At 40.0% G+C, this 72,089-nt stretch overlaps 3 protein-coding genes and 2 long non-coding RNA genes across 6 annotated transcripts; 4 read left to right on the forward strand and 1 right to left on the reverse strand.

The window, feature by feature from the left end:
* Nucleotides 1-10,410: 10,410 nt before the first annotated feature.
* On the reverse strand, nucleotides 10,411-11,899 carry LOC120558572. The gene is made up of 3 exons (XR_005639151.1): nucleotides 11,813-11,899; nucleotides 10,653-10,692; nucleotides 10,411-10,520 (listed from the first exon to the last, which is right to left on the reverse strand). It is a non-coding gene; the product is annotated as an uncharacterized LOC120558572 (long non-coding RNA).
* Nucleotides 11,900-28,338: 16,439 nt separating this feature from the next.
* On the forward strand, nucleotides 28,339-34,911 carry LOC120559084 (asialoglycoprotein receptor 1-like). The gene is made up of 4 exons (XM_039800506.1): nucleotides 28,339-28,423; nucleotides 33,360-33,550; nucleotides 33,912-34,125; nucleotides 34,907-34,911. The coding sequence occupies exons 1-4, from the start codon at nucleotides 28,387-28,389 to the stop codon at nucleotides 34,909-34,911; spliced, it is 447 nt and encodes a 148-aa protein (XP_039656440.1). The 5' UTR covers nucleotides 28,339-28,386.
* A 724-nt stretch (nucleotides 34,912-35,635) lies between these two features.
* LOC120558561 (galactose-specific lectin nattectin-like) lies at nucleotides 35,636-37,163 on the forward strand. Its single transcript, XM_039799610.1, has 4 exons — nucleotides 35,636-35,703; nucleotides 36,129-36,467; nucleotides 36,769-36,866; nucleotides 36,937-37,163. Exons 2-4 carry the CDS (start codon nucleotides 36,167-36,169, stop codon nucleotides 37,069-37,071), a joined length of 534 nt encoding a protein of 177 aa, XP_039655544.1. The 5' UTR covers nucleotides 35,636-35,703; nucleotides 36,129-36,166; the 3' UTR covers nucleotides 37,072-37,163.
* Nucleotides 37,164-53,605: 16,442 nt separating this feature from the next.
* Nucleotides 53,606-55,662, forward strand: LOC120558565. Of its 2 annotated transcripts, none has more exons than XR_005639142.1 (5): nucleotides 53,606-53,672; nucleotides 54,592-54,677; nucleotides 54,957-55,094; nucleotides 55,253-55,420; nucleotides 55,650-55,662. It is a non-coding gene; the product is annotated as an uncharacterized LOC120558565 (long non-coding RNA). The 2 variants fall into 2 exon arrangements; XR_005639143.1 differs by having other exon boundaries at nucleotides 54,960-55,094.
* A 7,856-nt stretch (nucleotides 55,663-63,518) lies between these two features.
* On the forward strand, nucleotides 63,519-64,416 carry LOC120558563 (macrophage mannose receptor 1-like). Its single transcript, XM_039799612.1, has 3 exons — nucleotides 63,519-63,796; nucleotides 64,099-64,196; nucleotides 64,267-64,416. The coding sequence occupies exons 1-3, from the start codon at nucleotides 63,556-63,558 to the stop codon at nucleotides 64,399-64,401; spliced, it is 474 nt and encodes a 157-aa protein (XP_039655546.1). The 5' UTR covers nucleotides 63,519-63,555; the 3' UTR covers nucleotides 64,402-64,416.
* The last annotated feature ends 7,673 nt before the right edge of the window (nucleotides 64,417-72,089 follow it).

A 72,089-nucleotide genomic window follows, 5' to 3' on the forward strand; every position in this document is an offset into this window, starting at 1 on the left:
AAAAAGTTCGATTTTGGTTTCATCTGACCACAGCACCTTCTTCCACATGTTTGGTGCCTGTCTCCCAGGTGGCTTTTGGCAAACTTTAAACGACACTTTTATGGATATCTTTAAGAAATGGCTTTCTTCTTGCCACTCTTCCATAAAGGCCAGATTTGTGCAGTATACGACTGATTGTTGTCCTATGGACAGAGTCTCCCACCTCAGCTGTAGATCTCTGCAGTTCATCCAGAGTGATCATGGGCCTCTTGGCTGCATCTCTGATCAGTCTTCTCATTGTATGAGCTGAAAGTTTAGAGGGACGGCTGGGTCTTCGTAGTTTGTAGTGGTCTGATACTCCTTCCATTTCAATATTATCACTTGCACAGTGCTCCTTGGGATGTTTAAAGCTTGGGAAATTTTTTTGTATCCAAATCGAACGCTTTAAACTTCTCCACAACAGTATCTCGGACCCGCCTGGTGTGTTCCTTGTTCTTCATGATGCTCTCTGCGCTTTCCACGGACCTCTGAGACTATCACAGAGCAGGTGCATTTATACGAGGAGACTTGATTACACACAGGTGGATTCTATTTATCATCATTAGTCATTTAGGTCAACATTGGATTATTCAGAGATCCTCACTGAACTTCTGGAGAGAGTTTGCTGCACGAAAGTAAAAGGGGGCTGAATAATTTTGCCGCGCCACTTTTTCAGTTTTTTATTTGTTATAAAAGGTTTGAAATAGCCAATGAATTTCGTTCCACTTCATAATTGGGACCCACTTGTTGTTGATTCTTCACAAAAATTACAGTTTTATATCTTTATGTTTGAGGCCTGAAATGTGGCAAAGGGTCGAAACGTTCAAGGGGGCCAAATACTTTGCAAGGCACTGTAGGTATCCACGCTGAGAGAAGAGAGAGAGAGAGAGAGAGAAGGAGGATGGGGCTTTACAAGACACCACAAATGCATACAGGTCAAGACCAGAGTATAAGCGTGGTACCACTTACCGTTTCTTTAGATTTTTGAGTCTGGTGGATTTAGGTTGCTTTAATTACTGATTATTTACATCGATTGCACATCGCCACACTGAATAAAATAACAATTTCCTTTACATACATAAAGACATTTGCACAATAAATTGATGCAGAATGTTGAAAACTTTCTGAAGGGCGGCCCCTGGTTTTAATTTCGCCCCCTACCCCTTATTTGTGTCTCAGCTGAAACAGAAGCTGAGGGCCCCCGGGGCTGGACGACAACATCAAACTGAGCTGGAGGAAGCAGGCCGATGGAAAAGTCTTCCACAAGGAAGACAAGAAGACCAACAAGAGGAGGAGGAAGAGGGAGGAGCTGTAATGTTGAGTTGCTGCGTCTGGTTTCATCAGAGAAAAGTCTGGTTCTTTGCAAGCAGAAATACTAAATATATTCACAGCTTCTAGCTTCTCAAACATGAAGATTTTATGCTTTTTTTGTCATATTTGGTGATAAACTTAATATATTTGAGCTTCAGACTGTTGTTAGAATAAAACAAGACTTTAGTATTTATCTGATTTATCAGCTTTGGGGAAATATAACCGACATGTTTTACTGATTTACTGTTTCTTCTTTAAAATCTATTTTAATGAGATAAAATATCTTTCTTTGTTTGAGAGTAAAGGGTTTTTCACACGGGGAGCGACCCTTGGCCTGCGTAGTCGCGTCATGTGATGGACAACGCTCCGCGAGTTAACACCAGGCGATCAATGAGTGGTAACCATGGAGATACTGTATCCCTGCTGTACAACTGGATGAGATCAGCTGACTGTGGTTTCATATCTCCCTAATCACAGGCAGATTTATAACACATAGTGGTAATACTAGTCTTTCCTAACCACAGACCGTTATTGTTGATAGCTAAAGTTAGCTACATTAGCATAGTTAGCTACATTAGCATAGTTAGCTACATTAGCATAGTTAGCGACATTAGCATAGTCATGATTACGGACGTTTTCTGCCGATGCTCTGACAAGCAGAAGCTCCGCTGTCTCTGTTCTGATAACTCTTTAGAAAATACTGTTATATTTTAGTAAACAAACAAACAGAAGAAGAAGTTTATGGAGTTAGAATCATGCCAAAATCACACACACACACACACACACACACACACACACACACACACACACACACACACACACACACAAAATGTGTTTTACTCACGCCCAACGATTCACAAACTAACTCAGTGTGGTTTGCAAATACAAAACATCATTCACAAACTAATGCATTTTGTTTAGCAAATAAGAAACCTACCTATCAAACAAATACATTATGTTTTACACAAGAAACGTATTTCTTCAATGACAAAAAAAATGTGACTTTTGCCACTAATTTTGCTAAAAATACCAATAATAGCAAAGCTGTATACAGCTTTTCTGTACAGAAAGAAACATGCTGTGATCAGGTAATCTGTGCGTAGACCACGGATGATGATGTCATTGACCTAGATAGGCATCACATCCGTGGGCCAGTCACGGAATTTTCGGCGAATCTGTGAAACTGCCACAGATGTTGAGTTAAGGGGCCGTGTTCATTTCACAGAATTCTGTGAGACCGGCAGCCTGTACTACGAAGCAAGATCAACATGTCCTGGATCTCTTTCAGTTACCCGGCTTCACCTAACAACCGCGGTACCGCATAACCTGAGTCACGACGCTGGTTATCAACTAGTTCAGTCAACCACCAGGGTTTCCCAATCCAGCGGCTTGCGCATTCACATAAAAGAGGCGGGGTTTGCACAGCACGACCAATCGCAAACATCTAGCAGAGCCGCATGTTATATATAAGAAGAGCAAACTGTAATTCTACATAAATATGAAGAACACTCAGTTTTACAGGGAAAACGCAATACAGTCGCTGCTTCCTAAAACAGGAAGGAAAGCTGGCAAAAAAAATTGACGATGCTGTAGATGTTTAAATCACAACTCTTATTAATAGGCCCTATCACTTCCCCATCAGTCAGGACCAAGATCTGACCATAATTAAACCTTTGCTTTCCATAAACTGTCGTTGCTTTACTTATTATTTCAGTTGCAACCCTGACAGTGGAAGCGATCGTGAGAGCAAATAAAAAATATAAAAACATAATTCAAACTGATGTGCGCATTGGCGACACACGGCTCAAGAAGCTGAGAAATAGCCGATATGTAATTCCCTCCCATTCAGTAGGCCAGTAGTAGTCAGTCAGTAGGCGGTGCTTTAACACTGAGTATTGATTGGTCAGTAGGCGGTGCTTTAACACTGAGGGCCTAATTTACTAACACTAAGCGCAGTTTGCGCTGCGCGTCTGTTGGCGAGTTCGGTGGTAAGCCGCGCTATGCTTCCACATTTTCGCGTAGTATTTATCAACCCGCCACCCATCACAATCCCCCCCTTCCCCCCCATCAGCACGATCTTTTTCCGCCCACTAGACCGTAAAATTGCGCCGCTGTAGCAAAGCGGTACTGGTGCTATGATACGGCTGAGTGCAGACTGCGATATTCCCACTGCTGATGCTATGATTTTTGAAATTATGATCCTGATGCCAATATTTGTAATGTAGCGAGGAGTTTAACAACTGCTGGAATGGGATGTGAACGCGTAGGGGAGATTCAATTTCATCTTTGATTTCTTCCAGTAACTCTAATATTGCATGGCTGCTTAATCTGTAAGCGCTAAATGATGTTGTGTTCACTGACAAAGTGTGATTCTTGTGTTTAAAATATTTTCAGCCTCGCCTATGTCTTCGTCTTGCTCAAATTGCTGTTGCCATTTCACCAGCGGCATAAAGGTCTGAGGAAACTCGACCGCGGCTGGTTTAGACCTGCTTTTAAAGAGGCGGAGAATTTCCCCCCGCAGATAAGAGGCCGCTCTTACTGACAGTCTTTGTAAATACCACAGAATATATAATAAGGTGCACTTTGCGCTTATCCCCCCAACTTTTTGCGTGGACCTCTCCCACGAATGCATATTGAAAGCGCAACTTGTCTCTTCTCGCTCATGTGGCAGACAATCTGCGATTTTACGCCCTGTTTGTAAATAGCCCGCATCGGTTACGTCCGTCTTTGCGACCAATTAGCGCCTGGAAACAGTCGCAAACGGCTTGATAAATCTACCCCTGAGTATTGATTGGTCAGTAGGCGGTGCTTTAACACTGAGTATTGATTGGTCAGTAGGCGGTGCTTTAACACTGAGTATTGATTGGTCAGTAGGCGGTGCTTTAACACTGAGTATTGATTGGTCAGTAGGCGGTGCTTTAACACCGGTTGATATCTGATCTCCAACTTAACCTGCTCCCGACCACAATTCTGTGAAATGAACACGGCCCCTTAACTCAACATCTGTGGCAGTTTCACAGATTCACAGAAAATTCTGTGACGGGCCCACGGATGTGATGCCTATGTAGGTCAATGACATCATCATCCGTAGTCTACGCACAGATTCCCTGATCACAGCACGTTTCTTTCTGTACAGAAAAGCTGTAGCCTAGACAGCTTTGCTATAATTGGTATTTTTAGCCCAATAACCGCTGTTTTAATCAAAATGTATTCACCAGATCTTATCATGGTTTAATTGTATTTATTTTAATGTTATTATTTCGGTCTATTTCGGCCAGGGAAGCTGGGTTGCTTTGTTGTTTATTAATATTTTTTAAACTATAATGCTACACCTAGCAACATATATGTAGATATTATCATAGTATGCATTTCTTTATTTTATTTTGGTCTTATTACTGGTGAAATATTACAGTAGGAACACAATATGATCAGAGCTGCATGCAAAGCCGATTTCCCACAATGAAATGCCAGCATTCATTTCAGAGAATCAGACAATGATCAGCGGGTCTTTAAAGTGATGGTTCGGAGTAATTTCACCCTAGGGTCCTTTGCACCATGATCTCGAGCCAAACACCCCCCCAGAAGCTTTTTTCACCTGGGTCGAACATTGGGAGCGTTAGCGTAGCGTAGCGTTATCAGCTGAAATATCAGTACAAATATGTTATGCGCTCATAAAACGATGGATTGTAAAGTTTGTAAGTACACCAGAAGTTTATGTAAATAACACTTGCCTGCTGGCTTCTGCTCTCTGCTGTTGCTGCTGTTACTACCGGGCAGTAAGAGTGCTTAGGGACCGTCTACAAATTACAACACCGAAAAGAGATGCAACAAAAATATTTATTAATTTAATGATTAAATAAGGTAATGTCTCCAAACTTACCTCAGTTATTACTTGTCTCCTGCTAGTTATACTACAGCACTTACTTTAAAAAATAAGTTAAATTAAAAAATATTTTTGTTGCATCTCTTTCGGTGTTGTAATTTGTAGATGTCCCTAAGCACTCGTCTTACAGCCAACAACAACAGCAGCAGAGAGCAGAAGCCAGCAGGCAAGTGTTATTTACATAAACTTCTGGTGTACTTACAAACTTTCCAATCCATCGTTTTGAGTACATAACCTATATATACTAGTGTAGACCTTTGGTATCATTTCGGGCATTATTAGTGGGTGTAATGTTAAGAGACACGGATCCATTAGCCCCTGCGCTAAGCTATTCAGCGGCTAACGCTACTCTACGCTAACTCTCCCAATGTTAGACCCAGGTGAAAAAAGCTTCTGGGGGGGTGTTTGGCTCGAGGTCATGGTGCAAAGGACCCTAGGGTGAAATTACTCCGAACCATCACTTTAACGCCAGTATCGCTTCAAAGTACACATATATAATCAGTGGTTTTGTCACCAGCAACAACACGTTGCTCAGCTTTGTTCCAGTAAGTTATTCACTGTAATAACGTTTTAAAAAATCAGCGTATTTATGTATATATATATAAATATATATATATATATATATATATATATATATATATATATATATATATATATATATATATATATATATATATATATATATCTACATCTATGGTCCTGGCAGGCTTAAATTGACTTAACAACTCCACCTGCTGTTGTGGAGTGTGAATTACAGGACATTTGTTAGAAAGTTTACTGGCATCTGTGTGTGGATCAGCAAGGCGGAAAATTACTGCCAAAAGTCATGTGACAGTTTTTTGTACTTGTACGATTTTAGTTTGTACTTGGAGGATTTTAGTTTGTACTTGGAGGATATTTTTTGTCATTGAAGAAATACGTTTCTTAGTATGTGTAAAACATACTGTATTTGTTTGATAGGTAGGTTTCTTATTTGCAGAACAAAATGCATTAGTTTGTGAATGATGTTTTGTATTTGCAAACCACACTGAGTTAGTTTGTGAATCGTTGGGCGTGAGTAAAACACATTTTGTGTGTGTGTGTGTGTGTGTGTGTGTGTGTGTGTGTGTGTGTGTGTGTGTGTGTGTGTGTGGTTTTGGCATGATTCTAACTCCATAGAGGTTGCACCACATGAAGGCCCCGACCTTTGCGTGTGTGTGAGTAAGATAACAGTTTCTGCCTAAGAAACAAGAAGACACCCCCCCCTGTGAGGATAGGAAAAGTATAAGATAAGATAGGACTCAGTAATCTTTGTTTAACTGAACTCTTCGTCTCAGATTGATCCTTGTGTTCTGGGAAACTTAAGACCAATGAAAGAAGGAGTGGGAATTAATAAATTAGAGTCAGATTGGACAGGCCTTAAGGCCTCATTTGGACAAATTCCTTACAGCGTGTGACAAGCACGAACGCCACAGTTTCACGGGGTTGCGCCCGCTTGTGCGTCACCTATCAAACTGCCCCCCCCACCTGCCTGCCCGCTCTCCTCTCCTTGAAAATGAATTACGAGGCGAGACCATCGCTCCCCGTGTGGAAAGGCCTTAACAAGGCATATGGCTGTGATGAGTCAGAATATCTCTAAATGAGTGATATAGAAGATAATCATGTGAATATATTAGTGTTGTGCTGTCACCTTATAAACAAACTCAATCTGAAGATGTTTTTACAGTTTTCAGCCGTGATCCAGAATGAAAATCTGCAGAATTGAACTGATTGTTTATCAGGTTGGAGGTGGAGATGTTTTATTTTAATTTGTTTAAAATCTGGGTAATATTCTGTCTGCAGATTCTGTGTGGCTCTGGTTATTAGAGATGCAAACTTTAAACATTTCCCTAAAACTTGATGTGACTGTAACATCTTCCAGACAGAAACACTAAATATATTCACAGCTTCTCAAACAGGAAGATTTGATGCTTTTCTTTGTTATATTTGATCATAAACTTCATATATTTGGGCTTTAGACTGTTGTTAGAATAAAACAAGACTTTAGTATTTATCTGATTTATCGTCTGTGGGGAAATATAACCGACATGTTTTACTGATTTCTGATATTTTATTTTATGTATATTATTTTCAGGTTGTGGTGGAGATGTTTTAACATTAACATTATTTAATGTGTTTAAAATATAAATTATCTTTAGTGTTGAATGTTTAAAATCAATTTCCATCAGACTAAATCTCTTTCTTCATGTGAGAGTAATATTATAAAGTAATTATATGTATGATTGTTGTTCTGTCACATTATTAGAGATGCAAACTTTAAACATTTACCTAAAGTTAGTCATGAGACTTGTTCTGTGTCTGTAACATCTTCTAAACTAAAATAATAAATATTTACAGCTTCCAGCTTCTTCAATATGAACATTTGAGGATTTTTATTTGTCTCATTTGGTCATAAACTTAATATATTTTAGTAAGAAATTAAAGAGTTTTTTAAGAGTGAATTTGAACACAACTTGTTTTGTTCTTATGAATTTAATAAAGTTGTGAAAATGATGAACTAACAAAAAGAGTTTGAATATTTTCTATTTAAAACATGAGTTGGTGGTTAGCAGCATGACTCAGCATTTTCTGTTTCTATTAGTTGTGTTCTTGCATTGAACAAGAAGAAACAGAAACATTCTTTAATTCAGAGAAACATAAAGTGACAAACACATGATGACTTTGTCTCTTACCTGTATTCTGTTACCAGGTGTGTCTCTAGGATGTGTGATGGTGTTATTCCTGTCTCTTACCTGTATTCTGTTACCAGGTGTGTCTCTAGGATGTGTGGTGGTGTTATTCCTGTCTCTTACCTGTATTCTGTTACCAGGTGTGTCTCTAGGATGTGTGATGGTGTTATTCCTGTCTCTTACCTGTATTCTGTTATTTTTTTTTTTTTTTTTTTTTTTTTTTTTTTTTTTTTTTTTTTTTTTTTTTTTTTTTTTTTTTTTTTTTTTTTTTTTTTTTTTTTTTTTTTTTTTTTTTTTTTTTTTTTTTTTTTTTTTTTTTTTTTTTTTTTTTTTTTTTTTTTTTTTGTTTTTTTTTTTGTGTTTGTTGTTTTTTTTTTTTTTTTTTTTTTTTTTTTTTTTTTTTTTTTGTTTTTTTTTTTTTTTTTGTTGTTGTTTTTTTTTTTTTTTTTTTTTTTTTTTTTTTTTTGTGTTTTTTTTTTTTTTTTTTTTGTTTTTTTTTTTTTTTTTTTTTTTTTTTTTTTTTTTTGGTTTTTTTTTTTTTTTTTTTTTTTTTTTTTTTTTTTTTTTTTTTTTTTTTTTTTTACCAGGTGTGTCTCTAGGATGTTAGCCCAGATCTTGCCAGCAGAGGGCTCTCTCCCTCTCTACATTATACCGGGGCAGTGATTCCCAACCAGAGGAAGATAGGGACAGATTGTAGAGCAGCTCAACTCATTTACAGTTGTTCTCAGTCGCTTTGGTACATTTCTCGAGTCGAACTACATTGTGTTTCATTCCAATAAAAATCAAATGGAAAACAGGCAAGTTTGTCTTAAAATAAATGACCAAATTATTGAAAGATTAAACACCACTAAATTCCTTGGTGTTTATATTGATGAATGTTTAAATTTCAAATGTCATATTGATCATCTAACAAAAACATTATCTAAATATGTTGGGTTATTTTTTAAGTTTAGACATTTTCTCCCACACTCAGCACTTCTCACCTTATACAAAACGTTGTTTGAGCCTCATTTAAGCTATTGTAATGTCATATGGTGTAATACTTTTCCCAGCCACTTGAAAAAACAGATTTTACAGAAAAATAATCATACGGGCATTAACGTGGTCCGAGCCCATTACCCCCACTCGTCCTCTATTTCATCGTCTGGGTTTATTAAGGCTTACCGAATATAATGTTTTTCAGAATGCCTGCATGATATTCCAGGTTAATCATAGGTTAAACTACCATTTGTGTGAGCTTATTCCAATAAATCGGCTAACACTGACTCAGCTAAAGGTAACACATATATTTATGACGGTAACATACACTGTTGCTAGGTAACTTCAGACCATCAGCTGAATATTTAATGGAGAAAATTGTGTTTGTTATGAAAACGAGTTGACTTTAAACCGCAGCGTTTTCTGTCAGCAATGTGTGATAAACAGACTCTCTGGCTGCTAGTTTAATGTTCCACTCAATATGATCATAACTCAGCTGTTTTCATATCAGAGGACAGATGATGTGGAGCTGCTTCCAAACAAAAGAGGAGACAGAGAAACAGCAGCAGCAGCAAGGGCGCAACTACCCAGTGTCAGAGGGGTATGCAGTAGTGATGCACCGAAATGAAAATTCTTGGCCGAAACCGAAAACCGAAAAAAGAGGAAACCAAGACCGAAAACCGAAACCGAAACACCGAAAGAAATTAAGCCAATTATTAGTACCATTGCATTTATGGCTATGACTGTGTACTAACTTTACTAAAATCAAGGCATTGCAATTGTATAAATTAATATTAAAGTTTAATTAAAAAAATATCTAGCAGAAATATGGCTACAATCTGATAGTCACATACAGTATACAGTAGCCTAAGAACAGAATAGCTTACCTATTGTTATTATTATTATTATTATTATTATTATTATTATTATTATTATTATTATTAATTGAGGCACTTTCTTGCAGGATTTCACTGAACATATCAGACAACGAGGGTGCATGCCCCTCATCTGGTGCAGCGAGACAAGTCTTTTTTTCTGCGCTCTGATCTCCTGCGCTGGGCGCTGCTCCGTCTCCGTCTCCACGCGGGTTCTCCGCATCCATGGCGGCCTGGATCATTTCTCGTGCGCCCTGCTTTATTTCCGCATCCAAGTAATGGTCTTCATATACGCGGATCAAGTACAGTCGCCGATGAAGTGCAGAGGATCCGAACAGATCTCACTGAAACGTGTGCTGACAGACTCTAAGAGCACTTTTCATTGTTTTCACTCCGTGGTCCGTCTCAACCTCTTTGCTTAGGAGACGCTTTGCAGGTGGATCGGGTACTGACACACGTGCAGGTCGCGTTTTCTGTTTGCGTCATCACAACATTTTCGGCCGTATTGTTTCGGTGATAAAGGTATTTCGGCCAAAAACCGAAAATGCCCTTTTGGGCCATTTTCGGCCGAAACTTTTCGGTGGCCGAATATTCGGTGCATCCCTAGTATGCAGCAACAATTTTGACTCTACCTGATGTCATCACTGGTCTCATCTCTATGTGATGTCATCACTGGTCTCATCTCTTCGTGATGTCATCGCCCACCTCATGTCTGTCTCATTCACTCCTTGTCTGTGTTCTTCTCCACTAAGACATATTGTCAAACAAACATTATGTAATAGATTTTCCTTATTAGTTTTTCCATATTAATAATATGAAGAAATGACTCTGTTGGTATCAAGTGGCTCCCCCTACACTTCCACCTCATGTTAGACCTACCTGTTGCCTTCCTGTCTTTCCTGACACACCATCCTCACGCCTGAATGAAATGAACTCACTGTTAAATATAGCAGCCTCAATTCAATTCTTAAATCAGCCTAGTGATGGCATCTGATAAGACTACTATTATGCAGAAAGGTTGGGCTGCTGTTGAAATTACATTCACATTTTTGATTTTAAAAAGTACAAATATGGAGAGCCACATAGCACAGACCTTTAAAGAGAGAGATGTGACCCTGTAATTACAGCTTCCATGTCACCCTACAGATGTAACTATAGCCTGTATGTCTGTCACAGAATATGCATGATTCCATGGTAAACCAGAGTTATTGCATTAGTTATGTTTTCCAGATTATTGTCATCTATTGTACATGCTACCTTATATTTTCCAGTTTTTAGCTCAGCAACCTCAGTTCTGCATATTCTAAGCTAGCTGTAAACCCTCATCTGGATGCTACATTCCCAGTGTTAGCTAACGCTAGCTAGTCTGTTAACAGGAATATTTGGCTGCTACATTCTCAGTGTTAGCTAACGCTAGCTAGTCTGTTAACATGAATATTTGGCTGCTACATTCCCAGTGTTAGCTAACGCTAGCTAGTCTGTTAACATGAATATTTGGCTGCTACATTCCCAGTGTTAGCTAACGCTAGCTAGTCTGTTAACATGAATATTTGGCTGCTACATTCCCAGTGTTAGCTAACGCTAGCTAGTCTGTTAACATGAATATTTGGCTGCTACATTCCCAGTGTTAGCTAACGCTAGCTAGTCTGTTAACATGAATATTTGGCTGCTACATTCCCAGTGTTAGCTAACACTAGCTAGTCTGTTAACATGAATATTTGGCTGCTACATTCCCAGTGTTAGCTAACACTAGCTAGTCTGTTAACAGGAATATTTGGCTGCTACATTCCCAGTGTTAGCTAACGCTAGCTAGTCTGTTAACATGAATATTTGGCTGCTACATTCCCAGTGTTAGCTAACGCTAGCTAGTCTGTTAACATGAATATTTGGCTGCTACATTCCCAGTGTTAGCTAACGCTAGCTAGTCTGTTAACATGAATATTTGGCTGCTACATTCCCAGTGTTAGCTAACGCTAGCTAGTCTGTTAACAGGAATATTTGCAAGCCTCCAAGCACAGACGTCCCACTTTAAATCCTACCTGTTGCCTTTCACCATCATCTTATTTAACAGCTGTTGCATCCATTGACATGCTATCTCCTTTTCCCTCTTTCTTTTTCTATTTTTAGCCCCGACCGCGCTTTGCTTTATCCATATTTTTCCACAGACGACATTCAGCTCACGCGCCGCGCGGCCCGCTATTCTGAATCCTACTATGGCCACGCCAAGACCCTACTTGGTGTGGCCATGACAGGAGCGCCCTCCCTCTTCTACAGTATGTCAACAGTCTATGATGGAATCTTATGAGATAGGCGCCTACTCCAGTCTGTTAGTCCTCTACAATGTTATGAAACATTGAAGAAATGCAGAAATAATTTTAGAAACGCGCAAAAGCAGCTACATAGAAAACCATTGTTTTCACCATTGTTTTGGCGCCCCCATGGTGCTGCGCCCCTATGCGCCACATATAGCGCATACCCACGTTTTGCGCCACTGATGATAAGTAGGGGTGGGGGGAAAAATCGATACAGCATAGTATCGCGATATTTTTCGTGACAATACTGTATCGATACACAGATGCCAAGTATCGACCTTTTATGATATATGTGTTGGTCAGTCTGTCTGCTTGACAATTCCATTTTGCAGCAATAAAATTGAAGTGAGATGAACAAACAGAGAAATGTATCTTTTTAGATAAAACAGATGTTGACAAAATTGTCCTTTGGGGACATAATTTGAAATTGGAATAGTACATGCAATATATCACAGAATATTGCAATATGTTTAAAATCGCAATAATATCGTATCGTGACATAGGTATCGTGATGATATCGTATCGTGAGGCCTCTGGTGATTCCCACCCCTAATGATAAGTAGTCAATACAGTTTAAATATGATCACATTAAATGTTCTTCTTGAATCTCTTTTGCATCCAAACTAAATAAACTGGTGTTGGAACTGATATTTCAGAAATGTAATCCAATCAGAACCTTGAGAATCTGAATACATTTAGGAATCATTGGAGATACCCAGCCCTAGTATTTTCATATTGGGTTTGACAATTAAGCACTGTTCTTCTTCTTCTTTTCTTCAAACTATGAAGGTCATGGTGGAGGCCACATGTTTTTAAAAAGACAATCTGTCCCAGGTGAACATCAGATGTTGGGGGCTAAACATTGAAGCTACTTCCAGAGGTAGAGACCTGCTTTATCTCTACTTCCAGAGGTAGAGACCTGCTTCATCTCTACTTCCAGAGGTAGAGACCTGCTTCCTCTCTACTTCCAGAGGTAGAAACCTGCTTCATCTCTACTTCCAGAGGTAGAGACCTGCTTCCTCTCTACTTCCAGAGGTAGAGACCTGCTTCATCTCTACTTCCAGAGGTAGAGACCTGCTTCATCTCTACTTCCAGAGGTAGAGACAGGGACGGACTGGGGCTAAAAAACAGCCCTGGACTTTCTCTCAAATAGGCCCATCATCCGGCCATTTGCCACTAGCCGTGCACGACAGACACTAGCCAGGATGTCCTGATACTATGCCACAATACTGTAGCCTATCAGTCAAGGTATTCATAGCAATTAACATCTCAAATGATGGTTGTGTTTATTAATGAAGCCTCAGCCTTCAAATAAAAACTAAAAATTTACAATGTCTTTACATCTGCATTGAAATTAAAATACAAATAATGAAATGTCACTGGCTACAGAAACCCAAACTTGTAAACTGTACAGAGTATTATTGACAACACTTTCAGAGATGAAGTAGGCTACTTGCTGTACCTGAACATGGGGATTAGATATATTGTAGGCCTATACCAAAACTACACTGAGTGTTAGTTATTATATACTATAACTATTCAAATATAAATGTATACAACATGTGTTACTTTGTGTTAAAGAATTAGCATTGAATAACTTATTTAAAATTTATTACACTTTTGATTCATATTAAGGCTGTGAGATGATGAAAATGACTAGGCCCTATCAATGTTGTCTGTGAAGCTTTCACAAACAACCACCCGGGGCCTGTTTCACAAAAGCAGAATATATAAATCCAGGATAAGTGATAAAGCGAGGCTTGACCTAGTCTAATCTGTGCAGCCTGGCTTGGTGCGTTTCACGAAGGCCAAGCCAGGCTGAGGAGGAGCGACTAGGTCAAGCCAGGCTGAGGAGGAGAGACTAGGTCGAGCCAGGCTGAACTAATTCAGATAGATGCGCGTCCACGGCTTTCCTCAAAAGACCGCCAGGTCGATCACAGATTTACTGATGCCAACATGGAGACTACGCATTGTTCATACTTTATACAGAGTGAGCAGCAGCTTCTTGTGGAAGTATGATGACGTGAAACACATTATTTGTATAAAAAGAAAAGAAACACGGCCGCTGTAATGAAACAGCGAGAGAAAGCGAGGCAGATGATCACGGACCGACTGAATGTGTAATTGTAGCCTAAATATATACATTAACTGACCACTGCTCTGAACTGAAACTGTCATAATCATTTCATTCAAGGGTTAGGCTACTAATCATTTTCACAAATTAACAGTTGTACTCTTTGCCTTAAAAGTAAGCAGAAGATAATGTTACTCAGGAAATTTACAATGAAGATCAATTTTCAAAAGAATATGATGCGTAAATATCTCTTTCACTCTGTTCCTCCCTCTCTCTCATGGGCTAAAATATAAATTTCCTAAGTCATATTAACTTCCACTGCTCGCTTTTAATGCAAAGTGTACAACTGTTCGTTTTTGCAAATGGCAGTGACTCATTGAATGGTTTCAGTTAAGAGCAGTAGTTCATAAATGTATATTTTTAGACTATCATTCAGTCGGTCCGCTATTGTCTGCCACGCTTTTTCTCGCGTTTCATTTTTTTATTTTTTATAGAGGCAGAGTTTCCTTCTCTACATATTATATGCTTTGCTCCCTGTATATATGGACATAGAAAATAAAGACACTGAAGAAACTGGACTAAAATCTAGAAGCTATGAAGATAATTAACTGATAAATTCCATGCACACTGTAAACATGAATGGAACAGAGTATATTCATCAGTTATTTCCCCCCAAATATAAGGTCAAAAACCATTGAGGTGTCCTCTCCCTGTTGTTCCATGAATGTACAGTAGCCTACATCCCTAGTTACTGGTCCAGTGAACTAAGACTATCATTTGGGAGGATTGTACAATTAGGATATGTTCTTAAATTGTACAATCCTCCCAAATTATATTCCCAGTTTACTAGACAACATAAATTGTGTGCTAAGAATGCCAAATACAATGCACATGGAAGTGGAACAAACATGATCCTTATTGTTAAAGAATTAAAAAAAATTAATCAACTAAAATAATTCAAGGTGCATTGGTCAACTATAGAAATGTACAGCATTGTATGTGTTGCCCTTAGTAACAGACTTCATTTAAAACACATTTGAAATGTTATCAGCCTTTTCTAATTATCTCAACAACTGCCATAATATATTCATCAAACTTCTAACAACAATATGAACAGCAGTCTTCATACAGCAATATAACAGTAACAATGACTGTCACATGAATAATTATGAATAAAAAAATATTGGTCACAACTTTAAATAATAACAGTACTTAAATAAACAGCAAAATGCACCTGTTGTATTTTAATCCAGGCTGATAATAACAACAGGGTAAAACCACTGCTGGGTGTTCAGAAAAGGCTCCAGGATTAAATAAATCTTGGCTGTTAGCCTGGTCGGGAGCAGGCTAGCTGTACAGAATAAATCTCCATGGTGATTTATGTGCCTCTGCTTTCGTGAAACCGAATCAAGGCTTAATTCATCCAGGATAACTGGGAAATCCCGGCTTAATCCTTTATCTTGGTTTTGTGAAACAGGCCCCAGGTCTTTGCCAGTTCCACAATAGTAAACACAAATATGAAAGACAAGGAAAAACTGCACTCTGATGGAAGACAGACAGAAAGTGTAAGCTAGGATTTTTATGGTTAAACTTTTGGTTACATTTGGTGAATTATTTAGCCCCCCTCCCTGTTTGTTAGCACGTTTAGAGTGGTACCAAGGCATGCCTGATGTTTTCCCTTTTAATTTAATACCATAGTCTTCATCCTAGCAGCAAAAGTTAGATCACTACAACCTCTCATATACAACCAAGTGAAATCACGGTCAAACCGCGATTCATTTCTAACGCGTTTAATGTTTCAAATTAACCTAACAGAAATTATTAAATACATTAAGTTTGACAGCACTAAAAGGCACAATCATTTACATAATCATGATGCACACTCATGTTGAGCTGACAACATGCAATTCGCTAAGACAGGGATAAACGCAGCCTATAGGGTTTACTGCTCCTGGCATTTATCAGTATTGCTGATGTGAAATTAACTCACGTCTAATGATGTAGGCCAACTCTTCTTCTTCAGTTTAATTTTTACACATAGCATGTAAGTGATTGTATTTGCGCCCCCTGCTGTTGGCTTTTAATATCACTTTAATAGACTTTTTTTTTTGTGCCGACGACCGTCGGTTGGACGGCCGTTCTGGACTTTTCCAGATCGCACAGATTGTTAGTCCGTCCCTGGGTAGAGACCTGCTTCCTCTCTACTTCCAGAGGTAGAGACCTGCTTCCTCTCTACTTTCAGAGGTAGAGACCTGCTTCCTCTCTACTTCCAGAGGTAGAGACCTGCTTCCTCTCTACTTCCAGAGGTAGAGACCTGCTTCCTCTCTACTTCCAGAGGTAGAGACCTGCTTCCTCTCTACTTCCAGAGGTAGAGACCTGCTTCCTCTCTACTTCCAGAGGTAGAGACCTGCTTCCTCTACTTCCAGAGGAAGAGACCTGCTTCATCTCTACTTCCAGAGGTAGAGACCTGTTTCCTCTCTACTTCCAGAGGAAGAGACCTGCTTCATCTCTACTTCCAGAGGTAGAGACCTGCTTCCTCTCTACTTCCAGAGGTAGAGACCTGTTTCATCTCTACTTCCAGAGGTAGAGACCTGCTTCATCTCTACTTCCAGAGGTAGAGACCTGTTTCATCTCTACTTTCAGAGGTAGAGACCTGCTTCATCTCTACTTCCAGAGGTAGAGACACCTGCTTCCTCTCTACTTCCAGAGGTAGAGACCTGTTTCATCTCTACTTCCAGAGGTAGAGACCTGCTTCCTCTCTACTTCCAGAGGAAGAGACGGCTGCTTCATCTCTACTTCCAGAGGTAGAGACCTGCTTCCTCTCTACTTCCAGAGGTAAAGACCTGTTTCATCTCTCTCTACTTCCAGAGGTAGAGACCTGCTTCCTCTCTACTTCCAGAGGTAGAGACCTGCTTCCTCTCTACTTCCAGAGTTAGAGACCTGCTTCCTCTCTACTTCCAGAGGTAGAGCCCTTCTTCCTCTCTACTTCCCAGAGGTAGAGACCTGCTTCCTCTCTACTTCCAGAGGTAGAGACCTGCTTCCTCTCTACTTCCAGAGTGAGGAGACCTTGCTTCTCTCTACTTCCAGAGGTAGAGACCTGCTTCCTCTCTACTTCCAGAGGTAGAGACCTGCTTCCTCTCTACTTCCAGAGGTAGAGACCTGCTTCCTCTCTTACTTCCAGAGGTAGAGACCTGCTTCCACTCTTTTTTTTCCCCCCTTTTTTCTCTACTGCTAGTACTCTTTTACTGCAGTAAGGTCTGAATGCAGGACTTTAACTTGTAATGGAGTATTTTCACAGTGTGTTATAGTACTTTTACTGCAGTAATGTCATAAAGCTACAAGTGGGGAAGTGACAAGACTGTGTGAATGGGGGTTTCTGGATGCTTGTCCTTCTTTTCCTCTCTCTCTCCTCTCCTCTGTCTTGTTTTTTCCTACCCTCTCAGTGCTGTGTGTGGGCCGGCCTCTCCTGGGACGACGCGCTGCTGCAGGCAATTCCTAATCACTCACCTGTTTCAGTGGCTCATCAGCGCAGCATCTTAAGCTTTGGCTTCTCTCTGTTCGGTGCCGGATTGTTAAGTCATGTCACGTAGGTGATGCAACATCCAGCTAGTCTTTTGCTACGTTTACACGTGGCCGGCTATTTTCATAAAGAGACATTTCAACCTCTCAGTTTTCAGAAAAGTGTTCTCTCTCTCGGCTGCCTAAACCTCCGTTTGTCTCAGTTTACATGCAAACGTGCAAACGAAGTTTTCCAAAATTTCCACTTTGGCCGGAGTTTTTAGAAATAATCGTTTTCTGTGATTAAAAACGGGGTATTCGTGTAAATGAGAGGCCAAACCGCAGGAAAATATCTGCGTCTTCCCTTCGTGTAAACGGGGCCTTAGTCTCCGAAATGTTGAGTTTTGCCTTACCTGATTTAATACTATCTTTTTGTGCTGTGAAGGAAACTACTGTGTTCTGCTGAGTTTTGACCAGCCTGCTGACCCCTCTCTTCACCTCCCACCAGCTGCCGTGCATGCCTCGTCATCCCTGCCTGTGTCTACTGCCTGCTCTGTCCCTGAGAGGATTCCTCCACCAGCCCAGTTTGGCTGCATTCCCCAGTTTAGAAATAAACTGTTCTAAATCTTCAAACTGTCTATTTGTCTGCTTTTGGTTTTAAGCCGCAAATTCTGACAAGTAAAGTCTCTGTATTTCTCTCAGGTGTGTTTCTGTGTTACCTGACAGCAGCCATACAAACAGCGCCACGCACACGGGAGCGCGCATGGAGAGACACGAGGAGACGCGGGAGCGAGCCACGGGCCAACACAGTTACACAAAACACAGAAAACACACAAAGAAGAGAAGGAAACACACAGGAACAGGGGAGTTTCTGCTGGTGGTGTGTTAGCTGTCAGGAAGTGAACGATGAACGCATGCGTTGTCCGGTGTGCTGACGAGATAGCAAATGTCCCGCCCTACTCTGCCTTTCTCTGCCTGTGATTGGCTAACCCTGGTATTCTTACCCTAACTCTAACCAATCCAACTAAAGAAGGCAACAAGTAGTAGAAAGTTTGATCAATGATTCTGCCATATATTAGATATTATATTACTGAATTATAATTATAGATGCATTCATGTTTGCATCACATCTAGTTGTATTCATCCATTTTCTGCCTCTTATCTGCTCTGAGTCCTGGTGTCAGCAAATTGACAATTATCTGCCCCGATAATAGGCCAGGCTGATAATGAGTTGACCCCTAAAGTAGATGTTTAGGCTGCTTGCAGCAGTTCCTCTCAGGAGTTTGTTACAACATTCAAATCATTCTGTGTTTGCATAGAAAGTCAAAGCAGCGTTGGAGGAAGTATTCAGATCCTTCTCTGGAAATGAACTAGTGACTAAATGTGGCGTAATACAGCTCTTCTCTCTGTAGGACATGGATGTTTTTATATATGGATATTAAGTGTAATAAACTAAAGTAAAAGTACCAATACCACACTGTCAAACTACAATAATACAAGATAAAGTCCTGCATTGAAAATATTACTTTAATAAAAGTATTTAATTATAAATTGGACTCATCCAGTATCTGCTGTTAGGAAATACAACACAACATAGAGCATACATGCAAACAAACTACTCTGCATGGACACAGTCGTAGCATGGACACACTCGTAGCATGGACACACTCGTAGCATGGACACACTCGTAGCATGGACACACTCGTAGCACAGAGACACTCTTAGCATGAACTAAACAATTATCAATTATAATGGACTAAAAGTTTTGATTACTGAAGGGTTTGCTTGGCTCTACAACATTATGCAATAACATTATATGAAGGAGAATGCATGAAACAGTTTCAGAATCTAAACATTTTTTTTATTGTGCAAAATACAAAGTAGTAAAATAAACTTCAATAAATACACATACCAACAATTTTAGCATACTTCCTTTTCAAAACAAAATAGTTGTAAGACTGCTGTTTAAAGGTTCCATGGCATGATCATTTCACTTTATGAGGTTTTTTAACAGTAATATGCGTCCCCCCCAGCCTGCCTATGGTCCCCCAGTGGCTAGAAATGGTGGAAGGTGTAAACCGAGCCCTGGGTATCCTGCTTTGTGTGTCTTTGAGAAAATGAAAGCTCAGATGGACCAATCAGGAATCTTCTCTTTATGAGGTCATAAGGAGCAAGGTTACCTCCCCTTTCTCTGCTCTGCCCGCCCAGAGAATTTGGCCCCCCCATGAGAGAGAGACATCATGGCTTTCAAACGAGCAAAGTGGCAGTTGGTCAAGGCTGCACCCCCACTCTCACCCTTGCCCCCCCCCTCTCCTCCTCAACAGCATTTAAAGCTACAGACACAGAAATGGCACATCCTAAGGAATGCTCATTGTAGGACTGGCTCTAGTGGCTGTAATTCTGCACCAAGGCTGAATTTCGGGAAAGAGACTTCAGATACAGTATTTGGGGACCACTAAGGTCTATATAAAAGAGACTTCAGATACAGTATTAGGGGACCACTAAGGTCTATATAAAAGAGACTTCAGATACAGTATTAGGGGACCACTAAGGTCTATATAAAAGAGACTTCAGATACATAATTAGGGGACCACTAAGGTCTATATAAAAGAGACTTCAGATACAGTATTAGGGGACCACTAAGGTCTATATAAAAGAGACTTCAGATACATAATTAGGGGACGACTAAGGTCTATATAAAAGAGACTTCAGATACAGTATTAGGGGACCACTAAGGTCTATATAAAAGAGACTTCAGATACAGTATTAGGGGACCACTAAGGTCTATATAAAAGAGACTTCAGATACATAATTAGGGGACCACTAAGGTCTATATAAAAGAGACTTCAGATACAGTATTAGGGGACCACTAAGGTCTATATAAAAGAGACTTCAGATACAGTATTAGGGGACCACTAAGGTCTATATAAAAGAGACTTCAGATACAGTATTAGGGGACCACTAAGGTCTATATAAAAGAGACTTCAGATACAGTATTAGGGGACCACTAAGGTCTATATAAAAGAGACTTCAGATACAGTATTAGGGGACCACTGAGGCCTATATAAAAGCATCCACAGAGCACCATGTCATGAGACCTTTAAACACTACCTTGACCACAGGTGACGTTAGTTTGTAGAACAGTGTGCGTAGCTCCGCTGTCAGCTTGCTTCTGTGTTTGAATAATGTTAGTATTTCGGCGAGGCAAGACCTCTTAAATCCAGTATTTTAATCATTGCTCAGAACCCGTGTTTCTCGACGGTCTGTAGTGGGACTGTAGGTGGATTTTTATTGCGTTCATTATGTTGCTCCGCTGCGTGCTTGAGGTGACAGATCTTAACGTTAGCACGGTTGAGTACAGTTATCACGATTGTTTTAAAACAAAAAAACAAAAGAAAAACAAGAGACACCGCTCCTCTTTTTGGCACAAGTTCTTCTGTGTCATCATGTTCTACTAGTTCTGCAGCTTCAATTTCGGAACTTTCAATGTCCATCATATCCATCTTCACCGTAATGTAACACCAGAGCACTACTGTTTACCCTCACCACGCCTCACAGTCGCACCCTGCATGTTACATTGAAAAGGGTCCCGTCTGAAACAGTGTTGCACGGCGCAGCGTAGCGTTACATAAAAATTAATATCGTAACGAAAATATACACCGGTATTTGGTGTGAACCGGTATACCGCCCACCACTAACCTGACATAGGTGACACAGTGACTTGGAAGGCCCCATGTTTAGAAATGCAAACAGGAAGCTAAACAATGTACTGCTGTGGAGTAAAACAGGTAAACTTGTGTGATGTCAGCTTGTTAGATATGAATATGTTCTAGTATCTTCTCTCCTCTGGGACAGGAAACTGAAGATCTTTGAGTTGTGGACAGAACAAGACATTTGAGGATGACATCTTCGGCTTTTAGGAAACACTGATCCACATTTTAGAGACTAAACTACTCATCCATTCATCCAGAACATAATCACACATGTTCACGGTGAAGATAATCAGTAGTTGTAGCTCCAAGGGTTTAGATATGAATACATAAGGAACAGTACTCAGAAGCTACAGAATGATATGAAAACCTTAGAAAAGTAATGGACATGTCCCTACCTTGACACTTCCTTCTCTAGAGGACTGCGGTCACTATTTGTTTTTGGCGTTAGTCCAACAAGACAGTGGGCCAAGTCCGTCTATCTCGTTTAGTTTTTGATTTGATAGTTACCCAGCAGCTGTCTTTGCTACTTGTCCCCTTGTTTATTTTTATTATGTCTAGTAATGTCATCCACTTGCACTGATATACTATATTAATACAGTGTATATGCTGTCTAGCCTGGATGCCAGCCAAACTTAGCCCCACTCACAATATTTGAGGTCGGGAAGTTTGGTCTGGACTTGATCCGTTGTGGAGTAACTATGCTCGAACCAGAGCTGTTCGGACCAATCAAATTGTCAGGGGGGGCTTCATACGATGATGGACAGATGATCAACAATAACGGAATCAGCCACGTCACCAATTGCTCTGATTGGAAGTTTTCTGGTTAGCAGCAGGAGTGTGTATCAAAAACACAAGATGAAACTAATAAAGACTATTTGAGAAATAAACCAAATTTCACAAAGCACAATCTGAAAGAATCTCAACACATCTTTATAGTAGAAACCCAGTTAGATCCTCCCCTCCTCATGATATCTTAGCAGGTCAACAGTTGAAAAAAAATCATAACAAGTCAAGTGAATTGCAACCTTCCCGAAGCAGGATTTGGCGTTAACGAGCTAACTTGAGGCTCAACCAAGGATTTTCTTTACTACGAAGGTGGATCAGTTGTTATCGGGTTCAATTGCCGTGGTAACTCATGCTGTACACCTAACCTGGTCGGGAGCAGGTTAAGTTGGAGATCAGAGATCAACCGGTGTAAAAGCACCGCCTACTGACCAATCAATAGGTTGATTGATAACGCCGTCACCGTTGTTAGAAGACCAGGCAGAGCTTGGTGCAGAGAGAGAGAGAGAGAGGGAGGGGGAGAGAGAGAGAGAGGAAAACATTTTGAGACCAACAACCCCGTTAACATTCCCTGATGGGTATTTTTATGAAATATAGCCTATATATTTTAATGGGAGGGAATTACATATCGGCTTCTTGAGCCGTGTGTCGCCAATGCACACATCAGTTTGAATTATGTTTTTATATTTTTTATTTGCTCTCACGGTCGCTTCCACTGCCAGGGTTACAACTGAAATAATAGGCTAAAGCAACGACAGTTTATGGAAAGCCCAAGTATAATTATGGCCAGATCTTGGTCCTGACTGATGGGGAAGTGATATTGGAGTTGTGATTTAAACATCTACAGCGTCGGCTATTTTTTTTTTTGCCAGCTTTCCTTCCTGTTTTAGGAAGCAGCGACTGTATTGCATTTTCCCTGGAAAACCGAGTCTGTGTCCTTCATATTTATGTAGAATTATAATTTGCTACATGCGGCTCTGGTAGATGTTTGTGATTGGTCGTGGTGCGCAAACACCGCCTCTTTTACGTGAACGCGCCCGTCTCTAGATTGGACAAACCTGGGTTGATTGAACAAGTTGATAACCACCTTCGTGACACCGGTTATCCGGGACCGCAGTTGTTAGGGTTAGTGAAGCCGGATTACTGAAAGACATCCAGGCCATGTTGATCTTGCTTCGTAGTACAGGCCTCTGTTCCCAACACCAGTCACAACACCTGTTAATCTCATCTGCCAGGGACAGGAAGAATGCATCTCAAGAGACAGAGTTCACACTTGTTTATGGCCTACTTCACCCTTATCTGCTAAAACTAAAACAGAAGAGAGACGGAGGTCGTCTAATGAAAATAACTTAAAATGGGCTCAAGGTTTACGATTTCAGCTGTTTTCCCCCTGTAGTCTCTAAGTCTAACACAAAGTGTAGGAATATAAAGGAAATCAAGTATAATATAAAACAATCATGTTAAAATAAAATTTTGCCATTACACTATCCAATTGGGCATTTTCTTTCCTGGTTTGGTTGAAGCATGTCCCATAATCACAGCCCAACGGAGCAGTATCAGACTCATATTCTGACTAGAATCTGAGTATGAGTAGGCCACATTCTGTCTGCAATGTTAATGAATAACTTCTACATCCCTTACACTTCTCCACTGCAGTGTGCTGCAATGTTTCTGAGACAACGAAGCACTACTTGCTCTATTTGACATGATGCATGATATGCATAATGCACCAATACACACAGAGACTGAGGGCCTGATTTACTAACACTAGCGCATTTTGCGCTGCGTCGGTTTATGCGAGTTCGGTAATAGCGCACGCTATGCTTCCACATTTTGCGTAGTATTTATCAACCCTGACACCCATCAGGCAATCAGTGCATACGCCGCTCTCCATTAGCGCGCCTCTAAAAGAGCAAACAATGGGCCCGTATGTATCTATCATGGATCTTCCTACGGGAAAAAGAAAGCGCAAGCTTAAATTTAGTGAAGAAATTAACATCTTAGTGCATGAAGTAACAGCAAACCTGAACATATTACAGGGCAGAACATCCACACCCTCAGAAAAAAATTCAATTTGGATTGCCATAACAAATAAAATCAATTTGTTATCATCTACACGGAGAGAAGTGGAGGAGGAAAAAAAATGGTGGCAAGATATAAAGCTCAGAACAAAAGAGAAGGTTGCGTACAACCGGGCACAATCGAGGAGAACTGGTTCAGGTCCACCAGAAATAGACACGCTAACTACTACTGAAGAGGTGGTGCAGTAAACACTCGTTGCCGAACAGGTGGAAGGTGTGGACAGCATAGATACTGCTGAGATCTCTGTAGAGAATGGAGGTATGTGTGGTTTGTTATGATACTGTTGTGTTGGCGTTGGGTATATATGCATATGTTTAGCCTATATCATTAATATGTCAACCCAACCGATGGGGTTAAGTAATTAAAGAGTGTTATATAGTTAAATAATCGCATAATTTCTTATAAAAAATGGAACAGACATGGAGGCGTTTTTTTTGTGCCAAGTGTATTTGATGCTATGTTTGTAACTTGTCCTTTCAGAGCGTTTGGGGAACCACTTGAATCACCTGGCCTGTCTCAGCCTCCTGTGCAACCTGCCTCGTCTCAGCGTCCTGCACGCAGGATAGATGATATTGATGAAATGCTGTTGACTGAGCTATGTGCCCAGACAAAGGCCCTTCAACATATATCTGGTAATATGCAGCAGATGAACCGTGAAATGAGACGGAATAACGGGCAGGTAAAGGAACTGGTTAGTGCAATGAATGGATTGGCCAGGGCAGTAACCAGATTATGTCGACACCAGCAACAGACCAACGACTGCCTAAGGACCACTGCTGCAGGCATGGTCGGTGGTCTGCAGGGGACCTCTGCCGTTTTATCCACACCAGCAGCATCCACATGTACAGCCTCCACGTTTGCACCACCTAAACCTGTGCCATCCAGCATGGCACAATCCGCGCCATGCACCCCCAGACACCTGAGCCTCTTCCAGCCACATCTATGCCCACACGTGTTCTAAGAAAAAGAAAAAGGCTTTACTAAGCAAACAGTCTCAGTTAAAACGTTGTCAAACAAATAAAAAAGAACACAAAAAGCAATTATTCCAGTCTGGCTTGATTTATTTACTTCATTTTTTATTTTCAGTTTCTACCTAACAAAGATTAACTGAAGTATCTGCCAATAATTTCTTGTCATAGACGTCTGCCTTCGGCCATGTCATATTGTTGGGGGGGCGGGACGCAATGTCCTCTGCCGGCGCGATGTCCTCCGGTGGCTCCATGTCCTCCAGGGGTATACCATGGCAGATGGCTATGTTGTGCACTATGCAACAAGCTACCACAATTTTGCACACCTTCTCCGGTGTGTATGCCAGCGCTCCACCTGTTCTGTCTAAGCAGCACATCCAGCTTTTCAAAACACCAAAAGTGCGCTCAATCACCCCCCTTGTCTGTATGTGTGCGTGGTTGTAGTTTTGTTGTGCTACAGTTGTGGGGTTAATTGGAGTCATTAACCATGGCTTTTGGGGATACCCACCATTACCTACAGCAAAATATAGAACATTACAGATATAGCACATTCTAAGAAAATAATGGTATTAATGCATGAGCAGTTGGATAATACTGGTATATATGGCTGGACAAATTATTTTCACAAGGAAAATTAAGGTTCACTGTAAAACATCTCCAAACAATGCTTACCAAGTAGCCATGCCTCTCCAAAAGCCCGGTTGCTCAATCTTTGGTAGATAGCACTATGACAGAAAATGAAGCTGTCATGGACAGACCCAGGGAATTTGGCGACGACGTTGGTGATTGACATGTTGGCATCACATATGACTTGAACATTCATTGAGTATGTATGCTTCCTATTTCTGTAAACGTGCTCGTTGATTGAAGGTGGGAGTATAGGGATATGAGTGCAATCAATGGCTCCTATAATGTTCGGAAAGTTTGCAATGTGAAAGAAATCTTCTTTGATGCGTCTTTTTTTGGCATCAGTAGTAGAGAAATGTATGTATTGACCAGTACGCCGTAGTAATGCGTTGAGTACCTGGGTGAGTATGTGGCTGAGTGAAGGCTGCCATATTCCCAAAGCTGATGCAATGACCGTTTGAAATGATCCTGATGCCAACATTTGTAATGTTGCCAGGAGTTTAACGTGTGCTGGCATGGAATGTGAATGCTGAGTGAGAGGTTCCAGGTCATCTTTGATTTCGTCCAGCAATTGAATTATTGCATCGCTGCTTAATCTGTAACGTCAGATGATTTGTTGTTCGCTTAATTGGAAAAGAGTGATTCTCGTGGCATAAATCCTGTCTGCTCGCCGTCTTCGCCTATGTCTTCGCCTTGCTCGGATCACTGCTGCCATTGAGTTAAATTTGAAAACACGCTCTCTGGTTTTCAGACCTGCTTTTAAGAGGCGGAGAATTCCCCCTGCAGAATAGAGGCGCGCTCTTACTGGCAGTCTTTGTAAATACCACGGTATATATAATTAGGCGCACTTTACGCGTATCCTCCCACCTTTTTGGGTGGAACTCCCACTTTCCCCATGACCCTCCCACGAATGCATATCTAAAGCGCAATTTGTCTCTTCTCGCTCATGTGGCAGACAATCTGCCATTTTACCCAAGTTTGCCCTGTTTGTAAATAGCCCGCATCGGGCACAGAGTGCAGCAGGACCACGGCGACAGCTGCAACCAAGATCTTGGTACCAACGTGCTCCCTCTACTTTTATTGTATTAATAATCTGACGACTATGAGTGTTGTGATTTATAGAAAGAGCCTCTCTGCCTCTCTAGTGATAGACATATCACTTCAGAACTGGTTGTGTTTAGATATTGGAATGGAAGTAGTTGTACAACCTTTTCAATTGCACTGGTGTCACCATTGTAATTAATGGGATCACCAGCTAAAGAATTCAATAAATGATATGTGTGCGCATGCTCAAAAGCAAACAAAAGTAATCTCTAAGAATGAAACTCATGCATCATAATGCCCAGAGTCCAGGGTTAGTCAAACCATAAGCCAAATTGGGGTAGAAACCTTAATTCTGATTGGCTGGAAGCCTTAATTCTGATTGGCTGAGTGATGTTTTCGGAATAGAAGGAGTTTCTGGTGCAGCCATGGGTATAAATTACAGAGAACAGCCACTGCTTGCTCAGATTTCATTGGATTCCAGCTAGAGATGGTCATATAAAATTTTTTGCTTCCCGATACCGATTCTGATACCTGAACTTGCGTATCGGCCGATACCGAGTACCACAGAACTTTCTTTTATTCTCCAGTTTGACAGTCCGTTATAACGGAAAAAGAACATAAATAAACTACTTCAACGTAGATTTTCTTTAGGGCTTTATTACGTGGTATGTGGTATGTGGCGTATAAACTCCAGTACTTCCTGATACCAGCGTTTTAGGCAGTATCGGAGCCGATACTGATACTGTATCGATTTTCCTCTCACATACATATACAAACCCTGTTAGACAGACTGGCCTCTATCATAAAGAATTTAAAAAATATATACATTTGATACAAACCTTCAATGTTGTTAGCTGCCTTTTCTCTCTTCTTACGTGCTATTTCATTGTGTTCTTTGTTGGTGAAGAACATGTAGCATTCTTTGTAAAATCCAACATTAGCCGGCACATCTTGGACGTCTTTGGAGTTTAACTTTAATGCCAATACGGCTTTTTCATCTACTGTACTCTCTGTGGTTTGCAGGTTCACCCATAACTGTGGACATCGCACAAATTTTGCCCAACTTGTCTGGGAAAAGGGGGTTACAGGGCTTTTTACACTTGAAGCTAAGAAGATACAACACCTTATTTTTACCTCAGTATTACTAGCAGGAGCTGTTTGATACTTATAAGATGTGTTGCATACATTGTGTGTTGTTACATTGTGTTGATGGGTTAGAATAGAAAGACAAAACGCTACATCCTACCACTGAAATTGAGGCTAGCTCATCATAATCTGCTGTATAAGAGCAAGTTTGTCTGTACAAAATCTAAATATACACATCATTTTTTTATGATTAAAGCAAAGTTTAATTCTCAATAACGCAGCTTCAAGGTCACCGACAAAGATTGCTTACATGCAAATAACTATTTCCTCTGACGTATTTCCATTTCCAAATGATTCTGAACAATTAGTGAAATGAGCAGCGACCTGTCTGAAGTCCCACAGTGAGGAGGACGGAGAGCAGACAAGATGGACAAACTTCTTCTGCTCATCATGGCTGCATCAGGTGAGTGTTTATTAGGTTTTATAAATGTTTATAGTCTTTTATTACACATCTAAATATCCTTGTGGCTACAGAACTCTTATCAGAACAATATAATGACACACTTCAGTTAAATTATTATATTGGGTTGGGAATTGGCATGGTTACAGACTCAATTATTGGCAAATTATCAAAGATGTTCGTCAACATTAATAAAATTATGAATATTAATATTAATAACTTTATCAATTAACAACTATCAAAACTGGGCACCACCCTGGACTCAGGGACCAATAGCAGAACTATGGAAAACAGTCTCAAAGGTGGTCTCTTTTAAATACAGAGCTTAATAATGTAATTAATTTATCTTTGTAGCTTTAATACGGACACAAGTAGGGTAAAAGATTTGAGCGCTAACCTGTATAATCCGGCTGTTATTACAATACAATATACAAATAATCCCAGACAACTACTAGTTAAAATATAACAGAATTTATTTAACTTAAAAAATACTGATGATCAATCATTAACCTTTCAATCGTCACAACTCTAGTTACTTGTTACAGTTCCAGCAAACAAAACAGCAATCCAAATCCTTCTTGTCCATTATTGGCTGAACACTGGAACACGGTTTGTGTATTTTTGCATGGTCCAGGTTGGACCACTTTGTTTTTGTTGGCGTGTGTGGACCCTAGGCTGTCTACAGAGTGTTTAGGGGACCAGCAGCTAGCAGATAGTGAGGAGATGTTTGCTGTATGTGAGAACAAATGTTGTAGCCTAAAGAACGCGTGACATCGCTTAGAGTACCTTTAATATTATTTTCCACTTTCACTCAGTTAAATCTTTTAACTGACTTCAGTCCTGATCATAACTACCAAAAACTCATTCATATTTAAAATTTTAACTCTTTAAATGGCACTTTATGTCAACCACATTAATTTAGATGCATATTTATTTGTTTCCTGCATGAGTATTAATTGGTAGGTGGCTGAAGGGGTGTGTGTGTGTGCATGTGCAGCTCTAGAGATAGAAATTCAAATTCTCTCCCTCACCCCTACACACACACACACACACACACGACACACACACACACACACACACACACACACGTATACACACACACACACACACACAAACACACATATAGTGCGTTTCACTATATTTGTGGGGACCCGTCATTGACATAATGCATTCCCTAGTCCCTTACCCTAACCTTAACCATCACAACTAATTGCCTAACCTTAACCCTTACCCTAACCTTAACCATAACCTAATTGTGTGGAAACAAGGAGAACAGCAGGTTAACACAGACACACACACTAACACACACACACACACACACAGACACACAGACACACAGACACACACATAGAGAGACATGATCAGGTTAACAGGAAATGTCTCAATCTGGTGGAGAATAGTAACAACTACTAATGTGAAGCCTGGGCCCTCGATAGAAAGCCTGATCAGATAGAAAGATTTATTCTCCAACCACGGTGGGATAACTGTGTTATAATGGGTTTCAATGGGACATATTGGTCCTCTAAGTGTCCCTGTGTTATAATGGGTTTCAATGGGACATATTGGTCCTCTAAGTGTCCCTGTGTTATAATGGGTTTCAATGGGACATATTGGTCCTCTAAGTGTCCCTGTGTTATAATGGGTTTCAATGGGACATATTGGTCCTCTAAGTGTCCCTGTGTTATAATGGGTTTCAATGGGACATACTGGTCCTCTAAGTGTCCCTGTGTTATAATGGGTTTCAATGGGACATATTGGTCCTCTAAGTGTCCCTGTGTTATAATGGGTTTCAATGGGACATACTGGTCCTCTAAGTGTCCCTGTTGTTATAATGGGTTTCAATGGGACATACTGGTCCTCTAAGTGTCCCTGTGTTATAAGGGGTTTCAATGGGACATATTGGTCCTCTCAAGTGTCCCTGTGTTATAATGGGTTTCAATGGGACATATTGGTCCTCTAAGTGTCCCTGTGTTATAATGGGTTTCAATGGGACATACTGGTCCTCTAAGTGTCCCTGTGTTATAATGGGTTTCAATGGGACATACTGGTCCTCTAAGTGTCCCTGTGTTATAATGGGTTTCAATGGGACATACTGGTCCTCTAAGTGTCCCTGTGTTATAATGGGTTTCAATGGGACATATTGGTCCTCTAAGTGTCCCTGTGTTATAATGGGTTTCAATGGGACATATTGGTCCTCTAAGTGTCCCTGTGTTATAATGGGTTTCAATGGGACATACTGGTCCTCTAAGTGTCCCTGTGTTATAATGGGTTTCAATGGGACATATTGGTCCTCCAAGTGTCCCTGTGTTATAATGGGTTTCAATGGGACATATTGGTCCATAAGTGTCCCTGTCAGTACTTTGATTAAACTGTTTATTTTTGACTTTTTATAGAATCTGAGCTTGAACTTCAAACCTCCATTAAAAACTCACATCCTGACCAGAAATCATGTTGTCAGCATTAACACAGACAACCTTATTAAATAAATAACAATGAAAAGGACAAACATTTCTCTAGTGAGGCACAAGGGTTAAAACAACAGAAGTTGAGCCAAAGTGATGTCCGGCTGATATGATAAACCAAAGTCAAGTATAGAAATTGGAAGTTTAGAGGAACATCATTACTTCAGTTTTGTTTCCATTGAATTGAAGGAAGTTTCTCGTTGGATCAACATTTGATTTAATTTAGATAATCTAAAGAAAGAAAGCAGGTGGGTCCGTGTACTTTTTCGTTCATTCGATTTTCATTTCATAAACAGGTATTAAAAAACAAAAAACGAATGGTTATTTGATTTTCGTTTTAAAACATGACATTTGAAATTGAAATACAATGCGTTTTTTCTTTTTCATTGTCGAAATGGGATGGGAGAAATTTAAAATATGCTGTGATTTTCATTTTCTATTTTATATAACAAAAATAAAATCACTCGAAAACAGAAACGAAAAAAGGCTTGTTTTTTCATATTCAGAGACCGGATGTTGTCATTTCCAAGGCAACAGCGCCAGCCTAGCCTACCAGTGTTCAGCCCAGGCCAAAATTACTTTGGAAACCTAGCTAGCTATACTCTTGATAATCCTTGGGGGGAATTTTATTTCATAATGTCACATGTATTTATTACCCTCTCTCCCTGCCTCCCTGTCTCTACCCGCCGCAGACAACTTCGCCCGAAGAGAGTCGAACCAGCGGAGCAAATAGACTTCGGTTCACAGCTGTAACGTTACCGTTACGCCACGCCGTGCTAACAATCCCAGCAAACTTTCTGTTGCTGCGGGCTTGCTGATCTGGCAGAGAGTCACCGGGGGTTCGGGATCAGATCATGGGGATCAGACCTCCGGTGCTGGGTCTAATATTCAAATATTAGCTGCTGCTGCAGCTAGCTAGCAGGTAGCCACCAGCCCTGTGACCTCGGTCCCCGCGGTTCGCCTCCCGGGACTGACTCTGCAGAGCTGGCGCTTCGCTTCTATGATCAATGAGCAATGATCAAGGATTACCAAATGTCTCTCTCATATTGCTCCTCATAACCACTGAAAAACTAAAAAATCTAACCCAAAGTACAATTATTATGGACGTTAGCTGACATTAAGGGTTTCTGCTTCATTAAGGAAATTGTAAAGGAAAAAGCTTAACGTGTTAACCATTAAGCTTTTTTTTGGCCATTTTTTGATCACTGTTTATAAACAGTGATCAAAAAATCTAACCAAAGTCGTTATGGACGTTATCTGACTGATAACTGACTGATATTTGATTGATCATTGTTTAGGTACATTAAAGTTAAGCTTTTTCACGTTAAGCCTTTTAGAATGTCCCTGCTGCCTAACTTCCGTTTTTTGCCCCTTTACATAAATATACATATGGCTATGAAATAGATCATGAAATACAGGCTTTAGTCATAATACTTCAATAGCCTAAATACAGTATGTTTTACTATGTATTTCGAGGGACTTTTATTTATTCCATCTATTTATATGCACGTTATATTATGGTAGAAGTTTGGTTATCTCACAGACTCAGACTAAAAGCAGCAGCAAGCCTGCCTGACATCAGTGCATCATAGCATATCACTATCTGCAAATAAAATAAAATATGAATAAATCACGAAGCGCCGCAGATTCCCAGCTCAGAGCTGGAACGGCAGCTCTGCAGACGGACCGGAGTCAGTCAGCACTGGGGGCGAACCACGGGAACCGGGGTCCCAGGGCTGGTGGCTAGCTGCTAGCTAGCTGCAGCAGCAGCTAATATTAGAATAGACCCAGCACCGGAGGTCTGATCCCCATGATCTGATCCCGAACCGCGGTGACTCTCTGCCAGATCAGCAACAGAAGGTTTGGGATTGTTAACGGTGGCGTAACGGTAACGTTACAGCCGTGAACTGAAAGTCTGTTTCCTCAGCTGGTTCGATTAGCTAGTTGTCTGCCGCGGGGTAGAGACAGAGAGTCAGAGGGAGGCAGGGAGAGAGGGGAATAAATACATGTGGCATTATGAGATAAAACCCCCAGCATTATCAAGAGCACAGGTTTCCAAAGTAATTTTAGCCTGGGCTGAAAGCAACACTGGTAGGCTGGCGCTGTGTTGCCTTGGAAAAGACAACATCCGGTCTCTGAATTTGAAAAAAAAACTTTTTTCATTTCTATTTCCGAGTGATTTTATTTTTGTTATATGAAATAGAAAATGAAAATCACAGCATATTTTTAATTTCTCCCATCCCCTTTTGACCATGAAAAGGAAAAAAATGCCTTGTATTTCAATTTCAATTGTTGTATTTTAAAACGAAAATCAAATAACCATTCGTTTTTTGTTTTTTAAGTCTGTTTATGAAATGAAAATCGAATGAACGAAAAAGTACACGGACCCAGGTGCTGTTGGTGTAACTGAAATACAATATTCTGTATTAATATAGTATAAAATATTAAATCTGCTCTATATGTGTGTGTCTCTACAGGGCTGAGTGCTGTCTCATCAGCTGCTGGACTTCAGTACTATTTTGTTTATGACAGGAAGAACTTTACTGAAGCCCAAAGATACTGCAGAGAGAAACACACAGACCTGGTCACTGTAGACAGCATGGAGGTTATGAAGATCCTGACCAACACGGCAGATTTAGACAACATGTTCTACTCCAACAACAGCTACGTGAGTTCACTTTTCTCTCTTTCATCTCAAAGTCTTTCTGACAGGAGGTTTGAAACCCTCCATAGGAACTAATAACTAAGTGTAGAGCAGTAAAAAGTAGAATATTTATCTTTGAAATGTAGTTTAAGTCTAAATTGTTTGAGTTTAACCTTCAGCAGACAGTGTTTCCCTGTTGAGCTGAAAATCAGTTTGAGTGATCAGAAACTATCTCTGGTAATGAGTTATTAAAGGAGGGTAACAGAATGAAGGAGTCGTAGAGGATCAGACTGATAGTATCAAGACTGGAGATGGAAAGATTAGGTAAACATCTGGTCTTCAACAAAAAGCTAGAGCAGAGTCTAATTCTTTATATCACAATCAGAGAGCCTGGATAGGACTGTCCGGTGGCAGCTGGAGGTGGTCACTGTCAGACCCAAGTTTCTACAAACCCGGGGAGACAGATTTCAGACGATGGTACCCTGGACGACCAAACACTGGAGACAGTGGACAAATCTGCACAGCGATGGGTTCTGATGGACTCTGGTACGACCACAGTTGTGACATCATGCATCATCCAATCTGCGCAGATGTCAGAGGTGAGAATAATAACTAGTGAAATTTCTCTTCTCTGCTTCTCTTTGCCTCTTTGTTTTCATTATTCGGGCCTCTGTAGTATCAGTCAGTAGGCTCGTTCGAGATTAGCCAGGTCTGCGCAGAATCGATCACCGGTGTTTGCCACCCAATGCATTTTTTGTGTCCGACTTGATCTGACGCTATGCAACGATATCCTCACGAGATCAAGGTGGCCGCAGTTCTGAGACACAGGCAGCGCAGTTGCTCTTCACCGACTGCAAGACCCAGGCGGAACCAGGGGCATGCTGGGAAACGCCGGCCTCTCAGCTGATCTAACAGCATAGAAGGAGATTTACACGTATATTTACATTGAAAAATACTAAGTTCATTTACAAATTATGAAATACGAGTTACAAATTAGATGCACGGACACAGATACAGATTTGCGGATACAAATCACTCTGCATTAATTTGTGACTTGTGTTTCACAAGTCACAAATTAGAGACACAGATACAACACAGACTTACGAATACAAATCGCTGTGTATTCATTTGTGAATTGTGTTTTACAAGTTGAAAATTCTTAAGAGACTGTTTTAGCACTATACTTATTCTGTACAAACAACAAGTTGTGTGGCTGATAGTTACGTGCATGTAGAGCATTTTGAGAGCTACTCTGTCATAATTTAATTTAATTTAAACAACTGGAGACTGTGTACAAGCTGATATATGGGTCTGATAACATTTTATTAAATCGGAATCGGACCTAACGGGATGTGAGTGTTTCTGTCACTTCCTGTTCAGCCTGAAGGCTGCCAGAATCGGCTGGAAACTGTCTGACTTGACAGCAGATTTTTGTCACTGCCCCCTGCTGCTGCCACCTGCTCTCGTCTACTTTACAGGCGAGGCGCAGCTCATCTCGAACAAGCCTAGTCACTCCGACAAAAAGCAGCTTTCACACAGGTTAGTGCCGTTCAAAGAGCTTTCCAGCTGACTGAGCAGCAGATAATAAGAGGGCAGGAATGAGAGCAGTAAAACAGCTCAGTGGTTCATCAGCATCACTGTGGAAAGAGACACAGTGTCTCCTGATGACACCACCAGAGGAAGACAAATTATGTTATATTATAGAGATATAATGGAGATGGTTTAAATTACAATATAGACAGAACATGTGTATTTAATTAACCTGAGAAAATATTTATATGCAGAAAAACAACAATATAATCTTGTTTTTTAGATTGTTTTGTAGATTAAAGGACATTTCTTATTAATGTGGAGAGACTGTTGGTAAATAAAGTTATTCATTAGTTTATTGATATAGTTCTTTATATATCAGTGCATTTATTTTAGATAATATAAAGACATGAATCACAGATGTGGATGGATGGGAGGTTGTATGCCTCTGTTACATGTGCCTCTTGTGTGGGTCTTGTTTTCTCTCTCTCTCTCTCTCTTTCTCATTCTGCCCTCCTCCCTCTGCCTGTTGCACACCTGAGTGTAATCAGTGCTCAGGTAGAGTGGGGGAGGTGATAAGAAGGCAGAGAGTGGAGAGCACACCAGTGAGGAGTTTCCTCCTTATGTTTTTTTTCCACAACAAGCAGGTTTGTGTTTCCCCAACCTCCATGCACATTTAGGTGCTGGAGTTTTGTTATTTTAGTTTATTGTGTTAGTTTGGGCTGGGAGTTACCGGTAGTTCAGTTATTTGTCTTTTTGTTTGTTCTAGGATTAGTTTACCCTTTTTAGGTAGTTTAGGGGGAGACGCGGGGAGTGACGGCCCACTGCGAGGTTGGTCCAGCGTCTTGCTATCTTTTGTTCTTTTTGGCTGGGGTCTCCAGTGCCTTTTGTTTCTCTTTGTTTGTTACTTTTGGGAATATTCATTATTTAATAAAGCTTGTTGGATAATTGTTAACATTGTGCCTGGCATTCTTTTTATATGTTGCATCCTCTAATCCCTTTTGAGCCTTTGTTTGTTCCTTTTAAATGGAGGCCGTAACAGCCTCTACACTTCTCTCTGCTCCATTTTCAGGATCAGATGTGACTTTTGTCATCGTCACCACCACCTACATGACATGGGCTAAAGCCCAGAGCTACTGCAGAGCTCACCACACAGACCTGGCCAGTGTGAGAAACGTGACTGAGAACCAGAAGATACGGGCGTTGACAGCTGTAGGACACTGGACCTGGATTGGCCTTTTCAGAGACTCCTGGAAGTGGTCAGATGGAAGTAACTCCTCATTCAGGTTCTGGAAGAACGGGCAACCTGATAACAAGAATGGGACTTGTGTGGCTGCAGACTTCAGCCAATCAGGAACCTGGGAGGACTGGCCCTGTGACATGGAGAGAGCGTTCATTTGCTACGGTCCAGGTGAGTGCTAACCCAGGATTCAAACAGCTTTTACATTTAGATTCAGGTTTTCTTTAGCATCACTTGAGAAAAACCCATAAACAAGAGAAAACATCAGGTTGTGGAGAGTAAATGTGAACATGATGATGTGGATCATTTCCATGGAATAGTTAGTAAAGTTAGCATGCAGTGGTGATCAGCTGCAGATGATCAGTTAGTGTTGAATCTATTGTTTAAACTGATGATGAGGAATGAACAGGATGCTGATTATTATCCAGACGCAAATGTTAGAACTCATAAAGTTTGTTTGATTTTTACAAAGTGGTGTCTGCCTCAAAGAAAGTGATGAAAGTGAAGTTTGAGAACAAGAAGAATCTGGATCTGAATGACCCTGCTGTGATGGAGGCCATGTTGAAGCAGGTAAATCATATTTTATACAGTTTTACCTTTATGAAAAAACAAATAAGAGAAGATCATTTTTGTGTCTCAGCTGAAACAGAAGCTGAGGGCCCAGGGGCTGGACGACAACATCAAACTGAGCTGGAGGAAGCAGGCCGATGGAAAAGTCTTCCACAAGGAAGACAAGAAGACAAACAAGAGGAGGAGGAAGAGGGAGGAGCTGTAATGTTGAGTTGCTGCGTCTGTTTTCATCAGAGAAAAGTCTGGTTCTTTGCAAGCAGAAATACTAAATATATTCACAGCTTCTAGCTTCTCAAATATGAAGATTTTATGCTTTTCTTTGGTCATATTTGGTGATAAACTTAGTATATTTGGAATTGGGTTGGCATTTCTGGCTCAGTAATGAAGTGGTTTGAGTCTTATTTAAAGAATAGGAACTACTTTGTGTCTATAGGTAATTATACATCTGGGTATACAAATATGACGTGCGGAGTTCCCCAAGGCTCAGTTCTGGGGCCTCTCCTGTTTAACATCTACATGATTCCACTGGCTCAAATTATCGTAAACAATAAAATGAGTTACCATAGTTATGCGGATGACACACACATTTATATAACCTTATCGGCAGGGGACTATAGTCCAATACAACAACTGACTAAGTGCATTGAACAAATTAATGACTGGATGTGCCAGACTTTTCTTAAAGGGGTGATAGAATGATTATACAGGGTATTTCACACTGTTCCTTATGGTCTCCTAATGGGGTATGTAACATTGGTTGGGCTGAAAATGGCCTGGTTGATATTTTATTGGCCCTTATGCATCCCTGTGTTTTGGCCCTATTTGTAACAAGAGCTTTTCTTCCAAATATGGTATGCTCATGAATATTTAGATGAGCTGCACGCTGATTGGTTGAGCGAATTGCCATATGCACATATTAGAGACGCGCTGATTGGTTGAGTGAATCGCAATACACACACATTAGAGACGCGCACTGATTGGTTGAGCAAATCCCCAATACACACACATTAGAGACGTGACAGAATCTCATATTCCAGACACTGCAATGTTTCCTTACCAAATTCACTATTGAGACTTTTGTATTCGAGAAATCAACTATAGAAATCTCAAATATGGGCCTTTTTTACGAAAATCGATGGCTAATTGCAAATTTGGTAAGACGTGTCGGACTTTAGGAGCTCCACACAGTCTGACGAGAAAGCGGCAGCCTACTGGGCTTCATACCCAGCACAATGTCACCCTTTGTGGATACTGCACTACCGGGGTCCGCGGCCGGCTGCTGGCATAACTATAATTTATTTATGGTTTGAATTTTGTCACACCACTTACATAACATCATTCCCCAATGTCTTATAAAGCTAACCGTTGTGTGCCTCAAAGAATTGATTAGAGCAATACTCTTGCTGGTTTATAAATCACTAAACGGTTTAGGGCCAAAATACATTTCTGATCTGCTTCTACACTATGACCCACCCAGACCTCTCAGGTCGTCTGGGACAGGTCTACTTGTTGTCCCCAGAGTCAGAACTAAACGGGGGAGCAGCTTTCAGTTTTTATGCTCCACATATCTGGAACAAACTCCCAGAAAACTGCAGGTCCACAGCAACTCTCAGTTCTTTTAAATCAAAGCTAAAGACCTATCTTTTTGATGTTGCCTTTCTTTAAGTAACTGTTCATTTGTTATACTGAAGTTGCATTGATGACACTGTATGACACTCGATAACTGCTCTTTAATGTTTCATTTCTTATACTGCACTGTAACTTTTATTCGCGTATTTTATCTCTCAGTTCTTTAAATTCTTATACTGCACTATCAATTTTATTCTTGTCTTTTAATGTTTTAATTTGTTTTTAATCGTTTTCTAACTGGTCTTTAATGTTTTATGTAAAGCACTTTGAATTGCCCTGTTGCTGAAATGTGCTATAAAAATAAAGCTGCCTTGCCTTGCCTTATTATAATGGACTCTGGTTAGACTTTGATTGTGACAACAACTTTTATCCAGTCTGCACAGATGTCAGAGGTGAGAATATTAACTACTGAAGTTCCCCTTCTCTGCTTCTCTTTGCCTCTTTGTTTTCATTATTCGGCCTCTGTAGTATCAGTCAGTCACTCTGACTAAAAGCAGCTTTCACACAGGTTAGTGTCGTTCAAAGAGCTTTCCAGCTGACTGAGCAGCAGATAATAAGACGGCAGGAATGAGAGCAGTAAAACAGCTCAGTGGGTCATCAGCATCGCTGTGGAAAGAGACACAGTGTCTCCTGATAGATAGATAGATAGATAGATAGATACTTTAATTTAAATTCCCTTTTATGAGCTTACAGACGTCACACACAACATACACATACATCATAATAGGATGTTAAAACAGCAAATAAATCAAAAACAAATCCACATGAATAATATATGATGACACCACCAGAGGAAGATATATTATATTATATTATAGAGATTGGACTTGTGCATGTTCACACATCTTACAATACAAACAGAACATGTGTTTAATAACAATGAGGAAATATTAATATGCAAAAAAACAACAATATAATGTTTTTTAGATTGTTTCGTAGATTTAAGGACATTCTTATTAATGTGGAGAGACCATTGGTAAATAAAGTTATTGATTAGTTTATTGATGTGGTTCTTTATATCTCAGTGGATTTATTGTAGATATTATACAGACATGAATCACAGATGTGGATGGATGGGAGGTTGTATGTTATGCTGCCTCTACACTTCTCTGTGCTTCATTTTCAGGGTCAGATGTGACTTTTGTCTTCATCAACACCACCTACATGACAGGGACCGAAGCCCAGAGCTACTGCAGAGCTCACTACACAGACCTGGCCAGTGTGAGAAACATGACAGACAACCAGAAGGTACTGGCGATGATAGCTGCTGGAGGATCCTGGGCCTGGGCCTGGATCGGCCTTTTCAGAGACTCCTGGAAGTGGTCAGATGGAAGTAACTCCTCATTCAGCTTCTGGAAGAACGGGCAACCTGATAACAAGAACGGGAACGAGACTTGTGTGGCTGCAGACTTCAGCCAATCAGGAGCCTGGGAGGACTTGTGGTGGCAAATTTTATTTTAACCATTTGTTTAATGATATTAACCATTGGTTTAATGATTGTTTTATAACACCACAACATTTAGCTTCTTCATGTGTAGATTCAAAAGGCTCCAAGTGAAATAGTTGGCAACCGTGAACTATAGCCCAGTAGAATTATTTAGTTTTACTAGTTTGAACCTTCTCACATTGTTGTCTTTTGCTTAGATACAAGTGGAGATGGCCGATGACTGTTTACGACAGTGAGAACTACGTAGGTTTCTGTCTCCTGAGATAAACTATTGTTTAGGCTAATGTTGAGAACAGAGAGCAGAGAGGAAGGTGAGGATGGTTTGACTTTTGGTGATGTCCTCATTTCAACATTGGCCAGGCTAAAAGATACGTTTAGAGGGGTGGCTTAACGGAGTTTCTTCACTATATGATGTTTTGATGTTCATACTTTAGGTTAGAAAAACATTTTCAGTTGTGCTGCGTGTACCTTTGAAACTGTGTTTTCTCCATTTGCAAATGTAAATAAATACTCAAAGACCAAACTTTGGTTTAATTCTCAAACAGTCGTGATTCGTTTTGATTTTATAATGAATATCACTAACTCTGCTGCTTCAAGGAAAACTTCCACGACAGACTGGCCCTGTGACATGGAGAGAGCGTTCATTTGCTACGGTCCAGGTGAGTGCTAACCCAGGATTTTATACAGCTTTTACATTTAGATTCAGGACAATAGGGATGAAACGATATACTCAACTCACGATTCGATTCAGGATTTTAAAGGAATATTTCACCGCTGGAAAGCTGAATATATCTTTAAATTGGGTCACTTATGTAGTAGAAATGTGAAAAAAAAAATTGAAATTGGTGCCTTCCAGGCCGAGAAAAGCCAGAAAATGTGTTTTGGTCTTATATGGATGAAAAACACCAAATCCCAGAATGCACCTGCTTCGTTGCTTTGAGTCCACTCCCAACGCCTACCGCTTGACAGACCCGGACAGACCGACAGAGGCATTCAACTCAACTCGAGCGGTTTTTATTGTCATTTCAACCATATACACGAAACAACGTTTCATCGTGACTCAAGTGGTTGTTACATTTAACATATATAAAAACGACATTATATAAAAACGACATCGAAACAGGCTACATTTAGTACACACACTTTATAGGCTCCGTAAGTTTAGCTAACTCCATTACTAGCATTAGCTTGGTGGTGCGCTGTAAACACCGAGCATAAACACAGTCGTGAATTAGTGTGTAATGTAGAATGGTCAGCATTTAACAGTCACAAACTCCACCAGCAGTTAGCAGTTAAATGGATACAAATCACCACATTTCTGCGCCACTCGGTGTTAACACAGCCCACCTCTTTTACCTGGCGACAGAGCATCTCTAGCTCGGAGGGCTAGCAGGCCTGGTAGCTGGACAGTCCGGTACACTATTCAGGCAGGTTTCCACAACAGAGTAGTACTGTGTTTACAGTAGCTAAACACAGAGTATAAACACAGGCGTGAATTAGCGTGGAATGTCGAATGGTCGGCATTTAACAGTCACAAGCTCCACCAGCAGTTAGCAGTAGCTAGTTGGATTTTATTTCTACACCAGTCCACCTCCACAGGCCGGCGAGAGCAGCCTGGTAGCTGGATAGTCCCGGTTCCGGTACACTGTTGTTCAGGCATGTTTCCACAACAACAAAAACACAGCAGTCACTGAACTCACGTTGGGAGTTTCGTTGAAGGAGGATGTAGTCCAACTTGTTGTTTAATGAGCAGACACTTAGAAGCAGGATGGCTGGGACAGGTGGACAGCTAGCGTTAGCTTTCCACCTAGCCGATGAGGATGTCCCCTAGCCGGCTAGCGGCATTGAGCGACACCGCTGGTCTCCGTGCAGGCAGCTCACGTAGTGTGCCGAGTATTGCGTCTGTAATAACGTTTCCTCCATATTCTCCGATCTGTACCGATGTATCCCGGTGGTACACATGTCCGGTATTTTGAATGTAGATAATTGTTGTAAATGTTTTCTGCTGAAAACCGAGAGCCTGTTTAGCGAAGATTCAAGATGGCTGACAGTCGTTTTCATTCGGAATACCTCGGCCAGACTCGGCAGTCCAACCCCCTGTGGGCATGTTGAAAACATACGGAAGTAGATCCTACTACTGGCTGTAGTCCTTTGCCTCTGGCCCAAAAATCTTCCAATGACGCAAAAATCGTCATTTTACATCATCGGAAGATTTTTTCCAGGCCCCAAATGCAGAAATCTCTCGTCTCAGGGGGACATGAGGGAGGGAGGCACGGTCATTCAGAAATACTATCGGGTTTCTACTGATACAAAGCTGAATGCTAAATCGGTGAAGTATCCCTTTAAGTTTTCTCAAGATGTTTTTAACAGAATGAGTGAAAATCTTCCTTGATTTCTATAAACTGTGCAAAACAACAGATGTCTCCTCTTATCATAAGTGACTGAAACTGTATTTTATCTTAAAGAACAAAGTTAGATGTTTAAAACAAATCCCACATCTAAATAACTAAATTAATAGAAAAAAATCTCTTCAAATAAATAAACTAAGAAGACGTAGTGACGTCTGAAGTCAAACAAGGTCAATCTAAAGTAGATTACACTCTAGGACGTTTAAAAACTGCATCAACATTCATTTCTTATCTCAACCGGTTGTTATCTTTACACATTTATATCCATATTTAACCATCGTTACCTCCCTAGTGCTAACCCGGGACTCTAACCACCAAACATCAGGTTGTGGAGAGTAAATGTGAACTTGATGATGTGGATCATTTCCATGGAATAGTTAGTAAAGTTAGCATGCAGTGGTGATCAGCTGCAGATGATCAGTTTGTGTTGAATCTATTGTTTAAACTGATGATGAGGAATGAACAGGATGATGATTATTATCCACACAGAAATGTTTGAACTCATAAAGTTTGTTTGATTGAAAGCGGTTCCTGTTTCAAAGAAAGTGATGAAAGTGAAGTTTGAGAACAAGAAGAATCTGGATCTGAATGACCCTGCTGTGATGGAGGCCATGTTGAAGCAGGTAAATCAGGTTTTATACTGTTTTACCTTCATGAAAAAACAATGAGATAAGATAAGTTTTGTGTCTCAGCTGAAACAGAAGCTGAGGGCCCAGGGGCTGGACGACAACATCAAACTGAGCTGGAGGAAGCAGGCCGATGGAAAAGTCTTCTACAAGGAAGACAAGAAGACCAACAAGAGGAGGAGGAAGAGGGAGGAGATGTAATGTTGAGTTGCTGCGTCTGGTTTCATCAGAGAAAAGTCTGGTTCTTTGCAAGCAGAAATACTAAATATATTCACAGCTTCTAGCTTCTCAAATATGAAGATTTTATGCTTATTTTGTCATATTTGGTGAAAACATAATATATTTGAGCTTCAGACTGTTAGAATGAATCAAGACTTTAGTATTTATCTGATTTATTAGCTTTGGGGAAATATAACCAACATGTTTTACTGATTTACTGTTTCTTCTTTAAAATCTATTTTAATGAGATAAAATATCTTTCTTTGTTTGAGAGTAAAGGGTTTTTCATACAGGGAGCGACCCTTGGCCTGCGTAGTCGAGTCATATGAAGGACAACGCTCCGGGAGTTAACACCAGGTGATCAATGTGTGGTAACCATGGAGATACTGTATCCCTGATGTACAACTGGATGAGATCAGCTGACTGTGGTTTCATATCTCCCTAATCACAGGTGGATTTATAACACATAGTGGTAATCCTAGTCTTTCCTAACCACAGACAGTTATTGTTGATAGCTAAAGTTAGCCACATTAGCATAGTTAGCTACATTAGCATAGTCATGATTACGGACGTCTTGTGGTGATGCTCTGACAAGCAGAAGCTCTGCTGTCTCTGTTCTGATAACTGTTTAGAAAACACTTTTATATTTTAGGAAACTCACAAACAGAACAATCCCTTGTTCATACGCTCGCGTAGAGAAAAATTCAACACAGTTCAACTTTTGCACCGTGCGGGCGTTGCTTAAGTCATAGAAATAGTTTAGGCTTTTATGGCACAGAAGTGCATTGTTTGAAGGTTGTTAGAACCTTGGCGTGTGTGTGTGTGTGTGTGTGTGTGTGTGTGTGTGTGTGTGTGTGTGTGTGTGTGTGTGTGTGTGTGTGTGTGTGTGTGTGTGTGTAAGATAACAGTTTCTGCCTAAGAAAAAAAGAAGACACCCCCCCACTGTGAAGATAGGATAAAAACTTGAGGGAGAGAACAGATCGGAGCTGATAATTCGGAGGACAACTTGGTGGACCGGGCTCTGACTTGATATCTGACTTGATACTCTGTTTTTGTTCATGGGGTTGTGCCCGCTTGTCGCTTCACCTTTCAGTCTTCCAGACAGAAACACTAAATATATTCACAGCTTCTCAAACAGGAAGATTTGATGCTTTTCTTTGTTATATTTGATCATAAACTTAATATATTTGGGCTTTAGACTATTGTTAGAATAAAACAAGACTTTAGTATTTATCTGATTTATCGTCTGTGGGGAAATATAACCGACATGTTTGACTGATTTCTGATATTTTATGTTAATGTTTTTCAGGTTGTGGTGGAGATGTTTTAACATTATTAAATTTTTTAAAATTTAAATTTAAAAATTATCTTTAGTGTTGAATATTTAAAATGTATTTTCATCAGACTAGTGCTGCGTTCCAGGCAAGCCGTAACTCGTGTTTTCACAACCTTCTACCGGTGAAAGTACCCTGGAACGGCAGCCAACGGAAGCCTTACTCCCCGTGAACTGGTACCAGATGGTTGTACTCCCAGTTACAGTTTTTGATGTCACACACACACAAACAATCATGGCGACCCCTGTTCATGATGTACAGACGCTGGTGAGTAACTGTGAAAAATAAAAATAAAAATAAATGGACATAAATAGGCAACGTAAAGTAATTCCGTACATTGTAATCAAAACAATACACATACGATTGTGTACTACTACAGGATATGTTTATTAAATGAAGCCCGAAATATGTCGCTAACTAGAAATTACTAGTATCAGCTAGCGCTAGCTAACGTCAACGTTAACCTGAACCCTGCCAACGGCTAGCCAGCTCGTGACTTTGTCTGGAACGCTACCAAGTTGTGAATCGTGACTTGAAGTTTGAAACTTACGGGCTAAAAAACGCAGCATAAATATCTTTCTTCATGTGAGAGTAATATTATAAAGTAATTATATGTATGATTGTTGTTCTGTCACCTTATTAGAGATGCAAACTTTAAACATTTACCATGAGACTTGTTCTGTGTCTGTAACATCTTCTAAACTAAAATAATAAATATTTACAGCTTCCAGCTTCTTCAATATGAAGATTTGAGGATTTTTAATTAGAAGAGAGTTAGGATCTATTATGGTTTCGGTGTTTGCATTGTATTTTGTTCAATTTCTTTTGTCTTGTTTGTAGATTTCTGTATGTATCCTGTTTTGTGTATTTCTGTTTCCTGTTTTATTTTGATAGTCTGGTTTTCTGTCTTGTCTTGTCTTGTCTAGTTTTACTTCCTGTTTTCCCACCTTAGCTGATTACCCTGTCTCTCCTAATGTGTTTCACCTGCTGTGTCACCTGCCCCTCTTTACCTCATTACCCAGTGTATTTAGCCTTTGTGTTTCCCTTGTCTCTTGTCAGATCGTTTTGTGTCCTTGCCCTGCTAGTTTGTATGTGTCTGTGTCAGCTCTCGTTAGTTTCAGTGTTTCCTGTTTTTTTTACCTCCTTGGGTTTTTGGATTTCTTTGGATTTTTCTGGAATTTTTTTTTTTTTTGTCTGTTGAAGCCTTGGGTCTCTTTTGGTTTATTTTTTGTGTTTTTGTTCAATAAACCCTTGTGTCCAACCTTCTGCCTGCCTGCCTGCCCTCCTTGCATTTGGGTCCTATTCTTCCCTGCATCATCACAGAATATTTTCTTTTAAAACATGAGTTGGTGGTTAGCAGTATGACTCAGCATTTTCTGTTTCTATTAGTTGTGTTCTTGCAGTGTTCAGCTCATTTAAATCAAGGCTGAAGACCTTTCTTTTTGATACTGCCTATGTTTAATTCTTTGCACTGCACTGTATTGGGAATTTTAATCTTTTATTTCTGTATTTAATCTATTTTTTAATTAATTTTAATTAACTTAATTTTGTATGAATTGTTTTAATTTGCATTAACTATTTTTAATTTTGTATTCATTTTTATTAATTCTTAACTATGTTTTAATGTTTTATGTAAAGCACATTGAGTTGCACTGCTGCTGAAATGTGCTATTCAAATAATTACTGCAGTAAGGTCTGAATGCAGGACTTTAACTTGTAGTGGAGTATTATCACAGTGTGTGTTAGTACTTTTAGAAATTATATATTATTGAATTATAATTATAGATGCATTTGTCTTTGCATCCCATCTAGTTGTATCCATCCATGTTCTGCCTCTTATGTGCTCTGAGACCCGGTGTCAATTATCTCCTCGATAATGGTCCAGGCCGATAATGAGTTGACCCCTAAAGTAGATGTTCACGCTGCTTGCAGCAGTTCCTCTCAGGAGTTTGTTACAACATTCAAATCATTCTGTGTTTGCATAGAAAGTCAAAGCAGTGTGAGACACTCATAGCATGGACATACTCTTAGCATATGCCAGAGCTGCCAACTTTTCCCCAAACCTTGGAGTGAGATTTGGTGGGGCGAACCCAAATTGTTTCTACATACAAAGCAAATTTCTTTGGCTCATTCAGCATCATTACTGTCAGGGTTTAAATTGTGATTTGTCATGTGGTGGGGTTCTCCCTAGGGGGGTCCGGGGGTATGCCCCCCCGGGATTTTTTTTGAAAATAAACCATTAAATGGCACTTTCTGGAGAGTTTTGTGCAAAGAAATGGAAAAATCGAGTCTTACATGATATGTGCAAAACTGCAAAATTTGCATTGTTGTAGTCTCAACAGGTATTAGGGCATTTAGCATTTACATTACTGTTAATCAGTCATCACTTGATTACACTCTGTATTACCTTGTTATGATATAAGAAGTGACCCATACAATGTGCCAAACATAATGTGCTACATGAAGAGACAGTGCAGCATATGACAGTAGCAACAGCTGAGAAGATCTTGGTCTGTGGTGACCAGGTCCACCTCACACAACCTTCTTCTCCCATTCTCTTTCTTTACTACTACTACAACACACACACACACACACACACACACACACACACACACACACACACACACACACTTACTCGTCCTCTGTGCCCCACTTAATGTAATTCTTTAGGAAAAGGAAAGACTTTTTTTTATTTTATGAAACATTTAATGTATTATAAACAGTTACATTTAGAGATGCACAGAGGTGAGCTGGCACAAACATATGGACCAGCCACAGCTGCATGGCCTGGCAACCAAATGGCATAGGTTTTGTTTCCAGATTTTGTGAGGAGACATCATTTTGAGCATTAAACACTGGCTTTTTATGTACCTATTTCTACCCTTTTCTACATCAATTAATGCTGGAAACAATTGAAAATATAGAAAATAAGGCCCTCAGGCATTCTGTATTACTTTCAACTATTCTCTAGTCTAGTAGATCAACTTTTTCTAATTTAACGTCATGTCTGCTGAGTCAATAATTTACTCATCCCTCCTCTTTTGCGTCTTTTTCTGGGGAAGTAAATCTATTTAAATGTGCATGTGGCACCTATTCATGTGAATCATACATTAAGTCATTTTAATTAATTTATAAACCCCTGGACTTCAATAGCTCAGATGTGTTACATCAGATTTTTTTACAACTTTGTGCAAATTCAAAATAAACCTCCTCCCATCTGTGTTCTCCGAAATTTGGAGAGTTGTAATATAGTCTGCTGACCTTAGAATATTTGACCGAGCGTATTGCGATATTTTCTTCAGTAGCATTTATACACTACTATTGGCCAGGCGTCCATGCTTACATGTACAGCTCCTGACCAATCCCATAACCCTAACCTTAACCAATCGAGGTGAATTGCCTAATCCCAACCAATCAAGCTGCTTCGTAGGGCGGGTCTTGGCGTGGCCATAGTGGGATTTGTAATTTTGCGACCGGGTTACTTCTTCTTTTTTTTTTGACCAGGTTGACACTTCAGCGTGAGAAATCGGGGGTGTGGCGTGTGAGTGTGTGAAACCAATCAAATGCGTGTCTCACAGCCAATGCGTGAGAGTTGGCAGCTCTGGCATATGCACAGCCAACAAAACTGCACACTGCCATTGTACAACACATCATAACAGTGTACATAATATGTGCAGTAAGGGTAATAAGCCTGACCAACAAAGTCATGATAAAAAATAAATAAATAAATTAAGACGGTTAAGATAAAATCAGCATTTCAGGGGTTAGGCTCAGGCCGGCTTGCCATTTAGGACTTTGATGGACGGCAGGTTGTTCTCATGTACTTGAAGGCAGCTTCATTTCCCAGAGAAAGAGAGAATGAAAAGAGACGGAGGGACTGAGGAAACAGTCAGCTGTTCTACAAACTCCCAGACAGTTCAGAGCTTGTGTTTCTTTCTTGAGGCAGAGATAGAGGCAGTGATGTTTCCTGTTTCCTATGCAGGACTCTCACACAGCCTCACAACACTCTGACGTCAAGTCTGATCCACGCTCACATGATCAGCCACCGCAGCGTGACATAGGTTGCGTTTTTCCAAAAGTTGACTCGATCTTAACTTTTCACTGCGGGCCAACTGAGTTTTTTCCGGCTTCCCACCTCTGCAGCCTAATTGCACTACCCCCATTTAAAATGGATGGAAAGGTCTGTGTTTTCATCATCCCGTCTGATGGCCAACACAGTCAGTTTGAACACAGCTCTGGCTGGTTTGCCATCGAGGACTTTGATGGACAGGGGGACAAAGGAGTTGTTAAAGCCCCCAAGCCTTCAGCGGGAGACTCTGAAGAGTCTGCCTGAAGGGAGAAGCTGGTACTCAGGGTCAGGACATGGGGGGGGGCTCTGAAATGATCTTCTGGGCCTGAGGACAGTTTTGCTAAAGTCAGCTGGAGAGTGGGATGCTGTCTGACTCTTTGTGTTCAGTACTTTTCAGATGTAACACTGAATGGAAATTAGCTGACTGTGGTATCATGAATTCCTGATCACAGGTCGATCTATAACAATCAGTCAATCTTAGTCTTTGATAATGTAGGAAAAAAAGCGACCGATTCTACTCTTGCTCAAAAAGCCAGAGTCTTTTAAGAACCACCGGTCACTTCTCAAAGTTTCCCCTTTACTTATTGTAAAGACTGTTATTGTTGACAGCTAAAGTTAACTACAAAGTCGTAGTCTATATCGACTACATTTAATTTCTGGGATGCTCCGGTGCCGCTAGAATTTCCGCCAGATGTCCTTCATTTAGCCCGGATGTCCGTCCCCTTCCTCTGTCTCTGTGTTGGGGTTCTAACCTCCGGTGGATTTGTGAGGACTATGGTTAACTGCTCCTCAGATCTCTGCAGGGTAAATCCAGACAGCTAGCTAGACTATCTGTCCAATCTGAGTTTTCTGTTGCACGACTAAAAAACTACTTTTGAACGTCCACATGTTCCACCAAAACCAGTTCCTTCCTGAGACTATTTAGCAGAGGCACCGTGGCTCTGTCCGGAGCTTAGCCCCACCCACGATGATTGTGATTGGTTTAAAGAAATGCCAAAAAACCAGAGCATGTTATTCTCCCATCCAGGAATGCTGTGTAGACTAGTCAGAACTTCCTCCGCAGCGCTGTGGAGGAAGGTAATGCGAGATATTTGCAATTTGCAATGCTGCATGTACACTCATTAGTGTACAGGGTAAAGTTACACATCTGAGGGGCGTAAGCTACGTAATTGGGCATTAATGATGTGAACGCTAGCACGAAACGGGTGTTCATGTCCCGGAAGACGCTGTTTTAATCTAAACCACCACCTTTTTTCTAATCTTAACTAGTCGTTCTGGTGTCTAAACTTAACTGTTGTGGCTGCGTGATGCTCACCTTGTTGTCGGCTAAACTCAACTGTAAATGCTCTGAAAGGTTCAGGACATCACGGTGTTCAGTCATATCTTCTCGGCTAAATTTAGTTTTTCATGTGTTACGTAGGATATCATACTAATTGGTTTGCTGAAGTTTTTGTACGATATCATTCATGAGAATGCGTTGACAGCTCATGCCATCAACATCCTTGAAAAAGTGATATCGCCTCCCATGTTCTGGAGGTAAAATGACCGTTTTTGTAAAAGGAGTCTGGTGGCTTTGAGGAGAGCAGAGATAACCTGACATAGGTTTCTGCACAGTGATTTGGAAGGCCCATGTTTAGAAACGCAAACAGGAAGCCAAGCAATGTACTGCTGTGTTACACACACCCCTGCATGAGTGTATTATTTGGTAGGTGGCTGAAGGGGTGTGTGTGTGTGTGTGTGTGACTGTGTGTGTGCAGCTCGAGAGATAGAAATTCAAATTCCCTCTCACACCCCTACACACACACGCACAGACGAACACACCCACACACAGACACACACATACACACACATATACACACACACACACACACACACACACAGACACACACACACACAATGTACTGCTGTGGAGTAAAAACAGGTAAACTTGTTGATGTCAGCTTGTTAGATATGAATATGTTCTAGTATCTTCTCTCCTCTGGGACAGGACACTGAAGATCTTTGAGTTGTGGACAGAACAAGACATTTGAGGACGACATCTGGAGCTTTAGGAAACACTGATCCACATTTTAGAGACCAAACTACTCATCCATTTATCCAGAACATAATCACACATGTTCACGGTGAAGATAATCAGTAGTTGCAGCTCTAAGGAACACTACTACATAGTGAGCTACAGCATGATATAAAAACCTTAGAAAAGTAATGGACATGTCCCTGCCTTGACACTTCCTTCTCTACAGGCTGCGGTCACTATTTGTTTTTGAGGTTAGTCCAACAAGACAGTGGGCCACTACCAGGTATTCTCCCTCCATCCTCAAGCTCATTTAAGATGGCTAGCATTTTAATACGTCTTATACGTCTTCAGAGTTTAAGTTAAATGCCAATATGGCTTTTTCATCTACTGTACTCTCTATGGTTTGCAGGTTCACCCAAAAGTGAGTCATTGCACAAACTTTGCCCAACTTGTCTGGGAAAAGGGGGTTACACGGCTTTTTACACTTGAAGCTAAGAAGATACAACACCTTATTTTTACCTCAGTATTACTAGCAGGAGCTGTTTGATACTTATAAGATGTGTTGCATACATTGTGTGTTGTTACATTGTGTTGATGGGTTAGAATTGAAAGACCAAACGTTACATGTCACCACTGATATTGAGGCTAGCTCATCATAATCTGCTGTATAAGAACAAGTCTATCTGTACAAACTCTTAATATACACAACATGTTTAATGATTACAGCAAAGATTAATTCTCAAGAACGCAGCTTCAAGGTCACTGAGAAAGATTCTTTTGGCTCCGCTCTCGAATCTTTGGTTGATTTGCCGGTTTAAAAAAGCAAGTTTGTAAGGACATTTAGCATCCAACAAAGTTGGAAACAATGTCTGTAGTTCCTATAAGATTTTTTTACATGACCTCAGCAAAAAAAAAAAAACGTACACAGAGGTGAGGTAAGTATTAAATTCATAATTTCGAGGTCCGGCTCACCGCCTAAACAGAATGGCATCAAACATGTTTTTGGGAACATGTGCTCTTACCTAACATGCAAATAACTGTTTCCTCTCATTTCCATGAAATCAAATCATCCTGAACTATGAGTGAAATGATCAGCGACCTGTCTGAAGTCCCACAGTGAGGAGGACGGAGAGCAGACAAGATGGACAAACTTCTTCTGCTCATCATGGCTGCATCAGGTGAGTGTTTAATATGTTTTATTAATGTTTATAGTCTTTTATTACACATCTATATATCCTTGTGGCTACAGAACTCTTATCAGAACAATATGATGACACACTTTAGTTAAATTATGATCTTATGTTTAAGTCATGTTTAGTTATACAGCACATTAACACCTGGGCCTCACTTTAAACATGTTCCTCTTGTTACCTTAGAGGACTAAATGTCTCCTTTCTAACAACTGCTTTAAAGATATAGCTGCCTGGGGGGTCTAGTGGTAGGGCGTGCCCCCATGTGTGGTGGCTCGGTCCTTGATACGGAGGTCGTAGGTATGATTCCAGCCAGTGGGGCTATCCTGTGTGTCATTCCCCCCTCCTCTCTCTCCCCTCCATGTCTGGGATGTCACTAGAAGGGCCTAAAGTACCAAGGAAATAATCTTTTAAAAAATACTTTATATTAATATTATAGTTAAATCTTTTAACTGACTTCAGTCCTGATCATAACTACCAATAACTCATTCATATTTAGAATTGTAACCCTTTAAATGCCACTTTATGTACATAAAGTCACTTGTTTAAATTGAAAAAACAAGTGAAAATTAATTATTTTCGGTATTCTATGCTGGGGGAATTAATTTTTCTGTTGTTCAGTCTGGAGTAAGTTAATGATTAGCAACGAAATTAATTTAGATGCATATTTATTTTGTGTGTGTGTGTGTGTGTGTGTGTCTGTCTGTGTGTGTCTGTGTGTGGGTGGGTGGGTGTGTTTGTCTGTGTTCAGACATACACACACACAAACAGACAGACACACACAAATACACACACACACACACACACACAGACAGACACACAAATACACACACACAGATACAAACACACACACACACACACACACACACACACACCACTCTCTGACATCCTCATCAACACACACATCATGTTTAGTAACAGACTGATGCTGCAGCGCTCCAGAATCCAGCAGCAACCCCCCGAGTGGAAACAAGGAGAACTGCAGGTTAACACAGACACACACACACACACACACACACACACACACACACACACACACACACACACACACACACACACACAGACACACAGACACACTCACACACACACACACACACATAGAGAGACATGAGCAGGTTTAACAGGACAATGGTCAATATGGTGGAGAATAGTAACAACTACACTGTAAACCCGAACGTTCAAAGTAATTAAATAGATTAAGTAGTGTATACTCAAAGTTTTAGAACAAGTTCTACTAACTTAATTTTGTCAAGTTGGTGTAACATGTTCTTCCTTTTTGAGTATTGTTAACTAATATTTTTTGATTAAATGGAACTATTTTGTGTATAAGTAAGCATAACTTAAAAACATAACTTAAGTACAATGTAATAGAATTGAGTAATAACATACTAAGAATGATAAAGTCCTGTTATTTCTATTGTTTAAAATAGGGATGATTTAAAAATAAACTGAATTTATATAGCACATGTTAAAATACAATAAAATCTCAAAGTGCTTTACCAAATAAGTAAAATCGATCATAATAAATAAATTGCAATAGCAAATGGTCTGAAATGCATTAGACATTAGTGGAGGACAAAATGTTTTTATTTTATTTATTTTTTGCTTCATCAGTTTAATGTAGCCTATATATTCTTTTTATTTTTATTTAAGCAGCTGCAGGGATAATTTTGTATGGCGAGTTAATCTCTGATTCAACCTGCGAAGCAGAAGGTGGCGCTAATTTGCACACTACACTGATTCCTTACCGCTCTTTGGAAAAACACAGAAGAAGAAAAGTTTGAACAACCGGCAAAGCGGGGAAGCAGCAGACAGTAGGGTTGCAGAAACTACCTACGCAGCAGCAATCAGGCTCACTGGACTTACTGTAAGTTTTGAATGTTAATATTCATTCGCTTTTACTTCTTTTATACATTTTGTATGTGTTTGTCTCAGAGAGCGTAGACCTTCTCCAAGCCCCCGCCCTTCACTGGCTTATCATGGGAGTCTTGTAGGGATTGGCAACTTGTCAGATATAGGTTAGCTGCTAAAGAGCTAGCTAGCCACTTAGCGCGCGACCAATAACGTTACCAGAGACTATTTAGAAGGACTTTGACGTTACACACTCCAGCAGCACAACTAGCGACCTAGCTACCACTAACCGACTCCCTGAAGAATTTGACGACGGATGAATCTAGTAATCACACGCGCCATTTCCCGCTTAAAGGTGGTGTTAGAAAATTAGTTGTTAGTAGAAGCACTAACAGACACCTGGTATGTTAGTAGAAGCACTAACAGACACCTCGTATGCGATAGTTAGTTTTTTGTTGCTGGAAACTTTCAATAGTGCACAAAAGAGCATAAACGCCTCAAACTGAGTTCCTACACTGCAAGTCCGCGCTCTCTGTGTAGCTTCTAGGGACGCTAGTTTTAAATTCTGTGTGAGCAGACTGTCTGAGACACGGAGATTGCTGTTAACAGAACGAGTCAACTGCCCGTGCCTGCCTACTGTTGCCTCGGTTTTAAAACAAACGACCCTGCTGGAGGCAAGCTGCTTTTCATGACAAAGATGAATAAAGTAAAAACCCTTAACAGTAAAGCTTTGGTTTGTAGTAATGGTATTATTGTTGATTAACCATGCACTAAGGTTCAAGTGTGGCTGCTTTTCTTTACAGTAATGTTAATTTTGCTTGATGGCTTTAGTAACTTGACACTTATGGGGATTAAATGAAAAGATCATTAACAGGGAACATTTATAAATGGAAGTATTTATAATTTGACACTCTTTGAATCTTTTAATTGTTCAGTTTCAGATCAGTTTATGCCTTTGCATCTTGCTGTTCCAGTTTCAAGAAGTTAAGGAAGATAACTGGAGATGTGATAACGATACCAGGTAATCCAATGAATGTGAATTCTTCTATCACCCCCTCCCCCGCCCTCTAAATACCAATAACTTGAATTGTTGTTTTTTTCTCAGACAAGGTTTTAGTGTGGTAACCCCAAATCATACGCACTCCCACATACACACATCATTGTTTTTTCTACTTGCCTGTTTGATCAAAATAAAGTGTTTTGCTGTATTTAAGTCAACAAATAATGAATGTGTTCTGTTCACGAATACTACTAATCATATTTTACTTAACTTTGTATTTGCTTGCAAAAATTGTTGAAGAAGACTGAGAAGAAACTGACCCTCATTAGAAAGATGATGGAGACCACATTTCCCCTACGCCGACAGACCATAGTGATGTCCTGCCCACCAGTGAACGACCTCATGGACCTCTGGCCTGCTCTTAAAATGGAGTCTGAGGTAATATGGATCAGCTCTCTCTTTTAAAGTGAAAATTGTGATTCTTACTCATTTGGCTGATATTTTTGCTTTATGAATGTGTGCAAGATTCTTCAAATTGAACTGTTTTTTAATAAGTGTTGTTGCTGTATTCTCCTCTGGCTGTTATTTCTATGTAGTTGTATGCAGAGTTCCAGCGGATTACAAATCAGAACCTGCCCAACACGTGCTATGCTGAGCTTGACCGCTATCTTCCTCGACTGATGACCTTATTCAGACGGAAGGCATCAAAAACTGGGAAGACAGCAGATGCTCTGGCTGAAATTTTAAAAATCCATGATGAACAGGTAAATAGATTTTTACACATTTCATAGGTTGAACCAGTAGAACATTGAACAGGTTCAATGATTGAAATGAGCTTTTTGACTTTTGCAATTAGTCCACTTTGTTTGCCATTTGTCTGATTGCATTAAAGATGTTAACAGGTTATTTGTGGACATATGTTCTGTTTGGACTGTTTAAAATCAGCTTTATGTAAACTCTTCAGTATATGCAATTCTGTTTTTATCTGAATAGGAAATCCATGACACATACACCAAAGCGCACTACTGTTCTCCACGTCCTTCCTGTGTATCTGCGTGAGGACGTCTCTGGATGTTTAAGAACCTGCACAGTGAGTCTCCTTAAGTCACTAACAGATTCTGCTGTGTATTATCTAACCCGTAAATACTAACATTTTATTCAATGTTCAGTAAAACATTTTCTTGTAAATGTCCTTGGTTTCAGTCAGCACTTAGATTCTCTGGTATTTTGGCTGATTCATGTGTGCAGAACATGGATCTTATGTTTTCAACCCTTACAATGAGACCCAGGTCTCTTTTGTAAAAGTGGTATTGGATTTCAATGGGACTTGGTTAAGGAAAGACAAATTACGTCATCTGTTCTGTTCCATGTGTTAGTTTGTGATTAGTATCTCTTTTTTTTCATTCAGGATGAGTCTGATGAGCCAGAGCTTGATGTGTGTTGCAGTGGGCCTCATTACTTTCATCGGTGACCATGACGCAAGTCCAGTTCACTACCACCCTGTGAGAATCACTGTCGTCATTGAAAGTGATGCCGGTGGTCAGCCTTCCCAGACTTGGCGATGCCTTCCTGGTAATCTGTGGAGTGATCTATGCACTACACCTCAGCTATCCCAAAGCACTGACAAACACTTTTGAATTCACTCTAAAGATTTAACTTGATCTAGAAAGTGGTAAACTATCCCCGAGGTTGCAGACCCTCAAGAATGAATTAATGATGTAGAAACTCATCTGAAAAAAAGGCTGCAGGGTAAAGCATTATAAAAGGCTAGTTCAAAGTTATCTCCTTTTGTCTAAATAATGCCTCAAAAAGTTACTGCACTACTGCAGGTGTTCAGCCAATAGGCCCAAACTACTCAATATGACTTTGTTCTTATTAATATAATGCAAAAGTAACGCTAATGTTTTGTATGTTTTAATGTTTTTCTTAACCATTGTGGGCTGCGCAGTGACTCACATTTCCCTGTGCATTTGATATGGTTTGTAAAAACATTTACATTTTAGAGTTTTAAGTGAAAATGTTCTTAAACTCTATAGAATATTTGAAATTTCATCCAAATTGCTGCCCTGTCGCCTTACTCAGGAATTAGCAAGGAAGCCAAAAGCAGTGTTTTTTCTTTTTATAGCTGTAACGAACGATAACTTCATTTTGGTATTATTGTTTTTGATTACTCCGATTATTTTCCTGACTATCTGATTAGTTGTCTGGTCAATATCAGAAATGTGTGATAAATATTTATTTCCTAGGGCCTTAAAGAAACATGCCTACCTATTTTCCGGACTATAAGTCGCTCCGAGTATAAGTCGCATCAGTCAAAAAATGTCATGAAGAGGAAAAACGTATATAAATCGCACCGGACTATAAGTCTTGTATTTAGAAATGTATTTCACAAAATCCAAAACTACACAATAGCACCCAGAACAACAGGCTGAATACGGTAGGTGTCCGTTATGTTAACGTAACACATTAACAGTTATTAAACTATACAATAGCACACAGAACAACTACCAGGGCGTAGCGACGTAGCGGCTAACTGCACCGTTGACAAGCCTCTCCCCAGCAGCACGTTGTTCAAGCACCCATGTGTGACTCGTTCCTCCAGCTCTGGCCATCTTGCTTTCAGCCCGCGATTAGCCGATTAGCTTTCTTTGTTTTCTTCATTGCATAAGAGTCACCTTTTCGCCAGTCCCTCACAAGTTTCTCCCTTGTTTCAAACTTTCTTTCGCTTTGATTACCGTTGCGGGATGCATATTTTACTACCTGCAGTTTATCTCTTTTCTCTTTCTCAGTTGTCTTTAGGAGCAGCATTCTAGTTGTCACAAGCATAGAGCCCTCTTGCGGCTGTAGATGGTAATGTGTTCAGTATGAATTAACATTTAAAAACATGTTAAATTATATATATTTTGATATACAAGTTGCACAAGTCACAGGACCAGCCAAAGTAGGAAAAAAAAGTGCGACTTATAGTCCGGAAAATACGGTACTTATTGGGATTTATTCACAGTATCCCCCAGAGTTAGATAAGTCCATACATACGCTTCTCATCTCTGTGCGTGTCGTATCTCTGTCTGACGCACCCATGCCTAGCTTAGCACAGATCCTGGAGGTATCTGGCTCCATCTATGCTCCTAATAAGTGACAAAATAACGCCAACATTTTTCCTATTTACATGTTGTGATTTGTACAACATGTGCTAAGCTAGGCTAGCAGTGGGTGCGCCAGACAGAGTTACAACACACACTGAGATGAGAAGGGTATTTATGGACTTCTCTAACTCTGGAGGATACGGTGAATAAGACAAAGTCCCATTAAGTCGGCGTGTTCGTTTAAGTGACCAGGAACACATTTGGAAGGATAGGATCAGAGAATTTTGAGTTTTTCTTCTTAAAAATCTCTCAAATTTATTTATTTATTTAATATATATATATATATAAGTATATTTTAAAATTATTTTTTATTTTAATTTATAAATGTTTTTCTATTTCATTTTAACATGTAACTGTTCAAAAGCAGACGTTCACGACTTTAAGATATATTAAGTTAGTTAAACTTAATGTAAGTGAGGCATCGGTTGCCTAAAAATTTTTAAGTTTTGAATCAAACAAACTCAACATATTTGACTAATGTGTACTTAAAACAATGACAAAACAAACTAATAAACATTGAGTTTTATTAACATAAAAATTGTGTGGTTGTGTACTTATTTTTTAAGTTCTGTGAACTTATTCCTGTGGTTTGAAAACTCAAAACTGTAAGTCATAATAACTGAAAATAATTGAGTTCCCCTTAACAGAAAACTAAGTCATATTAACTGCAAATATTTGAGTTGAGCTAAATGAGCACTTTTAATTTAATTGTTATCAAAAGGTACAAGTAGCAATTAAACCAACCTTTTAAGTTCGGAAAATTTTGACTTTTAAGTTAATCAACTTAAAAAAGTGAGGCAACTGATTGCCTCACTTTTTTGAGTTCTGTTAACTTATTCGGTTTTACAGTGTATTAATGTGAAGCCTGGACCCTCGATAGAAAGACTGATCAGATAGAAAGATTTATTCTCCAACCACGGTGGGATAACTATGTCTCCTTATGACCTGTCTCTCTTAGTTACCTGTTATAGTTACGCTGTTATAGTCCTAGACTGCCCGGGGGACTTCCTTCCTTTGACACACTGAGCTGCTCTCTCTTCTCCTCTATTACTGTTTCTATTACTGTTACTATTACTATTACTATTTGTGTGCAGCCCGTCCCAGAAATGCTTGTTACTAATCCTAGCTTCTGGGGAGTTTACTCCCGAGGTCCTTATGCTTTTTTCCCCAGCGTATTTCCTTGGAGAACGTTGGCACCAAGATCCTGGTTGCAGCTGTCGCCGTGGTCCTGCTGCACTCCCTGCTGAGCTCAGCGATGCCCTGCAATGTCATGCTGCGTCCTGCTGAACCCTGCAGCTTCCGCTACATCCAGTCACTGTTCCATTATTAATGTGACTACTATCACCACTGTTCATCACACCCCCAACCGGCTCGTCAGACACCGCCTACCAAGAGCCTGGGTCTGTCCGAGGTTTCTTCCCAAGAGGGAGTTTTTCCTCGCCACTGTCACACAGCTTGCTCTTGAGGGAATTACTGGAATTGTTGGAATTGTTGGGGCTTTGTAAAATATAGAGTGTGGTCTAGACCTACTCTATCTGTAAAGTGTCTCGAGATAACTTATGTTATGATTTGATACTATAAATAAAATTGAATTGAATTGAATTATAATGGGTCTCAATGGGACATATTGGTCCTCTAAGTGTCCCTGTGTTATAATGGGTCTCAATGGGACATGTTGGTCCTCTAAGTGTCCCTGTGTTATAATGGGTTTCAATGGGACATACTGGTCCTCTAAGTGTCCCTGTGTTATAATGGGTCTCAATGGGACATACTGGTCCTCTAAGTGTCCCTGTGTTATAATGGGTTTCAATGGGACATATTGGTCCTCTAAGTGTCCCTGTGTTATAATGGGTTTCAATGGGACATATTGGTCCTCTAAGTGTCCCTGTGTTATAATGGGTTTCAATGGGACATATTGGTCCTCTAAGTGTCCCTGTGTTATAATGGGTCTCAATGGGACATACTGGTCCTCTAAGTGTCCCTGTGTTATAATGGGTTTCAATGGGACATACTGGTCCTCTAAGTGTCCCTGTGTTATAATGGGTTTCAATGGGACATATTGGTCCTCCTAAGTGTCCCTGTGTTATAATGGGTTTCAATGGGACATGTTGGTCCTCTAAGTGTCCCTGTGTTATAATGGGTTTCAATGGGACATATTGGTCCTCCTAGTGTCTCTGTGTTATAATGGGTTTCAATGGGACATACTGGTCCTCTAAGTGTCCCGTGTTATAATGGGTTTCAATGGGACATACTGGTCCTCTAAGTGTCCCTGTGTTATAATGGGTTTCAATGGGACATATTGGTCCTCTAAGTGTCCCTGTGTTATAATGGGTTTCAATGGGACATGTTGGTCCTCTAAGTGTCCCTGTGTTATAATGGGTTTCAATGGGACATGTTGGTCCTCTAAGTGTCCCTGTGTTATAATGGGTTTCAATGGGACATATTGGTCCTCTAAGTGTCCCTGTGTTATAATGGGTTTCAATGGGACATATTGGTCCTCTAAGTGTCCCTGTGTTATAATGGGTTTCAATGGGACATACTGGTCCTCTAAGTGTCCCTGTGTTATAATGGGTTTCAATGGGACATATTGGTCCATAAGTGTCCCTGTCAGTATTTTGATTAAACTGTTTATTTTTGACTTTTTATAGAATCTGAGCTTGAACTTCAAAACTTCAAGTAAAAACTCACATCCTGACCAGAAATCATGTTATCAGCATTAACACAGACAACATTATTAAATAAATAACAATGAAAAGGACAAACATGTCTCTAGTGAGGTACAAGGGTTGAAACAACAGAAGTTGAGCCAAAGTGATGTCCAGTTGAGTCAGATGGTTTAAGATCTGCCTCAATACAGATAAACATTACAGAGATAATAATATAACATGTAATATAGAACAGCTGACATGATCAACCAAAGTCAGGTATAGAAATATGAAGTTTAGAGGAACATGATTACTTCAGTTTGGTTTCCATTTAATTGATCTGTTGGAGCCATTTATGCTATGTCATGTTATTTCATATTTTGTTGTTAACAATGGATTATTATGATATTGCCTGTTCTGTCTGTCATGGGTGATTTGTGATTAGCGTACGGATATGGTGTCTCAGCTCCGCCTATTTTGTCTGATCCCCTGTACAGGTGGTAGTGTGGAAGTGATTTGTAATGAGGTGGCGGGAGTAGAAGGGACACCGTTTTTGACCTGGGTCGTGACTATGATATGTAACAGAAAGAATTTTTGAACATAATAAACATTTAAGTTGTTTACAAGTCTTCTGCTGCGTGTCCCAGACAATCTCTCCTCCTGACATAGTGGCTCGGATGCCACAACACCATCCAACATCTGATATCATTTAGATAATCTGAAAGCGGGGGGGGGAAGAAAAAAAAAAAAAAATATATTTTTATTTTAAAAAAAAAAAAAAAAAAAAAAAAAAAAAAAAAAAAAAAAAAAAAAAAAAAAAAAAAAAAAAAAAAAAAAAAAAAAAAAAAAAAATATATGTGGGGGGGGGCGTGGGGGGGGGGGGGGGGGGTTTAACAAGGGGGGGGACTTAGTATTTTTTTTTTTATGACAAAAAGAACTTTACTGAAGCCCAAAGATACTGCAGAGAGAAACACACAGACCTGGTCACTGTAGACAGCATGGAGGTTATGAATAACCTGACCAACACGGCAGATTTAAGACAACATGTTCTACTCCAACAACAGCTACGTGAGTTCACTTTCTCTCTTTCATCTCAAAGTCTTTCTGACAGCAGGTTTGAAACCCTCCATAGGAACTAATAACTAAATGTAGAGCAGTAAGAAGTAGAATATTTATCTTTGAAATGTAGTAGAAGTCTAAAGTATTTTGAGTTTAACCTTCAGCAGACAGTGTTTCCCTGTTGAGCTGCAGCAGAGGGATGAAACAAAAGAAGATTATGTGTTAGAAAGAGTAACAAGACATTGAAACATAGATACAACTAATGCAGCAAAACAAATCTAAAACATCCCAAAACAGTATTTACAACAAGAGAGATCTATGTTCTCGAGAAGCTAACTGAAAATCAGTTTGAGTGATCAGAAACTATCTCTGGTAATGAGTTATTAAAGGAGGGTAACAGAATGAAGGAGTCGTAGAGGATCAGACTGATAGTATCAAGACTGGAGATGGAAAGATTAGGTAAACATCTGGTCTTCAACAAAAAGCTAGAGCAGAGTCTAATTCTTTATATCACAATCAAATATTGCTTTCAGAGAGCCTGGATAGGACTGTCCCGTGGCAGCTGGAGGTGGTCTCTGTCAAACACAAGTTTCTACAAACCCGGGGAGACGGAGTTCAGACGATGGTACCCTGGACGACCAAACACTGGAGACAGTGGAAACGTCTGTGCAGTGATGTATTCTGATGGACTCTGGCACGACTATGATTGTAGTGACAACAGGATATATCCAGTCTGTGCAGATGTCAGAGGTGACAATATTAATTAGTGAAGTTTGCTTTCACTCTTTCTCTTTGCGTCTTTGTTTTCATTATTCGGGCCGGGCTGCATTGGGATAGAGATCACTTGTCGCGGGAGCGGAAAAAAAAACACTGCAGGATCGGTATGTAGCCTGGAACCCCCCCAAACCAGCAGACACCATAGATATACATATATACTGACTGAGTTTATACTGTATATCTATCAGCAGACATCATAGATATACATATATACTGACTGAGTTTATACTGTATATCTATCAGCAGACATCATAGATATACATATATACTGACTGAGTTTATACTGTATATCTATCAGCAGACATCATAGATATACATATATACTGACTGAGTTTATACTGTATATCTATGAGCAGACACCAGCAGCATGTCTGAGGCTCCCAGGACGGGGCTCCGTCCACCATCTGCCCGCCCCCCCTCATCCTCTGCTCCTTCCTCCCCCTCTCACAGCAGCAAGCACTTGCCTTCTCTCCCTGCATCTTCTCCCTATTAGCCTATAAAATGACGTGTTTTCTCATGCGGGACGGGAGAAGATACAAAATCAATAAATTCCTAGAGTTTTGCAGGTGCAGGCGGGAGTGTAAGACACACGTTGCGGGTGGTAATGGTCAGAAATTTGGTAGGAGCGGGCGGGAGCGGGATGAAGAAAACAGTCCCGCAGGGCTCTACTCTGTAGTATCAGTCAGTCTGACTAAAAGCAGCTTTCACACAGGTTAGTGCCGTTCAAAGAGCTTTCCAGCTGACTGAGCAGCAGATAATAAGACGGCAGGAATGAGAGCAGGAAAACAGCTCAGTGGGTCATCAGCATCACCACCAGAGGAAGACAGATTAGAAACATATTATAGAGATTGGACTTGTGCATGTTCACCTGCACACATCTTATAATATAAACAGAACATATGTGTTTAATTAACCTGACAAAATATTTCATATGCAGAAAAACAATATAATCTTGTTTTTTAGATTGTTTCGTAGATTTAAGGACATTTCTTATTAATGTGAAGAGACTGTTGGTAAATAAAGTTATTCATCAGTTAGTTCAGTGATGTGGTTCTTTATATCTCAGTGGATTTATTATATGTAGATATTATAAAGACATGAATCACAGATGTGGATGGATGGGAGGTTGTATGTTATGCTGCCTCTACACTTCTCTGTGCTCCATTTTCAGGGACAAATGTGACTTTTGTCTCCATCAACACTGGGATGACATGGACTGAAGCCCAGAGCTACTGCAGAGCTCTCTACACAGACCTGGCCAGTGTGAGAAACATGACAGAGAACCAGAAGGTACAGGCGATCCTACCTGGAGTATACTCTATCTGGGGTTGGATCGGCCTTTTCCGAGACTCCTGGAAGTGGTCAGATGGAAGTACCTCCTCATTCAGCTTCTGGAAGAACGGCCAACCTGATAACAACAACGAGACTTACGTGGCTGCAGACTTCAGCCAATCAGGAGCCTGGGAGGACTGGTCCTGTGACATGGAGAGAGCGTTCATTTGCTACGGTCCAGGTGAGTGCTAACCCGGGATTCAAACAGCTTTTACATTTAGATTCAGGTTTACTTTTAGCATCACATTAGAATAACACAAAAACAAGAGAAAACATCAGGTTGTGGAGAGTAAATGTGAACATGATGATGTGGATCATTTCCATGGAATAGTTAATAAAGTTAGCATGCAGTGGTGATCAGCTGCAGATGATCAGTTAGTGTTGAATCTATTGTTTAAACTGATGATGAGGAATGAACAGGATGCTGATTATTATCCACACAGAAATGTTTGAACTCATAAAGTTTGTTTGATTTTTACAAAGTGGTTCCTGTTGCAAAGAAAGTGCTGAAAGTGAAGTTTGAGAACAAGAAGAATCTGGATCTGAATGACCCTGCTGTGATGGAGGCCATGTTGAAGCAGGTAAATCAGGTTTTATACTGTTTTACCTTTATGAAAAAACAAATCAGATAAGATAAGTTTTGTGTCACAGCTGAAACAGAAGCTGAGGGCCCAGGGGCTGGACGACAACATCAAACTGAGCTGGAGGAAGCAGGCCGATGGAAAAGTCTTCCACAAGGAAGACAAGAAGACCAACAAGAGGAGGAGGAAGAGGAAGGAGCTGTAATGTTGAGTTGCTGCGTCTGTTTTCATCAGAGAAAAGTCTGGTTCTTTCCTCAAAGATGTGACGGAGCAGAATAGAGCTGCAACAATCAGCTGATGCATCCATTATTCTCTATAGTGACAATAACTTAAATGTAATGAATAGTTTAGTTTTCATTTATTATTGTTCTAGTGAGTCTTACATTCTTTATTTTAAAAGAGATCTTGAGCTTCCGTAGACTAGCTATGGATTACAAATACTAAACAGAAAAAGAACATTCTCTGGGTTCAGAAAGTAAATGTACGTTAAGAAATGTATCGGTCAAAAGACTAACATCAGCATATTATTATCAGTAGGAGCTCGGTGGCAGCAGCTCAGTCCGTAGGGAACCGGAGGGTCGCTGGTTCAAGTCCCCATACGGATCAAAGTATGGAGTGTGGATTGGTAGCTGGAGAGATGCCAGTTCACCTCCTGGGCACTGCCAAGGTGCTCTTGAGCAAGGCACTGTACCCCCCCAACCACTCAGGGCACTGGTCCAGCACTGGCAGCCCCTCCCCCACTCTGACATCTCTCCATTAGTGCATAAATAGGTCCTGAGCATGTGTATTTTAGGCCTATGTGTGTCAATAAAAAGTATAAAATTAACAATGAAGTAAAACGAAAACTATAAATGAAGGCTTATTTAGACCTATCAGTGATGTTGATAGAATAATTTAGACTTCAATAGACTGGTACCTTCATTATAAAGCTCTAATATGTTTTGCGGCTCCAGACAGATTTCTATTTTTGGCGATGTCTCTGTTGATAGTAACGGTTAATGACCTCTGGATTATTCCAAGTGTTTTAATCAATTAATACTAGGGTTGGATATCGTTTGGTTTTTTTCCGATACCGGTGCTAAATCGATACTTTTAAAACGGTGCTGGTGCATGAACAGTGCCTGAACCGGTGCCTGAACCAAAATATATATAGTATATTTATAATACAAAATATTTAAAAAAAGGACCACAAAATGACAGTCGGCAACATTAAAGAACGGCTTGTTTATTGCTAAGGCCATATGGTCAAAATTAAATAATTGATTAATAATTAGTGCTGTCAAACGATTAAAATATTTAATCGCGATTAATTGCATTAATGTCATAGTTAACTCGCAATTAATCGCACATTTTTATCTATTCTAAATGTCCCTTAATTTCTTTTTGTCCCATTATTTTTTCTCATTTTAATGCTTTTATCAACATGGAAAAGTGGATCGGCTTGCTTTGTGCAAATGTTTTTTTCATTGAAAACAACATTGGTATATACTGTAGCGTTCAATCTCACACTAATCCATTGTCGCGTGGCTTTGATGAGGGGGCGGACAATTCGCATCGGCTGTGTGCTTGGCCATCAGCTGTGTGCTTGGCCATCAGCTGTGTGCTTGGCCATCAGTATCAGCTGTGTGCTTGGCCATCAGCTGTGTGCGTGGCCATCAGCTGTGTGCTTGGCCATCAGCATCAGCTGTGTGTTTGGCCATCAGCTGTGTGCTTGGCCATCAGTATCAGCTGTGTGCTTGGCCATCAGCTGTGTGCTTGGCCATCAGTATCAGCTGTGTGCTTGGCCATCAGCTGTGTGCTTGGCCATCAGCTGTGTGCTTGGCCATTAAGTGGTATTTCAGACTGGACATGCTGCGATGATAGCTCAGTTCACAACCACCAAACACACAGATCACTTTGGTCTTGTCAATGGAACCATTTGGCAACTTTTTAAAAGTAAACTTTCCATTCAGAATCTTATTGGCGTCCATTTCAGTGTCTCACGTTCACCATCCACTCAAAACGTAACGTTAGCCTGCTACTCTTTGGCCGGCTCCAAGCCCAAACCAGTGTGTGCAGCGTGCCTGTTGTTTTGTTTGCGGTCTAGTTAGATCCGGTGTGGTGTTGTAGTTTTTCTAACGTTACTAGTTTTTGCAACAGCATGTGAAAAAAACAGCACCGTCTGTGTTGTTTTTCCGACATCGGCAGCTGCAGTCAGACCGTTACGTCCCGCTGTTGGAATCCTCTACAGGGAAATACAGTCACACTTTACACCGCTTAATGTCAGCTGTCAGCATTTTAACCATTGTGTTTAATCCAGCTACTAGCTAATGGTAATCTAGCGTCCCGTCCAGTGATGCTTCTGAAAAAAAAAAAAAAAAAGTCAGGCACCGAAATGCGGCACAGAAATGTTCCTTCTTATTCGGTCACGTACCATTTACGTCGGAACTGGTGCTCTATTGGCACTGCATCTCGGTACCCAACCCTAGTTAATACTTTTAGTTATAACAGAAATAGTAAATATATTCACAGCTTCTCAAACATGAAGATTTGATGCTTTTCTTTGTTATATTTGATCATAAACTTAATATATTTGGGCTTTAGACTGTTGTTAGAATAAAACAAGACTTTAGTATTTATCTGATATATCGTCCGTGGGGATAGGATATAACTGACATGTTTTACTGATTTATCATATTTTATGTTTATGTTTTTTCAGGTTGTGGTGGAGATGTTTTAACATTAACATTATTTAATTTGTTTAAAATATAAATTATCTTTAGTGTTGAATTTATAAAATCTATATTCATCAGACTAAATCTCTTTCTTCATGTGAGAGTAATATTATAAAGTAATTATATGTATGATTGTTGTTCTGTCACCTTATTAGAGATGCAAACTTTAAACATTTACCTTTAGTTAATCATGAGACTTATGTGTCTGTAACATCTTCTAAACTAAAATACTAAATATTTACAGCTTCTAGCTTCTTCAATATGACGATTTGAGGATTTTTATTTGTCATAAACTTAATATATTTTCGTAAGAAATAAAAGAGTTTTTTAAGAGTGAATTTCAATACAAATTGTTTTGTTCTCATGAATTTAATAAAGTTGTGAAAATAATGAACTAACAAAAAGAGTTTGAATCTTTTCTTTAAAGGGGTGATAGAATGCAAAACCGATTTTACCCTGTCATAGTTGAATAACGACAGTTCGGTGGGTAAATAGGACATACATAGAAGCTCAAAGTCCCACTGACACCCTTTACTATGAAAATCTCATATTTTGAAACTGCCGCTGAAAACGGGCGAATCCCAACAAAGCTGAGTTGCTTACGCAAGCATCTCAAAATCCGGAACCTTAAGAGAACAGTCACGCCCCAACATTTACATAGGCTACACAACTGACCTGAGATCAGTTAGTACATTTACATAGGCTACACAACTGACCTGAGATCAGGTAGTCTTCTGAATCTAGCTAGGTCACGCAGATCTCTGCTATTCCATTACAAAATTCACTTCTGAAACTTTTTTATGCGAGAAATCAACCATATAAAGCTCAAATATGGGCCGCTTTACGAAAAAGGATGGCTAATTGCAAATTATTTCCGACTGTGTGTCGGAGTTTAGTGCCGGTGTTGGTGCTGCCTGGGTTGCTACATCGCCGCCCTGACGCAGTGTCAGCGAGCCTTATTACCGCCGCAATCTTTTACCGCAGCCCGGGTTCCAGTTAATCTTATAATGGGTATGTGTGTTGAGTTATTTAAACAAACAATCGGAAATAAAGCCTCTTGTCCGCGAGTCTCATTGATAGAGCGGCGGTGAGATGGAGTCCATCAATGAGAGCTAGCTAGCCTCCTCCTAACTCTGACATTCACAAAAATACATTCAATTGATATCCGAAATCGGACAAGTGTTAGCTAAGCTTTGTAAGACCGCGAGGAACCTGTAATATTCATGCGGTGAACGAAATTCAAACTGTAAATATAATTTAGTTATGGCGAAGTGTAGCTAGCTAGCGCCGGTATTTCCCCATTGTAATGAATGGGACATATAGCAAGCAGCTGCTCGTCCTAAAAAAAAAACGCGCCTCAACGTTCATAAAAATGCCTTAAAATCAAATCCGGACACAACGGTTAGCTTTATAAGACATTGGGGAATGATGTTGTATAAGTGGCGTGCGAAATTCAAACTGTAAATATAATTTAGTTATGGCGACAGTGTAGCTAGCTAGCGCGGTATTTCCCCATTGTAATGAATGGGACATATTGCAAGCAGCTGCTCGTCCTACAAAGACGCGCCTCACGTTCATAAAAATGCCTTAAAATCAAAGTGGTGTGACGAAATTCAAACCGTAAATATATTATAGTTATGCCGCAGCTGGCCGGGAGCCCGGTATGCAGTATCCACAAAGGGTGACTTTGCGCTGGGTATGGAGCCCAGCAGGCTGCCGCTTTCTCGTCAGACTGTGTGGAGCTCCTAAAGTCCGGCACGTCTTACCAAATTTGCAATTAGCCATCAAATTTTGCAAAACGGCCCATATTTCAGCTTTATATAGTTGATTTCCGCTTAAAAAGTCTCAGAAGTGAATTTGGTAATGAAACATTGAAGTGTCTGGAATATGAGATTCTGTCGCTCTCTAATATATGTGTATTGGGGATTCGCTCAACCAATCAGCGCGCGTCTCTAATATGCGTTATGGCAAGTCGGCTCCAACCAATCAGCACGCAAGCTCATCTAAATATTCATGACCATACCATAATTGGAAGAAAAGCTCTTGTTACAAATAGGGCCAAAACACAGGGATGCATAAGGGCCAATAAAATATCAACCAGGCCATTTTCAGCCCAACCAATGTTACATACCCCATTAGGAGACCATAAGGAACAGTGTGAAATACCCTATATAATCATTCTATCACCCCTTTAACTATTTAAAACATGAGTTGGTGGTTAGTGTAACAGCCTGGAAATGCGAGATAGAAATGATCACTCAGAAAACGATGTTTTCTCTCCGGTAGCTCCAACAAGAATTAGGCATCGCACTGAGAACTCCCGCTTCCGACCTTGTAGACATAACTAATCAATCACGGATCAGCTTTTTAACAAGCTTTTAATACATGTGTTTACATTTACTTTTATAAATTTACTTCAGTAATGAATTGAATTATGATCTCTTTGATCTTTGACTCAACAATTTCAAAATTGTATATCAAATCGCCCCATTACATTAGCCGAATGACTCAGCATTTTCTGTTTCTATTAGTTGTGTTCTTGCATTGAACAAGAAGAAACAGAAACATTCTTTAATTCAGAGAAACATAAAGTGTCAAACACATGATGACTTTGTCTCTTACCTGTATTCTGTTACCAGGTGTGTCTCTAGGATGTGTGATGGTGTTATTCCTGTCTCTTACCTGTATTCTGTTACCAGGTGTGTCTCTAGGATGTGTGATGGTGTTATTCCTGTCTCTTACCTGTATTCTGTTACCAGGTGTGTCTCTAGGATGTGTGATGGTGTTATTCCTGTCTCTTACCTGTATTCTGTTACCAGGTGTGTCTCTAGGATGTGTGATGGTGTTATTCCTGTCTCTTACCTGTATTCTGTTACCAGGTGTGTCTCTAGGATGTGTGATGGTGTTATTCCTGTCTCTTACCTGTATTCTGTTACCAGGTGTGTCTCTAGGATGTGTGGTGGTGTTATTCCTGTCTCTTACCTGTATTCTGTTACCAGGTGTGTCTCTAGGATGTGTGATGGTGTTATTCCTGTCTCTTACCTGTATTCTGTTACCAGGTGTGTCTCTAGGATGTGTGATGGTGTTATTCCTGTCTCTTACCTGTATTCTGTTACCAGGTGTGTCTCTAGGATGTGTGGTGGTGTTATTCCTGTCTCTTACCTGTATTCTGTTACCAGGTGTGTCTCTAGGATGTTAGCACAGATCTTGCCAGCAGAGGGCGCCCTCCCTCTCTGCATTATACCGGGGCCAGCAATGTATGATAAACAGACTCTCTGGCTGCTAGTTTAATGGTTGACTCAATATTGTCATAACTCAGCTGTTTTCATATCAGAGGACAGATGATGTGGAGCTGCTTCCAAAAAGAAGAGGACACAGAGAAACAGCAGCAGCAGCAACGGTACAGGTAGGTTATTATGGGCTGGATGAAGGGCCAGCTGATTGGTTCATGAGAAAAGGGAAGAAGTCTACATAATAAGTAGTCAATACTGTTTAAATATTATCACATTAAATGTTCTTCTTGAATCTGTTTTATATCCAAACTAAATAAACTGGTGTTGGAACTGATATTTCAGAAATGTAATCCAATCAGAACCTTGTGACTCTGAATACATTTAGGAATCATTGGCGATACCCAGCCCTAATATTTTCATATTGCATTTAACAATTAAGCACTGTTTTTCTTCTTCTTTTCTCTGTAGTAAGCTGAGACATGTGGCTATAGCGTTGCGTTGTCTGTGTATATGATACATGTGTTTACAGCAGTGTATTTTAATAATTTTACAGATGTATGACTTGGACGGAAATAAAAAACCTCTATTCTAGCCTCTGTAACTCTGTGTCAGTAAGGCCTGGAATCAACCTGACCTTTGTAACAAAAACTTGAGAGTGATACATTTCCAATGATATCAGGCACACCCCAGAGTGTCAAAGTATATGGGAGCTGTACCACTTTTAATTTGGGTATGACGTTTAGACCAAAGAGCATGGGATTTCAAGCGTTTCTTAAGAGGTTAAACTATGAAGGTCATGGTGGAGGCCTCATGTTTTAAAAAGACCTTTTTAAAAGAAGATCTTGCCCAGGTAAACATCAGATGGGGGGGCTAAAAATCGACCTATCTATCTATGTATCTATCTAGAGACCTGCTTCCTCACACTGCACTGCCTGCTTCATCTCTCACTGCTAGTACCTTTACTGCAGTATGGTCTGAATGCAGGACTTTAACTTGTAATGGAGTATTATCACAGTGTGTGTTAGTATATTTTCATTATATATAAATGATTTACCTGATTATTGTTTAAATGTTGATGTCCAGCTTTACGCTGATAATGCTGTGATTTTTACTGAAGGAAAAAATCCTGAGGAGGCAGCACGTGTGCTCACAACAGCTCTTACACATATACAAACATGGCTCAATAGATCATGTCTTATTTTAAATGCAAAAAAAACTGTTTGTTTATATTTGTCAAAGCAACCTTCTACCATTACGCCTTCTCAATTCGGGGTGTTTTTGGGCACAGAGGAGTTGGAAATTGTAACTGAGTTTAAATACTTGGGCGTGATTATAGATTCCAAACTTTCTTTAAAAAATCATGTTAAAATGATTTCCAACAGAATTAAATTTAGTCTTTGTAATTTTAAGCAAATTAGAGGATCTTTGTCAGATAAGGCTGCCCTGATGTTCTTGCACTCAATGATATTTTCACATCTAAACTACTGCATCACCAGCTGGTCTATGTCGGGTTCTACTATCCTAAAAGCAGTTGAGCTTTTGTACAAAAAGGCACTCAAAATTTTAGATAAAAAACCTTTTTCTTATCATCATTGCAAAATCTTAGAGAAATACAACTTATTGACTTTTGAAAATTTTTGTAAATTTTCCTCAATATGCTTAGTATTAGTATAAGTATTACATGGCTTGGCGCCACCCCCATTGCAAGAATTTATTAAATACAGACAGACTCAGATTACTAGAGCTGTTGTAAACAGGGACAGTGAGGTTCCTTTTAGAAAAACTTCTTTTAGCCAAAATGCATTATCTATTAAAGGCAGTGCATTATGGAACACAATACCCACAACTATAAGGGAATGTCCCACTCTTGCCACCTTTAAGAGCCAGGTAAAGGTGTGGCTCAGAGCTACCCAAACGTGCAATCACCTCTGACTGCATTCTGTACC

This window comes from Perca fluviatilis, chromosome 5, assembly GCF_010015445.1.
Source record: "Perca fluviatilis chromosome 5, GENO_Pfluv_1.0, whole genome shotgun sequence".
Lineage (NCBI taxonomy): Eukaryota > Metazoa > Chordata > Actinopteri > Perciformes > Percidae > Perca > Perca fluviatilis.

Excerpts from the sequence above, each read along its gene's own strand:
- LOC120558563 (XM_039799612.1), top strand. The coding sequence starts at position 63,556 with ATGACAGAGAACCAGAAGGTACAGGCGATCCTACCTGGAGTATACTCT. Across the intron at positions 63,797-64,098 it reads GTTCATTTGCTACGGTCCAG|TGGTTCCTGTTGCAAAGAAA; the intron begins GTGAGTGCTAAC and ends ATTTTTACAAAG. Across the intron at positions 64,197-64,266 it reads TGGAGGCCATGTTGAAGCAG|CTGAAACAGAAGCTGAGGGC; the intron begins GTAAATCAGGTT and ends TTTGTGTCACAG.
- LOC120559084 (XM_039800506.1), top strand. The coding sequence starts at position 28,387 with ATGGACAAACTTCTTCTGCTCATCATGGCTGCATCAG. Across the intron at positions 28,424-33,359 it reads GCTCATCATGGCTGCATCAG|GGCTGAGTGCTGTCTCATCA; the intron begins GTGAGTGTTTAT and ends GTGTCTCTACAG. Across the intron at positions 33,551-33,911 it reads TCTACTCCAACAACAGCTAC|AGAGCCTGGATAGGACTGTC; the intron begins GTGAGTTCACTT and ends TATCACAATCAG.
- LOC120558561 (XM_039799610.1), top strand. The coding sequence starts at position 36,167 with ATGACATGGGCTAAAGCCCAGAGCTACTGCAGAGCTCACCACACAGAC. Across the intron at positions 36,468-36,768 it reads GTTCATTTGCTACGGTCCAG|TGGTGTCTGCCTCAAAGAAA; the intron begins GTGAGTGCTAAC and ends ATTTTTACAAAG. Across the intron at positions 36,867-36,936 it reads TGGAGGCCATGTTGAAGCAG|CTGAAACAGAAGCTGAGGGC; the intron begins GTAAATCATATT and ends TTTGTGTCTCAG.